The sequence below is a fragment of the Rhinoderma darwinii genome, unplaced genomic scaffold (genome assembly GCF_050947455.1).
Source record: "Rhinoderma darwinii isolate aRhiDar2 unplaced genomic scaffold, aRhiDar2.hap1 Scaffold_2298, whole genome shotgun sequence".
Taxonomy (NCBI): Eukaryota; Metazoa; Chordata; class Amphibia; order Anura; family Rhinodermatidae; genus Rhinoderma; species Rhinoderma darwinii.
In genome coordinates, this window is record NW_027462607.1 from 1 (window position 1) to 54,525 (window position 54,525).

Below are 54,525 nucleotides of genomic sequence, written 5' to 3' on the forward strand. Positions count from 1 at the left end.
TAGGAGATAGGGCACTTATAATGTTGTGACAGAGTCTCATTACTTATATAGGAGATAGGGCACTTATAATGTTGTGACAGAGTCTCATTACTTATATAGGAGATAGGGCACTTATAATGTGGTGACAGAGCCTCTTTACTTATATAGGAGATAGGACACTTATAATGTGGTGACAGAGCCTCTTTACTTATATAGGAGATAGGACACTTATAATGTGGTGACAGAGTCTCTTTACTTATATAGGAGATAGGACACTTATAATGTGGTGACAGAGCCTCTTTACTTATATAGGAGATAGGGCACTTATAATGTGGTGACAGAGCCTCTTTACTTATATAGGAGATAGGACACTTATAATGTGGTGACAGCCTCTTTACTTATATAGGAGATAGGGCACTTATAATGTGGTGACAGTCTCTTTACTTATATAGGAGATAGGACATGTATAATGTGGTGACAGAGCCTCTTTACTTATATAGGAGATAGGGCACTTATAATGTGGTGACAGTCTCTTTACTTATATAGGAGATAGGGCACTTATAATGTTGTGACAGAGTCTCATTACTTATATAGGAGATAGGGCACTTATAATGTTGTGACAGAGTCTCATTACTTATATAGGAGATAGGGCACTTATAATGTGGTGACAGAGCCTCTTTACTTATATAGGAGATAGGACACTTATAATGTGGTGACAGAGCCTCTTTACTTATATAGGAGATAGGACACTTATAATGTGGTGACAGAGTCTCTTTACTTATATAGGAGATAGGACACTTATAATGTGGTGACAGAGCCTCTTTACTTATATAGGAGATAGGGCACTTATAATGTGGTGACAGAGCCTCTTTACTTATATAGGAGATAGGGCACTTATAATGTGGTGACAGAGCCTCTTTACTTATATAGGAGATAGGACACTTATAATGTGGAGACAGAGCCTCTTTACTTATATAGGAGATAGGGCACTTATAATGTGGTGACAGAGTCTCTTTACTTATATAGGAGATAGGACACTTATAATGTGGTGACAGAGTCTCTTTACTTATATAGGAGATAGGACACTTATAATGTGGTGACAGAGCCTCTTTACTTATATAGGAGATAGGACACTTATAATGTGGTGACAGAGTCTCTTTACTTATATAGGAGATAGGACACTTATAATGTGGTGACAGAGCCTCTTTACTTATATAGGAGATAGGACACTTATAATGTGGTGACAGAGTCTCTTTACTTATATAGGAGATAGGACACTTATAATGTGGTGACAGAGCCTCTTTACTTATATAGGAGATAGGACACTTATAATTTGGTGACAGAGCCTCTTATATAGGAGATAGGGCACTTATAATGTGGTGACAGAGTCTCATTACTTATATAGGAGATAGGGCACTTATAATGTTGTGACAGAGTCTCATTACTTATATAGGAGATAGGGCACTTATAATGTTGTGACAGAGTCTCATTACTTATATAGGAGATAGGGCACTTATAATGTGGTGACAGAGTCTCTTTACTTATATAGGAGATAGGACACTTATAATGTGGTGACAGAGCCTCTTTACTTATATAGGAGATAGGGCACTTATAATGTGGTGACAGTCTCTTTACTTATATAGGAGATAGGGCACTTATAATGTGGTGACAGAGTCTCTTTACTTATATAGGAGATAGGGCACGTATAGTGTGGTGACAGAGTCTCTTTACTTATATAGGAGATAGGGCACTTATAATGTGGTGACAGAGCCTCTTTACTTATATAGGAGATAAGGCACTTATAATGTGGTGACAGAGTCTCTTTACTTATATAGGAGATAGGGCAGTTATAATGTGGTGACAGAGTCTCATTACTTATATAGGAGATAGGGCACTTATAATGTGGTGACAGAGTCTCATTACTTATATGGGAGATAGGGCACTTATAATGTGGTGACAGAGCCTCTTTACTTATATAGGAGATAGGACACTTATAATGTGGTGACAGAGCCTCTTTACTTATATAGGAGATAGGGCACTTATAATGTGGTGACAGAGTCTCTTTACTTATATAGGAGATAGGACACTTATAATGTGGTGACAGAGCCTCTTTACTTATATAGGAGATAGGACACTTATAATGTGGTGACAGAGTCTCTTTACTTATATAGGAGATAGGACACTTATAATGTGGTGACAGAGCCTCTTTACTTATATAGGAGATAGGACACTTATAATGTGGTGACAGAGCCTCTTATATAGGAGATAGGGCACTTATAATGTGGTGACAGAGTCTCATTACTTATATAGGAGATAGGGCACTTATAATGTTGTGACAGAGTCTCATTACTTATATAGGAGATAGGGCACTTATAATGTTGTGACAGAGTCTCATTACTTATATAGGAGATAGGGCACTTATAATGTGGTGACAGAGTCTCATTACTTATATAGGAGATAGGGCACTTATAATGTGGTGACAGAGTCTCTTTACTTATATAGGAGATAGGACACTTATAATGTGGTGACAGAGCCTCTTTACTTATATAGGAGATAGGACACTTATAATGTGGTGACAGAGCCTCTTTACTTATATAGGAGATAGGGCACTTATAATGTGGTGACAGAGCCTCTTTACTTATATAGGAGATAGGACACTTATAATGTGGTGACAGAGCCTCTTTACTTATATGGGAGATAGGGCACTTATAATGTGGTGACAGAGCCTCTTTACTTATATGGGAGATAGGGCACTTATAATGTGGTGACAGAGCCTCTTTACTTATATAGGAGATAGGGCACTTATAATGTGGTGACAGTCTCTTTACTTATATAGGAGATAGGGCACTTATAATGTTGTGACAGAGTCTCATTACTTATATAGGAGATAGGGCACTTATAATGTTGTGACAGAGTCTCATTACTTATATAGGAGATAGGGCACTTATAATGTGGTGACAGAGCCTCTTTACTTATATAGGAGATAGGACACTTATAATGTGGTGACAGAGCCTCTTTACTTATATAGGAGATAGGACACTTATAATGTGGTGACAGCCTCTTTACTTATATAGGAGATAGGGCACTTATAATGTGGTGACAGTCTCTTTACTTATATAGGAGATAGGACACGTATAATGTGGTGACAGAGCCTCTTTACTTATATAGGAGATAGGGCACTTATAATGTGGTGACAGTCTCTTTACTTATATAGGAGATAGGGCACTTATAATGTTGTGACAGAGTCTCATTACTTATATAGGAGATAGGGCACTTATAATGTTGTGACAGAGTCTCATTACTTATATAGGAGATAGGGCACTTATAATGTGGTGACAGAGCCTCTTTACTTATATAGGAGATAGGACACTTATAATGTGGTGACAGAGTCTCTTTACTTATATAGGAGATAGGGCACTTATAATGTGGTGACAGAGCCTCTTTACTTATATAGGAGATAGGACACTTATATAGGAATTAGGGCACTTATAATGTGGTGACAGAGTCTCTTTACTTATATAGGAGATAGGACACTTATAATGTGGTGACAGAGCCTCTTTACTTATATAGGAGATAGGGCACTTATAATGTGGTGACAGAGCCTCTTTACTTATATAGGAGATAGGGCACTTATAATGTGGTGACAGAGCCTCTTTACTTATATAGGAGATAGGACACTTATAATGTGGAGACAGAGCCTCTTTACTTATATAGGAGATAGGGCACTTATAATGTGGTGACAGAGTCTCTTTACTTATATAGGAGATAGGACACTTATAATGTGGTGACAGAGTCTCTTTACTTATATAGGAGATAGGACACTTATAATGTGGTGACAGAGCCTCTTTACTTATATAGGAGATAGGACACTTATAATGTGGTAACAGAGCCTCTTTACTTATATAGGAGATAGGACACTTATAATGTGGAGACAGAGCCTCTTTACTTATATAGGAGATAGGGCACTTATAATGTGGTGACAGAGCCTCTTTACTTATATAGGAGATAGGGCACTTATAATGTGGTGACAGAGCCTCTTTACTTATATAGGAGATAGGACACTTATAATGTGGTGACAGAGTCTCTTTACTTATATAGGAGATAGGACACTTATAATGTGGTGACAGAGCCTCTTTACTTATATAGGAGATAGGGCACTTATAATGTGGTGACAGAGCCTCTTTACTTATATAGGAGATAGGGCACTTATAATGAGGTGACAGAGTCTCTTTACTTATATAGGAGATAGGGCACTTATAATGTGGTGACAGAGTCTCTTTACTTATATAGGAGATAGGACACTTATAATGTGGTGACAGAGTCTCTTTACTTATATAGGAGATAGGACACTTGTAATGTGTTGACAGAGCCTCTTTACTTATATAGGAGATAGGGCACTTATAATGTGGTGACAGAGCCTCTTTACTTATATAGGAGACAGGACACTTATAATGTGGTGACAGAGCCTCTTTACTTATATAGGTGATAGGGCACTTATAATGTGGTGACAGCCTCTTTACTTATATAGGAGATAGGGCACTTATAATGTGGTGACAGCCTCTTTACTTATATAGGAGATAGGACACTTATAATGTGGTGACAGAGCCTCTTTACTTATATAGGAGATAGGGCACTTATAATGTGGTGACAGAGTCTCTTTACTTATATAGGAGATAGGGCACTTATAATGTGGTGACAGAGCCTCTTTACTTATATAGGAGATAGGACACTTATAATGTGGTGACAGAGTCTCTTTACTTATATAGGAGATAGGACACTTATAATGTGGTGACAGAGCCTCTTTACTTATATAGGAGAAAGGGCACTTATAATGTGGTGACAGAGTCTCTTTACTTATATAGGAGATAGGACACTTATAATGTGGTGACAGAGCCTCTTTACTTATATAGGAGATAGGGCACTTATAATGTGGTGACAGTCTCTTTACTTATATAGGAGATAGGACACTTATAATGTGGTGACAGAGCCTCTTTACTTATATAGGAGATAGGGCATTTATAATGTGGTGACAGAGCCTCATTACTTATATAGGAGATAGGACACTTATAATGTGGTGACAGAGTCTCTTTACTTATATAGGAGATAGGACACTTATAATGTGGTGACAGAGCCTCTTTACTTATATAGGAGATAGGACACTTATAATGTGGTGACATGGTCTCTTTACTTATATAGGAGATAGGGCACTTATAATGTGTTGACAGAGCCTCTTTAACAAACCTCATTAACCTTTTCCCGCTCCTGGACGTACTATTAGGTCATGGTAGCTGTATCGTTCGCGCTCCATGACCTAATAGTACGTCACGGGAGTTTGGCCGTCCTCCCGACACATACAGGAGCTGTAACAGCTGCTGTCTCGTACAGCAGCTGTCACAGCTCCTACAGCGGGGACCGAAAGCCACATTCAATAGCGATCGCGGCTTTTTAGGGGTTAAGCTACAATCGCCGGCCTGCTACACGATAGCGGCTGGCGATTGTAACTATGGCAACCGGACACCAAATAATGGCGTCCGGCTATGCCATCGACGGAAGCCTAGTGGGTCCTGACGAAGTCAGGACCCACTATTCTTGCTGTCAGTGAGTAGCTGACCGCTCCAATACACTGCACTACGCATGTAGTGCAGTGTATTAGAATAGCGATCAGGGCCTCCTGCCCTCAAGTCCCCTAGTGGGACAAAGTAATAAAGTAAAAAAAAGATGTGTAAAAATAAGAAAATAAAAGTTTTAAAAGTATTAAAAGTAAAAATCCCCCCTTTTCCCTTATCAGTCCTTTATTATTAATAAAAATATATAAACAAACAAATAAACTATACATAATTGGTATCGCCGCGTCCGTAACGGCCTGAACTACAAAATTATTTCGTTATTTATCCCGCGCGGTGAAAGCCGTAAAAGAAAATAATAATAGACCGTACCACAATCACAATTGTTTGGTCACTTCACATCCCAAAAAATGGAATAAAAAGAGATCAAAAAGTCGCATGTACCGAAAAATGGTCCTGATCGAAACTACAGTTCGTTACGCAAAAAATAAGTCCTCGCACGGCTTTCTTGATGGAAAAATAAAAAAGTTCTGGCTCTTAGAATAAGGTAACACAAAAAGGGAATGATTTATTACAAAAAGTATTTTATTGTGCAAACGCCATAATACATAAAAAACCTATAAACATCCGGTGTCACCGTAATCGTATCGCCCCGCAGAATAAAGTCAATGTGTCATTTATAGCGCACGGTGAACGCTGTAAAAAAAATAGAATAAAAACTGATCAAAAAGTCGCATGCACCCCATGAAAACTGCAATGAATTCCTCAAGGGGTCTAGTTTCCAAAATGGGGTCACTTTTGGGGGGTTTCCACTGTTTTGGCACCACAAACCGGACATGGTGCCTAATAAAAAGGAGGCCTCAAAATCCACTAGGTCTTCCTTTGCTTCGGAGGCCGGTGCTTCAGTACATTACCGCACTAGGGCCACATGTGGGATATTTCTCAAAACTGCAGAATCTGGGCAATACATTTTGAGTTGCGTTTCTCTGGTACTCTTTTAATAGAAAAATATAAAACATTACAAAATAAACGGTGTTTACAAAACAAACACAACAAAACAAAACTTATGTACATTTCTGTACAATTTACCCAGCCTGGCCCTTCTTACATAAATCCCCATGCATACATAACTATAATCCCATACTCATTCGTACACACACCTATACCCCCCCAACCTAAGAAAACATAACTATAACACTATATACAACATACTCTTAAAAACCATGTGCCAACCAATGGCCCCCTAAAAAAAAACCAAGACATATATAAAACAAAAGAAATAATAATCACAATAATAATATAAACATAATAATAATAATAATAAACTCTGACAATAAAAGTTACCATCTCATGGTGCACTTACTCCAGTGCACCATGTAAATGAAAAGAAAAGAACAAAAAACAAAAATATATATATATTTTTTTATTTTATTTTTTTTTCTAATTTTTTTTTTCAATTTTTTTTTTTTTTTTTATTATATTTTTTACTTTTTTTTATTTTATTTTATTAACTTATCCACATTCATACCTAACCCTGTACACACTAACTTATCCATCACCACCCATCACCTCCCCCAACCAGCATCACGCCTCATGTCCTTCCATGTTCGCATAGTTCAGATGCTGGCCCCCACCACCCAACACATCACCCACCCAGCCCGATCCCACGTCTCATGTCCTCCTCACGTCCACGTAGTCCAGAATCGGGATGGGCACACCCCCAGGCCCCCCACCCCACCTATCTACTGCCCATCTTATCTAAACATTCACTCAAACCCATGCATACACCTATACACCATATAATCATACCGACACATAACTATAACAAAATATCATACTGTATACAATAACCCGAAAACCTAAGTTTGGCTGCTTGTAAGCCCTTTTTCTGTCTCCAAAAAGCTCAAAACAAAAACCTACTTGTGCTTACTCAGCCCATCACCAGAGGAGAGAGAGAGGAAAGCCCCCCTAGAGCACCAGCCCAGAGGCCAAAGCCAACCCCCAACCACCACCCCGGTCCCTATCGCTAAACCTATCCTGCTTGCCCTATCTCTATCCCTTATTACTTTATAAACTAATCTGTCCCTCCTGCTGTCTCTCATTCTGTCCCTATCGCTATTTCCCGGTGTCATGGCCAGGTGCAGACCCCCACCTCCAGTCTAATACCCAGGGGCACTCCCTCCCCTCCCCCTGAAGGTTGGTTCCACCTAGGGCACCCTAAAATTGAAGCCCCTCCAAAGTCGAGAGGCCTTGGATGCACCCAGTTTCTCAACCTCCAGAGACCGGACCTTCACCAGGTCACCCATGATATTCCTACACACCTCGTCCTCCAGGAGGATTTTACACTGAGTCGATACTAAGCACCGTGCGTTCCATGTGAAATACCTGATCACTAAACGAACTAAAAAAGAAGTGCAATGATCCCTTCCACCCAGGTCTCCGAATGCCCCATAGGCCCAACCAGCGTAGGAGAGGTTGGTCAGACCGGGCCAACCGATGGAGGCACCCACCCGTTTGTAAACCTCTGCATTGAAGGGACACTGAAGCAAGAAATGGTCCATGCTTTCCAGCGTGTCATCGCACTCCTCCCGAGGACAACCTCTTTCATCGGAGTTTCTAAACTTCAGATTGCCCCTTACATACAGCCTCCCATGGAAGCAGCGCCAAGCCAGATCCCAAAACTTCTGGGGAATCCTCACAGAGTTTAAAAGTTTTAATCCCACCCCGAGGTCGCTACTTGGGCAGTCCCTGAGCGCCAGGGGCTTCTGGAAGCAGGTCAACAAGACCTTTCTGTCAAGAAATTTTCTCGACATGGTCTTGATCTCCCTCGCCTCCAGACCCCACCGACGAACAACCTTCAGAACCGGGGCGGCATAAGCCGGGAGGTGCCCATGGGGTACACGCAGGTCTTTCGCTTGGCCTCCTGTCTCCCATTCCTGGAAGAAAGGCCGAAACCATCCCCTGCAGGAGGATATCCACAGAGGAGCCCTTTCTCTTTCAAAGAGGTTCGCCAAATTAATTTTAATGAAGGTGTTTACTAGAAACACCACTGGGTTAACCATACCTAACCCACCTAGTTTCCTCGGTAGGTAAGTAACCTCCCTCTTGATTAGGTTAAGCCTGTTTCCCCATAACAGTTGGAAGAACAGGCTATAGACCCGAGTCCAGAGAGGCTCTGGCAACATGCACACGCTGCCAAGGTAGAGCAACATGGGCATCAGGTAAGCCTTGGCCAGGTGAACCCTTTCCCTAAGGGACAAAGACCATCCCTTCCATTGGCCAACCTTCTGGGCAGCTATTGATAGCCTACCTTCCCAGTTTTTCTTGGGGTAATCACCCGGGCCAAATTCAATGCCTAAGATTTTAGCAGACCCTTTGGGCTCTGGGAGGGTGTCCGGGAGATCAAAACTAGGATCCCCTCCCCCCAGCCAGAGACTTTCACACTTGTCCCGGTTGATCCTGGACCCAGATGCCCGTGAGTAGCGCTCAACTTCTGACATCACCCACTCTGCCTCCCCTCTCGAGGAGACAAAGATAGTGACGTCATCCGCGTACGCAACCACCCTCTGAGTGGCCTCCGGCTCCTCCAAGTCCATCCCCACCCCCGCCAATGGCCCACGATCGAGCCGCCTAAGAAAGGGGTCGATCGCGAAAACATACAGCAAGGGGCTTAAGGGACAACCCTGGCGGACACCAGACCCAACCTCAAAGGGGGTTCCAGTCCAACCGTTCACCAGTGCAAAAGACTCAGCCCCAGCGTATAGGGTCTGGAGCCAATTAACGAACTCACCCGGTAGGCCATACCTCAGAAGGACTGACCATAGGTACTTGTGATTCACCCGGTCAAAAGCTTTGGCCTGATCCAAGGACAGCATGTACCCCTCCCATCGGCCAGAATGTCCCTGCTCCACTGCCTCTCTGACACTGAGGACAGCACTAAAGGTGCTGCGGCCTGGAACAGAGCAATGCTGGGCCGACGAAAGGAGCCGGGGTGCAAACTTCACCAGCCGATTAAACAGTACTTTTGCGAGAACCTTTCTGTCCGTATTGAGGAGCGCTATGGGACGCCAGTTCTCAATACGGGTCGAATCCTTACCCTTTGACAGAATGATCAAGGCCGACTTGCCCATTGACTTTGGCAGAGCGCCCGAGGAGAGGCACTCATTAAAAACCGCAGTCAAGAGGGGAACTAAGGTTCCCTTAAAAGCCTTATAAAACTCAGATGTTAAGCCATCTGGGCCTGGCGACTTTTTGATGGCCAACCCATCAATCGCCAGCATCACTTCCTCTTCCTTGATTGACTCTGTCAAAACACCAAGCGAGGGGTCTGCTCCTGGCTCAGGGATGGTTTCAGCCAGGAAAGCCGACATTTCGTCTCGGTTTAGATCCTGCTCACCCAAAAGCTGCGAATAAAAGGATCTGATGACCTCCAGGATCCCTGATTTGGATCTCATCAGGGAGCCTGTACTATCTACCAGTCCTGTCACCACCTTACGACTCACTGACATCTTGCAGTTCTTGTAAGGGTCGGGCGAGCGGTACCTCCCGAAATCCCGTTCAAGAACCAAAGATGTGTGCCTATCATATTGGCATCTTTTGAGCAGAGCTTTCACCACGGAGATTTCCTCACGGCTACCTCCGGTTGAGACTAGATGTTCGAGTTTCCTCCTCATGTCTTGATACAGGCGATACCTGCTCATAGACCTGAGGCACGAGATCTGACGGAAAAACTCAGCCACCCGTTCTTTGAACACCTCCCACCACTCAGACTTAGTACCACCTAGATCCAATAAAGGTACCTGGCTCTGAAGAAAATCCTCGAAGGCCTGTCTTATCTCTGCTTCTTCCAGGAGAGTAGAATTCAGCCTCCATATACCTCTTCCCATCTGGAGGGACTCTGCAACATTCAAAGAAAAAATAATTATACAGTGATCGGAGAACTCCACCTCAACGACGGACACTGCCGAAGAGATGGCGTCCTCCTTTAAAAAAAACCTGTCTATCCTGGACCTACGACTACCACTATGATAGGTGAACCCCGAGTGGCCTGGGGTATACCGAATGTGGATGTCCTCTAGGCGAGCATCACTAGCTATTCTATTCAACTCGACACTATCATAGGCCAGTACCTTTCTGGAACCTCCTCTGTCTTGGGGCCTAACGACAGTGTTAAAGTCCCCTCCAAAAATGACTTGTCGGCCTGTAAAAAGGAAGGGCTTAATCCTCATGAAGAGACTTTTCCGGTCCCACTTTGTCTGGGGACCGTAGATGTTAATGAGTCTTAGTTCTTGTCCCCTCATGAGAACATCTAAGATCAAGCACCGCCCCATTTCTAACTCGATCATCCGCCGGCATGTGACCGGTGCGGTAAAAAGTACCGCCACCCCGCTATATGGCTCAGCCGCAAGAGACCAGTAGGAGGGCCCACGTCGCCACTCCCTCCTAGCTTTCACGACCTCTGCCAAAAGTGACAGTCTGGTCTCCTGCAAAAACAAAATGTCAGCTTCAACCCGGCCGAGAAAATCAAAGGCTGCAAATCTAGCCATATTCGACTTAATGCTGGCAACGTTAATCGATGCCAGCGTCAACGGAGTGGGTGCCGCCATCATAAATGATTGAGTTAGACGGTTTTCTTCTTCCCACCCCTTGCTTTCTCCTCTGAGGAGGACCCCTCACCCTCTTTACCTCTTTTTTTTGTTTTTGAGGAGTCCATAACCTCCACCACCCCCCTCCCATTCTCATCTCCTGGGTCCGGGCCGACCCCCTCCCCCGGGGACAGTGGCCCCCGCAGAAGAGGAGGCTCAACGACTCCTAGACTCCCTACCGTGCTCTCCCCCCCGGCCTGGGGGTCTGGAATATCCATGAGAACACGGTATCGGTTGGGGGAGCACACCAGGGGGGTGCAGGTTTTGCCTTCCTTGGCCGGGGCAGGGCCAGATGTTTTTAGCCCTGTTTTGATGTTACCCGGTGTCCCCTGTTTTGTTTTAGGCTGTGACCTCCCTTCCTCTTCCACACTTTCATAGTGGGAGGACTGGGAGTCCTCAGCCCTCTGCTCTCTCTCTATCCTCCTTATCTCCTCATCCAGTACGGCCCCCCCAAGAGCATCAGTATCCTGGGGGGCATCCAGGTCCGAGCCAGAGGAGTCACCAGTTTCCTGGGTTCTCCTCAGCTCTCGTTCCCTTCTGCGTTTTTCCGCCCTTCTCTGACGAGAAGGGGGTCCCCTCCTGGCGTTCGTCCTTTGCTCTTGGGCTCTATCGTCTCTGTCCGCCCCCTCGCCCACGGAGACCTCCCTCCTTACATTCTCCGTAGGGTTGGAACAGACATTGACGACTGAGCGCGGACACCGACTGAAAGGGTGACCTAGGTCACCACACAGGTTACACCTAATCTGCTCACACGATGCGGCCAGATGGCCTACCCCCCCACAATGAGCGCACTTCTGCACAGTGCAGCTTGCGCTCAAGTGTGAGGGGTCGCCACACCGGTGACACAGCTTCGGCTGCCCCTGGTAGAAGACAAGGATTCGATCTCTTCCCAAGAAAGCAGATGATGGTATGTGGGACACCGTCTGCCCCAGACGCTTAAGTTTGACCATAAACGTCCAGGCTCCCGACCAGATGCCAAACTCATCGCAGTTCTTCCGTGGCATCTCTGCTACCTCACCGTATCTTCCCAACCAGGTCATGATGTCCACACAGGAAAGCGACTCGTTACGGGTAAGAACGGTCACTTTCCTGAGACCATTCTGGCGAGAGATTGCTTGCGCAGCAAACCCTCGCCAGCCGGGCTCGCTTTTCACCAGCTCATAGTTCCCCCAGAAGACCTCAAGGCCCCCCGGCTGAACAAAGCTGATGTCAAACTCAGCCGTACCATGAGGATGTATCAAGGCGTAGATGTCACTCGCCTTGAAGCCCATCTCCAGCAGCAGCTCCACCACCCTCTTACGAGGAGGGCACGCATCATTGCCACGCCACTGGAGACGGACCACATTCCTCCTGGCCACGGCCGGCCCGGTTGTTGGGAGCGACCACTGATCTCCCCGTCTCTCTCGGAAGGCATCCAGACCATACCTATTTATCCAAAAGGATAGGTCCTTCTGCACTCCCCCTACTGTTATCGTCTGCTTCCCCTCCCTTAAGGCTTCTAGGAGGCGCTGTTGCAAACTGCCGTCCCCGGGCCCAGAAGATGAGGATGGGTGGGCCGACGGTCCCCCCACCACAACGCCCGCATACGACCTGCCGGGCGCTCTGGCAGAAGGAGCATCCGGCCCGCCACTGGTTGACACTCCCCCCACAATATTACAACCCACATTAATATCCACAACATTACCACCACCAACAATATTACCAACACTACTAACATTACCATCAATATTTACATTTCCACTTACATTCCTCTCCACAACTTTCATACCGGCCAGGCTGGTTACGGAGTTCTTCCTTTTGTCCACTGGCTTTTTATATGTTGTTTTTGGGGTCTCCACATCATCAGGTGCCGCTACTTCTGGGGCGCCGCCGGATATCTCAGGCGGCAATCCCTCAGCACCCTCCGCTTCACCGACCTCCATTTCTGCTGCGCCACCAATGCAATGTTCGGGAGGAGGGGTGCCGTCACCCCCCGTGCCCGCTAAACCCCTCCCACCGCCTTGCGGCGATGCAGATGGAGGGGCCGCAGGCACAGCTAGAGCCACTCCCGGCACCAAACCACCCCCCCCTCCCGTCGGGGGGTGGCCAGCAGTGCCGAAGCCTCTCCTACCGCCACCACTCGCTGCCGCAACACTTTCTGGTGCGTCTGCTGGCCGAGTCACATGACCAGCAGACTTCCGGTTTTCCGGCGCCACATCCGGTTTCCAGTTCCCCCCGTCCCCCGGCCTCCGGCTTGCGCCAGAGACCGGCTTCTGAGGTTCCCCATCCGCCGGACACGGGGACACGCCCCCTAGCGCCACGTGGCCATCGACACCACCTCCTTTACAGGAGACGGCGTCTGGCGCCATCTTGGCCACATTGCTCAAAACCAGCACCATATCTTTCTGCCCACATACCCGCCACGACCCCACTGCAGAGGCCGGAGCTGGGGGATTTGCGGGGTTTGCGTCCCGAACCGAGCTCTCACCCGGTCCGGAACGCAAGGAAGACAGGTAGGAATATTTATAGGATACCCCACCTGTCTTCGCCTTTGTTTTCTTCCGCCTTAACTTCCATAACTTTTTCTTCTGCACTTTGTCCTCCTCTGGTGGCAACTCCGCTCCAAAAGTAAAGTTCTGGAGGGACACTGGGGACTCCTGCAGCCGTATTTGCGTGAGCAACCCCGGGGGGTGCCCACTGCCCGATTCAATGTCATGCACACCTTGGCTGCAGGTAAGTTCCCCACTTGCCCCTCCGTTACTGCCTTCCCAGGGGTCCTCCGAGCCCGTCTCCTCCCGGGTTGGCGTCCTCTCCACACTTTCGTCCATTTCAGTGGCCTCCAATTTTGCGGCCTCCATTTTTTTCGGCCTCCAATTTTGCGGCCTCCATTTTTGCGGCCTCCATTTTTGCGGCCTCCATTTTTGCGGCCTCCAATTTAGCGGCCTCCAATTTAGCGGCCTCCAATTTAGCGGCCTCCTTCTCTGCAGCTTCCACTGCACCTTTAGCAGCCAATACTTTTACTCCCCTTTTGCAGGGGGTTTCATTACTTTGCGTGGGGGACGCCATCAGGGAAAACCTTTCATCATTCTCCAATTTCTCCCCGAAGGCTCCCCCACCGACCACAATCTCCATCTTTCTCTCCTCCACCATATTAATTTCTTCCAGTATTTCCTTTACCTGTAGATTATACCGGGACCTCTTGGCGCCTGATGTTTTAGCTGCTCGTCCCCTTACGGCCGCCAGATCTTCCCGCAGCCGCCGCAGGGACTTACCGAGGTCCCGGTATTCTTCCAGCCGGGCAGCTAGGCGGGAGCTGAAGGTTTCCACCGACTCTCCCGACCGCAGTAGCCCCCATTCCTCTACCGTGCTCTGGTCCTCAGGTCTGGCATCTGGCCTTGCTGGGCCTTCTGGTCCTCCACCTGGATGATCCGCCATGTCTCTCCTCCTGGCTCCTTCCAGAGCCCCAGCATCAGGGGGGGCCGCACAGATCTTTCCACGGGATGACCTTCTCACCCCTGATGCTGGCTGCACGCTCCCAGCAGGTTGGGAAGACCCCCTACCCCCCGCCTGCATGCTCCAGGGGGTAGAGGTCTGAGGCTCCATGTATGAATGGAGCCTCCTTCAGGGAAGCTTCCTTAGCCCAGGCAGGTGATAGAAACCTGGGCTGGTGAAAAAAAGGAAACTCCCTGGATTCCGGGTGTGGTCCACACAGCACACTCACAGCACACACACAGCAGCTCCCAAACACACAACCTCCCTCCTTGCTAGTCACTGCTGGTGTGGCGTTTCTCTGGTACTCTTTTAATAGAAAAATATAAAACATTACAAAATAAACGGTATTTACAAAACAAACACAACAAAACAAAACTTATGTACATTTCTGTACAATTTACCCAGCCTGGCCCTTCTTACATAAATCCCCACGCATACATAACTATAATCCCATACTCATTCATACACACACCTAAACCCCCCCAACCCCAAGAAAACATAACTATAACACTATATACAACATACTCTTAAAAACCATGTGCCAACCAATGGCCCCCTAAAAAAAACACCACATATATAAAACAAAATAAATAACAATCACAATAAAAGGAAACAAAATAATAATAATAATAATAAACTCTAAAAATAAAAGTTACCATCCCATGGTGCACTTACTTCAGTGCACCATGTAAATGAAAAAAAAGAACAAAACATAAAAAACAACAAAACAAACCCCAAAAAAAAAAGTTGTTTTTTTTTTTATTTTTTTTTAAATGTTTTTTTTTTTTTTTTTTTTTTATATATATTTTTTTTTTTTTTTTTTTTCCTTTTTATTAACTTATCCACATTCATACCTAACCCTGTACATACTACCTTATCCATCACCACCCATCACCTCCCCCAACCAGCATCACGCCTCATGTCCTTCCATGTCCGCATAGTTCAGATGCTGGCCCCCACCACCCAACACATCACCCAACCAGCCCGATCCCACGTCTCATGTCCTCCTCACGTCCACGTAGTCCAGAATCCGGCTGGGCACACCCCCAGGCCCCCCACCCCACCTATCTACTGCCCATCTTACCTAAACATTCACACAAACCCATGCATAGACCTATACACCATATCGACACATAACTATAACCAAATACCATACTATATACATAAACCCGAAAACCTAAGTTTGGCTGCTTGTAAGCCCTTTTTCTGTCTCCAAAAAGCTCAAAACAAAAACCTACTTGTGCTTACTCAGCCCATCACCAGAGGAGAGAGAGAGGAAAGCCCCCCTAGAGCACCAGCCCAGAGGCCAAAGCCAACCCCCAACCACCACCCCGGTCCCTATCGCTAAACCTATCCTGCTTGCCCTATCTCTATCCCTTATTACTTTATAAACTAATCTGTCCCTCCTGCTGTCTCTCATTCTGTCCCTATCGCTATTTCCCGGTGTCATGGCCAGGTGCAGACCCCCACCTCCAGTCTAATACCCAGGGGCACTCCCTCCCCTCCCCCTGAAGGTTGGTTCCACCTAGGGCACCCTAAAATTGAAGCCCCTCCAAAGTCGAGAGGCCTTGGATGCACCCAGTTTCTCAACCTCCAGAGACCGGACCTTCACCAGGTCACCCATGATATTCCTACACACCTCGTCCTCCAGGAGGATTTTACACTGAGTCGATACTAAGCACCGTGCGCTCCATGTGAAATACCTGATCACTAAACTAACTAAAAAAGAAGTGCAATGATCCCTTCCACCCAGGTCTCCGAATGCCCCATAGGCCCAACCAGCGTAGGAGAGGTTGGTCAGACCGGGCCAACCGATGGAGGCACCCACCCGTTTGTAAACCTCTGCATTGAAGGGACACTGAAGCAAGAAATGGTCCATGCTTTCCAGCGTGTCATCGCACTCCTCCCGAGGACAACCTCTTTCATCGGAGTTTCTAAACTTCAGATTGCCCCTTACATACAGCCTCCCATGGAAGCAGCGCCAAGCCAGATCCCAAAACTTCTGGGGAATCCTCACAGAGTTTAAAAGTTTTAATCCCACCCCGAGGTCGCTACTTGGGCAGTCCCTGAGCGCCAGGGGCTTCTGGAAGCAGGTCAACAAGACCTTTCTGTCAAGAAATTTTCTCGACATGGTCTTGATCTCCCTCGCCTCCAGACCCCACCGACGAACAACCTTCAGAACCGGGGCGGCATAAGCCGGGAGGTGCCCATGGGGTACACGCAGGTCTTTCGCTTGGCCTCCTGTCTCCCATTCCTGGAAGAAAGGCCGAAACCATCCCCTGCAGGAGGATATCCACAGAGGAGCCCTTTCTCTTTCAAAGAGGTTCGCCAAATTAATTTTAATGAAGGTGTTTACTAGAAACACCACTGGGTTAACCATACCTAACCCACCTAGTTTCCTCGGTAGGTAAGTAACCTCCCTCTTGATTAGGTTAAGCCTGTTTCCCCATAACAGTTGGAAGAACAGGCTATAGACCCGAGTCCAGAGAGGCTCTGGCAACATGCACACGCTGCCAAGGTAGAGCAACATGGGCATCAGGTAAGCCTTGGCCAGGTGAACCCTTTCCCTAAGGGACAAAGACCATCCCTTCCATTGGCCAACCTTCTGGGCAGCTATTGATAGCCTACCTTCCCAGTTTTTCTTGGGGTAATCACCCGGGCCAAATTCAATGCCTAAGATTTTAGCAGACCCTTTGGGCTCTGGGAGGGTGTCCGGGAGATCAAAACTAGGATCCCCTCCCCCCAGCCAGAGACTTTCACACTTGTCCCGGTTGATCCTGGACCCAGATGCCCGTGAGTAGCGCTCAACTTCTGACATCACCCACTCTGCCTCCCCTCTCGAGGAGACAAAGATAGTGACGTCATCCGCGTACGCAACCACCCTCTGAGTGGCTTCCGGCTCCTCCAAGTCCATCCCCACCCCCGCCAATGGCCCACGATCGAGCCGCCTAAGAAAGGGGTCGATCGCGAAAACATACAGCAAGGGGCTTAAGGGACAACCCTGGCGGACACCAGACCCAACCTCAAAGGGGGTTCCAGTCCAACCGTTCACCAGTGCAAAAGACTCAGCCCCAGCGTATAGGGTCTGGAGCCAATTAACGAACTCACCCGGTAGGCCATACCTCAGAAGGACTGACCATAGGTACTTGTGATTCACCCGGTCAAAAGCTTTGGCCTGATCCAAGGACAGCATGTACCCCTCCCATCGGCCAGAATGTCCCTGCTCCACTGCCTCTCTGACACTGAGGACAGCACTAAAGGTGCTGCGGCCTGGAACAGAGCAATGCTGGGCCGACGAAAGGAGCCGGGGTGCAAACTTCACCAGCCGATTAAACAGTACTTTTGCGAGAACCTTTCTGTCCGTATTGAGGAGCGCTATGGGACGCCAGTTCTCAATACGGGTCGAATCCTTACCCTTTGACAGAATGATCAAGGCCGACTTGCCCATTGACTTTGGCAGAGCGCCCGAGGAGAGGCACTCATTAAAAACCGCAGTCAAGAGGGGAACTAAGGTTCCCTTAAAAGCCTTATAAAACTCAGATGTTAAGCCATCTGGGCCTGGCGACTTTTTGATGGCCAACCCATCAATCGCCAGCATCACTTCCTCTTCCTTGATCGACTCTGTCAAAACACCAAGCGAGGGGTCTGCTCCTGGCTCAGGGATGGTTTCAGCCAGGAAAGCCGACATTTCGTCTCGGTTTAGATCCTGCTCACCCAAAAGCTGCGAATAAAAGGATCTGATGACCTCCAGGATCCCTGATTTGGATCTCATCAGGGAGCCTGTACTATCTACCAGTCCTGTCACCACCTTACGACTCACTGACATCTTGCAGTTCTTGTAAGGGTCGGGCGAGCGGTACCTCCCGAAATCCCGTTCAAGAACCAAAGACGTGTGCCTATCATATTGGCATCTTTTGAGCAGAGCTTTCACCACGGAGATTTCCTCACGGCTACCTCCGGTTGAGACTAGATGTTCGAGTTTCCTCCTCATGTCTTGATACAGGCGATACCTGCTCATAGACCTGAGGCACGAGATCTGACGGAAAAACTCAGCCACCCGTTCTTTGAACACCTCCCACCACTCAGACTTAGTACCACCTAGATCCAATAAAGGTACCTGGCTCTGAAGAAAATCCTCGAAGGCCTGTCTTATCTCTGCTTCTTCCAGGAGAGTAGAATTCAGCCTCCATATACCTCTTCCCATCTGGAGGGACTCTGCAACATTCAAAGAAAAAATAATTATACAGTGATCGGAGAACTCCACCTCAACGACGGACACTGCCGAAGAGATGGCGTCCTCCTTTAAAAAAAACCTGTCTATCCTGGACCTACGACTACCACTATGATAGGTGAACCCCGAGTGGCCTGGGGTATACCGAATGTGGATGTCCTCCAGGCGAGCATCACTAGCTATTCTATTCAACTCGACACTATCATAGGCCAGTACCTTTCTGGAACCTCCTCTGTCTTGGGGCCTAACGACAGTGTTAAAGTCCCCTCCAAAAATGACTTGTCGGCCTGTAAAAAGGAAGGGCTTAATCCTCATGAAGAGACTTTTCCGGTCCCACTTTGTCTGGGGACCGTAGATGTTAATGAGTCTTAGTTCTTGTCCCCTCATGAGAACATCTAAGATCAAGCACCGCCCCATTTCTAACTCGATCATCCGCCGGCATGTGACCGGTGCGGTAAAAAGTACCGCCACCCCGCTATATGGCTCAGCCGCAAGAGACCAGTAGGAGGGCCCACGTCGCCACTCCCTCCTAGCTTTCACGACCTCTGCCAAAAGTGACAGTCTGGTCTCCTGCAAAAACAAAATGTCAGCTTCAACCCGGCCGAGAAAATCAAAGGCTGCAAATCTAGCCATATTCGACTTAATGCTGGCAACGTTAATCGATGCCAGCGTCAACGGAGTGGGTGCCGCCATCATAAATGATTGAGTTAGACGGTTTTCTTCTTCCCACCCCTTGCTTTCTCCTCTGAGGAGGACCCCTCACCCTCTTTACCTCTTTTTTTTGTTTTTGAGGAGTCCATAACCTCCACCACCCCCCTCCCATTCTCATCTCCTGGGTCCGGGCCGACCCCCTCCCCCGGGGACAGTGGCCCCCGCAGAAGAGGAGGCTCAACGACTCCTAGACTCCCTACCGTGCTCTCCCCCCCGTCCTGGGGGTCTGGAATATCCATGAGAACACGGTATCGGTTGGGGGAGCACACCAGGGGGGTGCAGGTTTCGCCTTCCTTGGCCGGGGCAGGGCCAGATGTTTTTAGCCCTGTTTTGATGTTACCCGGTGTCCCCTGTTTTGTTTTAGGCTGTGACCTCCCTTCCTCTTCCACACTTTCATAGTGGGAGGACTGGGAGTCCTCAGCCCTCTGCTCTCTCTCTATCCTCCTTATCTCCTCATCCAGTACGGCCCCCCCAAGAGCATCAGTATCCTGGGGGGCATCCAGGTCCGAGCCAGAGGAGTCCCCAGTTTCCTGGGTCCTCCTCAGCTCTCGTTCCCTTCTGCGTTTTTCCGCCCTTCTCTGACGAGAAGGGGGTCCCCTCCTGGCGTTCGTCCTTTGCTCTTGGGCTCTATCGTCTCTGTCCGCCCCCTCGCCCACGGAGACCTCCCTCCTTACATTCTCCGTAGGGTTGGAACAGACATTGACGACTGAGCGCGGACACCGACTGAAAGGGTGACCTAGGTCACCACACAGGTTACACCTAATCTGCTCACACGATGCGGCCAGATGGCCTACCCCCCCACAATGAGCGCACTTCTGCACAGTGCAGCTTGCGCTCAAGTGTGAGGGGTCGCCACACCGGTGACACAGCTTCGGCTGCCCCTGGTAGAAGACAAGGATTCGATCTCTTCCCAAGAAAGCAGATGATGGTATGTGGGACACCGTCTGCCCCAGACGCTTAAGTTTGACCATAAACGTCCAGGCTCCCGACCAGATGCCAAACTCATCGCAGTTCTTCCGTGGCATCTCTGCTACCTCTCCGTATCTTCCCAACCAGGTCATGATGTCCACACAGGAAAGCGACTCGTTACGGGTAAGAACGGTCACTTTCCTGAGACCATTCTGGCGAGAGATTGCTTGCGCAGCAAACCCTCGCCAGCCGGGCTCGCTTTTCACCAGCTCATAGTTCCCCCAGAAGACCTCAAGGCCCCCCGGCTGAACAAAGCTGATGTCAAACTCAGCCGTACCATGAGGATGTATCAAGGCGTAGATGTCACTCGCCTTGAAGCCCATCTCCAGCAGCAGCTCCACCACCCTCTTACGAGGAGGGCACGCATCATTGCCACGCCACTGGAGACGGACCACATTCCTCCTGGCCACGGCCGGCCCGGTTGTTGGGAGCGACCACTGATCTCCCCGTCTCTCTCGGAAGGCATCCAGACCATACCTATTTATCCAAAAGGATAGGTCCTTCTGCACTCCCCCTACTGTTATCGTCTGCTTCCCCTCCCTTAAGGCTTCTAGGAGGCGCTGTTGCAAACTGCCGTCCCCGGGCCCAGAAGATGAGGATGGGTGGGCCGACGGTCCCCCCACCACAACGCCCGCATACGACCTGCCGGGCGCTCTGGCAGAAGGAGCAACCGGCCCGCCACTGGTTGACACTCCCCCCACAATATTACAACCCACATTAACATCCACAACATTACCACCACCAACAATATTACCAACACTACTAACATTACCATCAATATTTACATTTCCACTTACATTCCTCTCCAGAACTTTCATACCGGCCAGGCTGGTAACGGAGTTCTTCCTTTTGTCCATAGGCTTTTTATATGTTGTTTTTGGGGTCTCCACATCATCAGGTGCCGCTACTTCTGGGGCGCCGCCGGATATCTCAGGCGGCAATCCCTCAGCACCCTCCGCTTCACCGACCTCCATTTCTGCTGCGCCACCTATGCGATGTTCGGGAGGAGGGGTGCCGTCACCCCCCGTGCCCGCTAAACCCCTCCCACCGCCTTGCGGCGATGCAGATGGAGGGGCCGCAGGCACAGCTAGAGCCGCTCCCGGCACCAAACCACCCCCCCCTCCCGTCGGGGGGTGGCCAGCAGTGCCGGAGCCTCTTCTACCGCCACAACTCGCTGCCGCAACACTTTTTGGTGCGTCCGCCGGCCGAGTCACATGACCAGCGGACTTCCGGTTTTTCGGCGCCACATCCGGTTTCCGGTTCCCCCCGTCCCCCGGCCTCCGGCTTGCGCCAGAGACCGGCTTCTGAGGTTCCTCATCCGCCGGACACGGGGACACGCCCCCTAGCACCACGTGGCCATCGACACCACCTCCTTTACAGGAGACGGCGTCTGGCGCCATCTTGGCCACATTGCTCAAAACCAGCACCATGTCTTTCTGCCCACATACCCGCCACGACCCCACTGCAGAGGCCGGAGCTGGGGGATTTGCGGGGTTTGCGTCCCGAACCGAGCTCTCACCCGGTCCGGAACGCAAGGAAGACAGGTAGGAATATTTGTAAGATACTCCACCTGTCTTCCCCTTTGCCTTTTTCCGCCTCAACTTCCATAATTTTTTCTTTTTTTTTCTCTCCTCCTCCGGTGGCAACTCATCTCCAAAAGTAAAGTTCTGGAGGGACACTGGGGACTCCTGCAGCCGTATTTGCGTGAGCAACCCCGGAGGGTGCCCACTGCCCGATTCAAAGTTTTGCACAACTTGGCTGCAGGAAAGTTCCCCACTTGCCCCTCCGTTACTGCCTTCCCAGGGGTCCTCCGAGCCCGTCTCCTCCCGGGTTGGCGTCCTCTCCACCTCCACGCTTTCCTCCATTTCTGTGGCCCCCACTTCTGCGGCCTCCATTTTTGCGGCCTCCATTTTTGCGGCCTCCACTTTTGCGGCCTCCACTTTTGCGGCCTCCACTTTTGCGGCCTCCACTTTTGCGGCCTCCACTTTTGCGGCCTCCACTTTTGCGGCCTCCACTTTTGCGGCCTCCACTTCTGCGGCCTCCACTGCCTCTGCACTTTTAGCAGCCAATGCCTTTACTCCCCTTTTGCAGGGGGTTTCATTACTTTGCGTGGGGGACGCCATCAGGGAAAACCTTTCATCATTCTCCAATTTCTCCCCGAAGGCTCCCCCACCGACCACAATCTCCATCTTCCTCTCCTCCACCATATTAATTTCCTCCAAAATTGTCTTTACCTGTAGATTATACCGGGACCTCTTAGCGCCTGATGTTTTCGCGGCTCGTCCCCTTGCGACCGCCAGATCTTCACGAAGCCGCCGCAGGGACTTACCGAGGTCCCGGTATTCTTCCAGCCGGGCAGCTAGGCGGGAGCTGAAGGTTTCCACCGACTCTCCCGACCGCAGTAGCCCCCATTCCTCTACCGTGCTCTGGTCCTCAGGTCTGGCATCTGGCCTTGCTGGGCCTTCTGGTCCTCCACCTGGATGATCCGCCATGTCTCTCCTCCTGGCTCCTTCCAGAGCCCCAGCATCAGGGGGGGCCGCACAGATCTTTCCACGGGATGACCTTCTCACCCCTGATGCTGGCTGCACGCTCCCAGCAGGTTGGGAAGACCCCCTACCCCCCGCCTGCATGCTCCAGGGGGTAGAGGTCTGAGGCTCCATGTATGAATGGAGCCTCCTTCAGGGAAGCTTCCTTAGCCCAGGCAGGTGATAGAAACCTGGGCTGGTGAAAGAAAGGAAACTCCCTGGATTCCGGGTGTGGTCCACACAGCACACTCACAGCACACACACAGCAGCTCCCAAACACACAACCTCCCTCCTTGCTAGTCACTGCTGGTGTGGCGTTTCTCTGGTAAAACCTTTTGTGTTATGGAAAAAAAATTGTATAAAAAGGATTTTCTGACAAAAATAAATATGTAAATTTCACCTCTACTTTGCTCTAAATTCCTGTGAAACACCTAAAGGGTTCATAAACTTTCTAAATGCTATTGTGAATACTTTGAGGGGTCTAGTTTCTAAAATGGGGTGTTTCATAGGGGTGTCTAATATATGGGCCCCTCAAAGCAACTTCAGAACTGAAGTGGAACCTAAAAAAAAAAAAAAATGAGGCAATAATTTGCTTCTCCTGATGAGCATTGCCTACTCCAAGATGACCCCAGTTTTGCCCGTTTGTATAAACGGAGACCCCTATTAGACCGTTTCAGTGTCCGGTTTTCCCAAGCATACACCCCCGAGACGTTTATTTCTATTGAGGAGTCCTTGGTACATTTTAAAGGGAGGCTTCAATTCCGCGAGTACCTGCCGAGTAAGAGGGCAAGGTATGGCGTGAAGATGTATGAGCTGCGGGAGTGCATCAGGGTATACCTACAAATTTAGGATACATGAAGGAAAGGCCACCCCCAAACCAGACTGCATCCTGGACTACAGTAGGTACTTGGGAGGGATGGACTTGTCAAATCAAGTCCTGAAGCCCTACAGCGCCATGCGGTGTGGTATAAGAAGCTGTTTGTGCACATCATACAGATGGCATTGTACAATGCGTACGTGCTACGTCGATGTACAGGCCAGACGGGAACTTTCCTGGAATTTCAAGAGTTGGTTATCAAAAATCTAATCTTTAGGGACCAGGAAGGGGGGGCACCCAGTACTTCTGGAAGCGGGGCCACACGCATCGTACCAGGGCAACACTTTCCAGGAGAAGTTCCAAAACCGGTGGAAAGGGAAAGAGTCAAAAGGGGTGCAGAGTCTGCTATAAGAGGGCGATAAGGAGGGACACAATATATCAATGTGACACGTGTCCTGAAAAACCAGAGCTCTGTATAAAAGATTGTTTTAAAATTGATCATACATCCCTTGATTTTTAATTTAGCCCAGTTTTACTTACCCTGATGCACTCCGCACAGCTTATCCCCCGTCGTCTTTCCCTTCTGAGCCCTGCTGTGTGCCCAGGCAGCTGATAACAGCCACATGTAGGGTACTACCGTACCCAGGAGAACCCACATTACATCTTAAGGGGTGTAGGTCTCCGGTGGCGCATGCTGGGCACACTATATCGGACACTGACATGCCATATATATATATAAAATTGCAAATCTCACTCTGCACCATCTGCTGCGCATTATCTTTTACACAGTACCTGTGGGGTCAAAATGCTCACTACACCTCTAGTCTTAAGGGGTGTAGTTTTTAAAATGGGGTCACTTCTCGGGGGTTTCAACTGTACTGGTGCCTCAGGGGCTTCTGCATACATGACTTAGCACCAGAAAAGCTTCAGTAGGCCAAATGGTGGTCCTTTCCTTCTGATGCCTCACATGGGCCCAAACGTCAGTTTATCGCCACAAATTGGGCATTGCCGCACTCAGGACAAATTGGGCAACAAAATGGGGTATTTTATTTCTTGTGAAAATAAGACATTTTCACCCAAAACTACATATTATTGGAAAAAATTAATTTTGTTTGAATTCCCAGTCCAATTCAAATAAGTTCTGTGAAAAAACTATGGGGTCAAAATGGTCACAACACCCATAAATGAATTCCTTGAGGGGTGTAGTTTCCAAAATGGGGTCACTTCTGGTGGGTTTCCATTGCTTTGATACCTCTGGGGCTCTGCAAATGCGACATGGCACCCGAAAACCAATCCAGCAAAATCTGCACTCCAAAGAACACACAGCACTCCTTCCCTTCTGAGGCCACCCATGGGCCCAAACGGCAGTTTATCACCACAAATGGGGTATTGCTGCATTCAGGACAAATTGGGCAACAAAATGGGGTATTTTGTTCCCTGTGAAAATAAGAAATTTTTATCAAAAATGACATCTTATTGGAAAAAATTTCATTTTTTTAATTTCACAGCCCAATTCAAATATGTGCTGTGTAAAAACTGTGGGGTCAAAATGGTAACAACAACCATAAATTAATTCCTTGAGGGGTGTAGTTTCCGAAATGGGGTCACTTTTTGGGGATTCCTACTGTTTTGGCACCTCAACACCTCTCCAAACCTGGCATGCTGCCTAAAATATATTCTAATAAAAAAGAGGCCTCAAAATGCACTAGGTACTTCTTTGCTTCTGGGGCTTGTGTTTTAGTCCACGAGCGCAGTAGGGCCACATGTGGGACATTTCTAAAAACTGCAGAATCTGGTCAATACATATTTAGTAGTGTTTCTCTGGTAAAACCTTCTTTGTTACAGAAAAAAATTGAATAAAATTGAAATTCAGCTGAAAAAATTAAATTTGCAAATTTCATTTCCACTTTGCTTTAATTCCTGTGAAATGCCTGAAGGGTTAAAAAACTTCTAAATGCTGATTTGAATACTTTGAAGGGTCTAGTTTTTAAAATGGGGTGTTTTATGGGGGTTTCTAATACATAGGCCCCTCAAATCCACTTCAGCACTGAACAGGTAACTTCAAAAAAAGGCTTTTGAAATTTTCTTAAGAATATGAGAAATTGCTGTTTATGTTCTAAGCCTTGTAACGTCCAAGAAAAATAACAGAATGTTCAAAAAACAATGCCAATCTAAAGTAGACATATGGGAAATGTGAACTAGTAACTATTTTGGGTGGTATAACCGTCTGTTTTACAAGCAGATGCATTTAAATTCTGAAAAATGCTATTTCTTGTAAATTTTCTCAAAATTTTGCAATTTTTCACAAATGAAGACTGAATATATCGTCCAAATTTTACCACGAACATAAAGCCCAAAGTGTCACGAGAAAACAATCTCAGAATCGCTTGGGTAGGTTTAAGCATTCCGACGTTATTACCACATAAAGTGAAATATGTCAGATTTGAAAAATCTAGGCTGCGTCCTTAAGTTGTCACGGAAAATTTTATTTTTTATATAATATTGCTTTTAGTAGGTCATTAAAATAAATTGTATTTATTTGTGTTGTACTTTTTATTTTTTTCTTTCTTTTTCTTCTCTATGGGGGCTACCATTTTTTTTTTCATCTCTGTATGTGTTGATTAACGACACATACAGAGATGGAATACGGCAGCTACAATGCATAGGAGTCAATGAACGGCTCCCGTCCATTGTATCTGCTCTCTGGCTCTGTACTGCGCAGACGCAGGTCAGAGTCACACAGCAGAGCAGCTGTTTGCAGGGAGAGAGCAGGCGCCATCATGAAGACCAGCTGCACTGCATGTAAGATGTGTGTGTCTGTCCCACTCTCTATCTCACAGACCCCCGCTCTCGTGACCCCCCCCCACACCCGACGGCCCCCCCTGTAGTCGTGCAGGAGACTCTGTATAAAGGACACATGATGTAACTGTCCTGGGAATGCTGGGTGATAATATGCCCGGTGTTAGTGTGGTCACCCAGCTTTCCCAGACCCCTGTCACATTCCCAAACAGTCTCAGCACAACTAGAGAGATTTACCGTTCAGGGGTCTGGGAAAGCTGGGTGACGACAATTACCCCTCCTACTGGAGTATGTTTGGGGATGTGACTAATGAACCTCTCACACTCCAGTAGGAGGGGTAATGGTGGTCACCCAGCTTTCCCAGAAGCAGATATAACCAGGAAAGGGCTGGATTGATGGGCTGAGGGTTCACAGGGTTTTTGGTGATCCCCCTCTGTCATGTGATCGGACCTAGGTTACCGGTTCATCAGACGGGGTTCACGTGACTATAAATCTGTCCATAACAAGAGACAGTGCACTCAGGACAAGCCCTGCCCTCATGCCGTAGTTGTGGTTCTGTCTGCAGTGATGGCGGTGGGTGGCTCTGACACCCTCCTCCCCCGTCGGGTCATCTCAGGACAGAAGGGGTGTCCGGATTGGAGACACAGCGCCGCACCTGTCCTCAGGTTGTGTCTGGTATTGCAGTTCACCTCCATTGAAGTGAATAGGACAGAGCTGTAATACCACACCCGACCTGAGGACAGGTGCGGCGCCATGTTTTACTGGACGATCCCTTTAACACTTTTCTCGTGCCTGCAGAGCTGTGTGTGGGGCAGAGCGGAGTGTTAACGCGCGCCGCTGATACTTCATAGCCGCTTATCAGCTCTTTTGAAGAATCAGCGGCAAGCACCCCCCCCCCCCCACACACACACACACACACACACACACAAACACGCAAAATCAAGTGTAATCAAGAGGTTTTTGATGTGGTTTTTATAGCAAAAAAGGGAAAGGGAGACCCCGCTGGCTGGCAGGCACAACACTGTAACAAAGTGAAACTAATCTGCGGTTAGGCAAAATAGAGAAGGGTTGCCCTTGTTTCCAGCCAGATACAGGAGTATTCAATAAGATAAAATATAACTTTTATTGGGTATGATTAAATAAGTAAATGATCAAAGACAAAACGACACTCGTTTAAAAACAAGCCAATGCTCACTGGCAGTAGAAGATCTGCGTGCTGAGATGCAAACAGTCAGTCCAGTGTAATGGGTCAGTGTTTAGACAGCGTCTGCAGTAGGCTGAAATTGCAAAACAAGATCATAGCAGCGGCTGACAGTCAGTGAGACATTGCGTATAAAACATAGCGAGAAGCCCCCCCGACATGTTTCGCTACGAACGTAGCGTCCTCAGGGGTTCATATGGGGCTACTGACGGCGTATTGTGGATCCACACCCTTTTAAAGCCTCGGTCCGCCATGACAGTGGGCGTCGGTCCGCAGGGACCCAATGAAAAGAGGCTAAACAGACCGGCCGTCAATAGTGAGACGAGCGGGTCATAAGGCCAATCAGAATGGCCAATGGACTGCACCAATCAGAAATCCAGGAGGGCGCGCCTGCGCACAAAAAGTCGGCGCACATCCTTAAAGGGTGGGAAGACCTTCTAACCGATAATTCTCTACGCATGCTTCACTACCCCTTGGACTTTGAAAAAAGTGCCTTTGATCAAATTAACCTCCAGTTGCAAAAGGAAATTGAGGATATTAAAATCTTCAGTACCACATCCGAATATAACAACTGTGAAATCAAACTACAAAGAAATATCGAAAGCCTGCAAAGAGAAATGAAGGAACGCAACACCGTAAATATATACGAGACCGCAAAGACTTTGAAACGGGACAAGCGTATTCATTCCGTAAACACACACACCCCCTGTTATCCATCGTGAAATTAGATCTACTGACTACTCTGAATCTGATATCTCCGGTACAGATGACCCTAGGCCATCCCTTGAGGATAAGAGACTGGGGACAAAGCGAAAAACCAATAACAGGAGATATAATCCTCCAAAAAGAACCTTTTTACCTCTTAAAGTAAATAAACAAATATGCCCTATACAACCTGGCCAAGAAAATCCATCCAGAGTACCCATGTCGGCTCCCTCTTCTTCCTCCTCCTATGCTTTACCCACTATGTTCACGACCAATACGGTTACCACCCCCTTCACAGCGGGGAAGAACACTGGACCATTGGGAGCAAGCATTACAGTGTCAAGTGGCACTGGGAAGAGTCCATCTACTCTAAATACTCAGTTTCCTTTTTTAGGACCACCCAATTTGGGTTGGAATCAGGTGAGTTGAGGGACTTGAAGTCAGGGGACCTGATGACTAAAAATGACAGAATGCAGATATATCATTTATCTTCTTTCCAACAACTGAACCCATATCAGATGGCGCTTCTACAGAAAGGCCTTTCATACCCTCCCACCCCTGGCTATGACGAATTCACTTGGACCAAAGATCTACATTTATTTGCACGGAAGTTAGCTCTACTTAAACATTTTAAAGTTAACCCTTCTCCGAACACTCCAAATACTCCCAATGAATTGAGGACTCTTACTGACCTCGAAGCACTTCTTAATGAAAATGAATTTGGAGCTACTATGGCCACGGGTCCTTTCTCGTCTTTGCGACCAGAGTCACACATGACACCACCGTTCTCCCAATATGGCCACATCGACATATTTGTCAAGATGGTCAGTGCAGATCTACGAGGGTTAAAATACGCTAAATCCAAAGTCTTTGGTAACCTCAGTCATATGGAGCAGGTTGCATTGGATGAACTCTCTAAGAATGAATCCATCATTGTTAAGCCATCGTACAAGGGGGGTAACACTGTCGTTATGGATAGGGATGATTACACATCTATGGTCCACAGACTTTTAGATCATGTGTCCACTTATACCATTCTTGCAAAAAATCCTACCGAACAGTTCACTAGTGAATTACATTCCTTACTTTCGGAGGCAAAATCACAGTTTCTCATCACACAGGATGAGTTTAAAAGAATGTTTAATCCTAATCCAACCCTTTCAACATTCTACGCCTTGCCTAAGGTTCATAAAACATCTCGTCCAATACCAGGCAGATCTATCGTTTCGGGGAACGATAACCTCACGCAAGGGATTAGTTATAAGTAGATGAGATGCTCTCATCCTTTGTCACAGCCTTGCCCCCTATCTTAGAGATACTAAGGACACTGTCACCAGGATCCAGGGGATTTCTGTTACAGCCACCACCTTAATAGCCAGCATTGATGTTGAATCTCTATACACTAACATTAGACACGATCTTGGTTTAACTGCTGTGCAATATTTTTTGAGCACGAAGGGCACTCAGTTCCAAGCACACAATGGATTCATTATTTGACTACTTAAAATTATTTTATCCCACAATAATTTTATGTTCGATGGCGAATTTTACCATCAAATAAAAGGCAGTGCCACGGGCACAGTTTGTGCACCCACATATGCTAATCTTTTTTTACGGTGGTGGGAAGATAGTTTTGTTTTCACGGATGATTTATGTTTTTTTACCTGTCACATTTTATTCTGGGGTCGATACATTGATGATATTCTTATTTTTTGGGATGGGGACAAATCACTTTTCTTGGACTTTATGGAGATTCTCAACATCAATGACATAGGCATGAAATTCACTTACGAAATACACGAGAAAGAAATTAATTTCCTGGATCTCAAAATCTCGCTGGACCCTGGTGGCAGTGTGCACACCGACATCTATCAGAAGACTACTGCTACCAACAATTTCCTACATTGGGAAAGTTTCCACCCTCCGGCCCTGAAAAAGGGTATTCCCATAGGACAGTATCTCAGAGCGAAAAGAAACTGCTCCGATGAGAAGTCCTTCCAATCTGAATGTGACAAACTTTATGACAAATTTTGCGCACGTGGGTACCCTAAAAAGTTCCTACATAGAGCTTATGCCAGAGCTAGAGCCATCACTAGAGGGGAGTTACTTTATGGAAGAGGGAAGATAAATGCTCCATTATCACCCCAAATTAGATGCATAGGCAATTTTGATATATGCTCTCCTCAGATTTTCTAAATACTGCAAAAACATTGGCCTATTCTTCAAGCTGAGACAACCTAAACAAAACCTCACACCAAAAAATGGTGTATGCTGGGGTCCCTTATTGCAAGTAGACAACCTAGAAGCGAACCATGAAGGGACATAGCCCTTAAAGAAATAGTATACTGAATGATATACAAAAGTACAAAAAATCTTTATTAAATATAATCACCAATAACATATAATGGAATAAAAGATGGGATACATCATACACGGAGATATATACAGCAGGGTCAGATGGCATAGACCATAGACAAACAGAGTCAACCATACAAGGATGACCAAACCACGCTCAGATAGTTCATATGACAGAATTATAAACCCATGGGTATAAGGTAATAAGGCCCACACGTAGTATAGAGCTACCAGCTGATTATGACAATATGCAGAGATAGACAATAAGGTCTATCATTGCCTACAAAATATATAGCAATACATGAAAAGTGAAGCTAGAAGCATCCAAAGACAACATATAGGCTCAAATGGCCAGAAAGATATAACTCTGACGAAGCCGGTCTACAGGGCGAAACGCGCGTCGAGGCGTTCATTCATCCATCCACTTTTTTGATCTCCTGCACTCCTTATCATGTCCCAGGGTATGTGCTAGCTTTTTCAGCCTCTACATGATTGTACTATTGCGTCCAGCTATTGTCAGTTATATCTTTCTGGCCGTTTTAGCCTATATGTTGTCTAACACAGGGCTGTGTTGGGTGAATAAATTCACATTTTTTGCTGAGTGCTGCTTCTAGTCTCTTTTCTTGGATATATGTATGAGGAGTACGTCACTCCTTAATTTTTGAAGCTAGCACCAACCGTTTATTGGCTATCTACACAGTGCCGCTCCTATACCCTGTTCTATAGTGTATATATATATATATATATATATATATATATATATATATATAGGTGTAACCTGTCAGTGTAACCCTGCCTGTAATGATAATGAGATGGTACATTATGAATGGTGGATCCTGTGTTATCTATATATACACGTTACCTGTCAGTGTAATCCTGCCTGTGATGATAATGAGAGGTGTGATGAGAAGTGATCTATACAGAACAGGAAGGGTCAGTCCATTATGAATGGTGGATTCTGTATTATCTATATATAGATGTTACCTGTCAGTGTAATCCTGCCTGTGATGATAAGGAGATGAGTGCTGAGAAATGATCTCTACAGAACAGGAAGGGTCAGTCTATTATGAATGGTGGATTCTTTGTTATCAACATATATAGATGTTACCTGTCAGTGTAATCCTGCCTGTGATGATAATGAGAGGTGTGATGAGAAGTGATCTATACAGAACAGGAAGGGTCAGTCCATTATGAATGGTGGATTCTGTATTATCTATATATAGATGTTACCTGTCAGTGTAATCCTGCCTGTGATGATAATGAGATGACTGCTGAGAACTGTAAGGAGCAGTCTACTATGAGACTCATTGGCCAGAGGGCAAACTGCAAGATTAGATAAAGACAAAAAAATAATATAAAAAAAACGCACCAAAAAATCATAAAAAATATGTTTAAACGAAAATTGATTTAAACAATAGATCATTTTCTGATGACACATTCTCTGTAAGTGGTTGAAATGAGCTTTCCTAGATCTCGGCCTAGAGTGCAGCTGTTAATCGCAGCCGCTGCCCCCCAAAATCTGATGCTAAGCCTAGTGCATGACCGGATTCATAGAACACCTTGTAGAGAACTTCTATGTGCAGTCACAGCTCCCTCAGGTGCTGCACTATGTATAACACATTGTCTGACGTGTTACTGTAATGTAGAACTAAGGAGGAACCCCACCTTAAAGAGAACAGAAAGGAGAAGACCTTTTCTCTCCTCAGTAGATGTTGACTCGCTCATTGCTGTGACGCTATCTAATCATAGTGGACAGCCTCACAGCGATGCAAAGACCTGCAGGAAATTTCACAAAATCAGCAGGTTTTCTGCATCGCTGTGAAGCGGTCCGCTCTGATTGGACAGCGTCACAGCAAAAAGTGAGGCAACGCCTACTGAGGAGAGATGGTGTCTCCTCTTTGTACCTTTAATTACAACACGCATATGTTAGGTGCAAAACGGAGTAAGGGCTGTAGTGGAACAACATGGAGGGGGGCAAAAAAGAAAAAGACAGCGTTGGAATCTGGAGGACGCCAAGTATAAGGGGAGGAATGTGGTTAAAAAAACAACAACAAATAACACAGCAGGTCCTGCTTAATAAACCACGGAGTTCACTTTCTAAATTCATTATTACTGACCTCTGGTAACACCTCCTGGAATTTCCTCCTCCGGTTCACTCTTACACGGTTGATCGACCCTCACTCGCTCTTCTTCTTCATCCTCTGTTTTAATAATAGTCAGATCTTCCCCCTGATTTCACATATGTAACAATTCAGTACAATACAGCAGAGAGTGCGAAGAATCTAACAGATCAACATAAGAAACCACCAAAATCTATGACCACATCTATGACCGTTAGGGATGCACGATGCCTCGAAACTTCCATACTGTTTAGATACCGTTATGTCATGTATTTCGATACTTAGCTCTGCGGCCGCACAGCTCAGTATAGTAACACATGAATGTATGAGAGCGGGGCTGCGGCTGTGTGATAGTCATTGCCCGGCTCCTGAGTCATGACGAGTGCGCGGGGTCAGGATGATGCGTTGCGGCCAGCGCTGCACTAATGATTGCCGGCACTGAAGACAGAACATGGCGGGCGCGCTGCAAAACACCCCCATGTTCTGTCTTCAGTGCCTGCACCGCCGCTTATTATAGTTCAGCGCCGGCCGCATCACCTCATGCTGACCGCGCTCTCACTTATGTCAGGAGCGGGGCAATGGTTGTATTACGCATCAGCAGCCCCGCTCTATAACGGCGGAGATCAGAGAAACCTCTCATCTCCGCCGCTATTCCCCTGAATGCTGCGATCACAGCGGACTGCAGCATTCAGGAGAAAGGGAGATGCCCCTTGGATCGCATCGCAGGAATCCCTGTGACGCGATTGAGGGACATACCATATATGGGCAGACAGCCCAGGGTCCATTGAAGGACCCCAGGGCTGTCCTACCATATTTCCTGTTGTTAGGGCATATTGAGGTATGTCCTAACAGCTGCCTGTGTACTATCAGTGCACAGGCTAATATACTGGTATGTAGATATATGCCTGTGTACTATCAGTATATAGATATCTGCCTGTGTACTATCAGTATATAGATATATGCCTGTGTACTATCAGTATATAGATATATGCCTGTGTACTATCAGTTTATAGATATATGCCTGTGTACTATCAGTATATAGATATAAGCCTGTGTATTATCAGTGTATAGATATATGCCTGTGTACTATCAGTATATAGATATATGCCTGTGTACTATCAGTATATAGATATATGCCTGTGTACTATCAGTATATAGATATATGCCTGTGTACTATCAGTATATAGATATATGCCTGTGTACTATCAGTATATAGATATATGCCTGTGTACTATCAGTATATAGATATATGCCTGTGTATTATCAGTGTATAGATATATGCCAGTGTACTATCAGTATATAGATATATGCCTGTGTACTATCAGTATATAGATATATGCCTGTGTACTATCAGTATATAGATATATGCCTGTGTACTATCAGTATATAGATATATGCCTGTGTATTATCAGTGTATAGATATACGCCTGTGTGCTATCAGTATATAGATATAGGCCTGTGTACTATCAGTGTATAGATATATGCCTGTGTGCTATCAGTGTATAGATATATGCCTGTGTACTATCAGTATATAGATATATGCCTGTGTACTATCAGTATATAGATATATGCCTGTGTATTATCAGTGTATAGATATATGCCTGTGTACTATCAGTATATAGATATATGCCTGTGTACTATCAGTATATAGATATATGCCTGTGTATTATCAGTGTATAGATATATGCCTGTGTACTATCAGTATATAGATATATGCCTGTGTGCTATCAGTATATAGATATATGCCTGTGTGCTATCAGTATATAGATATAGGCCTGTGTACTATCAGTGTATAGATATATGCCTGTGTGCTATCAGTGTATAGATATATGCCTGTGTACTGTCAGTATATAGATATATGCCTGTGTACTATCAGTATATAGATATATGCCTGTGTACTGTCAGTATATAGATATATGCCTGTGTACTATCAGTATATAGATATATGCCTGTGTACTATCAGTATATAGATATATGCCTGTGTACTATCAGTATATAGATATATTCCTGTGTACTATCAGTATATAGATATATGCCTGTGTACTATCAGTATATAGATATATGCCTGTGTACTATCAGTATATAGATGTATGCCTGTGTGCTATCAGTATATAGATATATGCCTGTGTACTATCAGTATATAGATATATGGCTGTGTGCTATCAGTATATAGATATATGCCTGTGTACTATCAGTATATAGATATATGCCTGTGTACTATCAGTGTATAGATATATGCCTGTGTACTATCAGTATATAGATATATGCCTGTGTGCTATCAGTATATAGATATATGCCTGTGTACTATCAGTATATAGATATATGCCTGTGTGCTATCAGTATATAGATATATGCCTGTGTGCTATCAGTATATAGATTTATGCCTGTGTGCTATCAGTATATAGATATATGCCTGTGTGCTATCAGTATATAGATATATGCCTGTGTACTATCAGTGTATAGATATATGCCTGTGTACTATCAGTATATAGATATATGCCTGTGTACTATCAGTATATAGATATATGGCTGTGTACTAATATATGCCTGTGTTCTATCAGTGTATAGATATATGCCTGTGTACTATCAGTATATAGATATATGCCTGTGTACTATCAGTATATAGATATATGCCTGTGTACTATCAGTATATAGATATATGCCTGTGTACTATCAGTATATAGATATATGCCTGTGTACTATCAGTATATAGATATATGCCTGTGTACTATCAGTATATAGATATATGCCTGTGTACTATCAGTATATAGATATGTGCCTGTGTACTATCAGTGTATAGATATATGCCTGTGTACTATCAGTATATAGATATATGCCTGTGTACTATCAGTATATAGATATATGCCTGTGTGCTATCAGTATATAGATATATGCCTGTGTACTATCAGTATATAGATATATGCCTGTGTACTATCAGTATATAGATATATGCCTGTGTGCTATCAGTATATAGATATATGCCTGTGTACTATCAGTATATAGATATATGCCTGTGTGCTATCAGTATATAGATATATGCCTGTGTACTATCAGTGTATAGATATATGCCTGTGTGCTATCAGTATATAGATATATGCCTGTGTGCTATCAGTATATAGATATATGCCTGTGTACTATCAGCATATAGATGTATGCCTGTGTACTATCAGTATATAGATATATGCCTGTGTACTATCAGTATATAGATATATGCCTGTGTACTATCAGTATATAGATATATGCCTGTGTACTATCAGTATATAGATATATGCCTGTGTGCTATCAGTATATAGATATATGCCTGTGTGCTATCAGTATATAGATATATGCCTGTGTGCTATCAGTATATAGATATATGCCTGTGTGCTATCAGTATATAGATATATGCCTGTGTACTATCAGTATATAGATATATGCCTGTGTACTATCAGTATATAGATATATGCCTGTGTACTATCAGTATATAGATATATGCCTGTGTACTATCAGTATATAGATATATGCCAGTGTACTATCAGTATATAGATATATGCCTGTGTACTATCAGTATATAGATATATGCCTGTGTACTATCAGTGTATAGATATATGCCTGTGTGCTATCAGTATATAGATATATGCCTGTGTACTATCAGTATATAGATATATGCCTGTGTACTATCAGTATATAGATATATGCCTGTGTACTATCAGTATATAGATATATGCCAGTGTACTATCAGTATATAGATATATGCCTGTGTACTATCAGTATATAGATATATGCCTGTGTACTATCAGTGTATAGATATATGCCTGTGTGCTATCAGTATATAGATATATGCCTGTGTACTATCAGTATATAGATATACGCCTGTGTACTATCAGTATATAGATATATGCCTGTGTACTATCAGTATATAGATATATGCCTGTGTGCTATCAGTATATAGATATATGTCTGTGTACTATCAGTATATAGATATATGCCTGTGTACTATCAGTATATAGATATATGCCTGTGTACTATCAGTATATAGATATATGCCTGTGTGCTATCAGTATATAGATATATGCCTGTGTACTATCAGTATATAGATATATGCCTGTGTACTATCAGTATATAGATATATGCCTGTGTACTATCAGTATATAGATATATGCCTGTGTGCTATCAGTATATAGATATATGCCTGTGTACTATCAGTATATATTTCTATCACTTATTATTGTGGGGCACGAGGCGTGATGATGAATTTAACCTCCATGTACCTCAGTAATAGTAATTAACCCCATCATGTACCTCACACATTAACCCATTATGACTGAGAAACATGATGGGGTTAATTACTATTAATGAGGTACATGGAGGTTACATTCATCATCACGCCTCGCGTCTCACATCAGAAAACGGAAGAACTTTTTTATTATTTTTTTATTACTATTGGTAAAGTATCGTTTTGATATCGAAATCGCAATACTACACGAAGTATCGGTATCGGAGTCCAAATTCTGGTATCGTGACATCCCTAATGACCGCAGGACCGAAAAGCTCCGCACCCCCTATATAGACCTGGTATACGGCTCAGCTTCATCTACCTGATGATTCTCTGGGACATTGGGATTTTCCTCTGGACAGTCCTGGGAATACAGAGGACTGGGACATCTCTCTGGTGGATTTCTCCTACTGGATCCATCTGTAGGAAACACACAGTGACTGAATACATGACTACTGTATATCTGTCTATAGATCAGACACTTCTCTCTACACTTCTATGTGTACTGATCAGAGCCGGAATTACAATGTTGAGGTCCTCACTACCGGTGTCGAGGTCCCTGCACCTTGTAAGCCACAGGCCTAAAGTAGACTGTGCCCTACCAGAGCGAACGGCGGGGCGTAACTGGCTCCCTGCTCCACCATAGTATTTACCTGTATCTGCCTTCTGTGGACGCGGATACACATGAACGTGGCGGGACACAGGACGCCTCTATTTAGTTACCTGCAACCAAAAATGGTCTGGGTGTCACTTGCTTATTAGCCTCTTAAAGGCTGTGTACACCTCTGTAGGCAATATTTTCTATACATATTAATTAACCCCTTCACGACATGGCTATATACTTTCCAACTCCTGATGCCCTGGGCAGGTGTCACATAAATAAATATTGGCAGAATGGAACAGGGTTGTACTTTCCTGTCCGCCGGCTCTCCCCACAAGTGCCGGCACATCTCCCCCTTAGTTTAATCAAACTTATGCCAAACCCCTGCAGATAGCACCTCATCCCCTGTAGATAGCGCCACTGAAGCTCCCTCTAGGAGCGGAATCATTTGCCAGAGCGTTGCCGTCAACTTGGCTGGAAATTGTGCTTCTAGAGGGAGCCCCTGACGTCTCTGTCCATATATGGACAGTGATGTCAGGGACTCCTCTGGGAGTGGAATCCATGGCCTATTTTTGACCTGTTTAAGAGAACCATTTCTCAAATCTGACGTGTCACTTTAAGGGTATGTGCACACGGGGCTGATAAGATGCAGATTTTCTGCAAAGTATTTAATTGCGAGAAAATCTGCAGCGTATTACAGTAGTAGCAATGAGGATGAGATTTTAACAAATCTCATCTACACGTCGCGCCAAAAATGAGTTTTGGACGTTCCACCGTGTTTACGCCATGTGGAGACGTATCATAAGTGGGAATAAGATTTTACTTATCCAAGACATTGTGAGATTGTTTTTTCAGAACACGTTGTACTTTATATTCGTGGTAAATTTAGCTTCATACATTCTGTGTTACAGTTACTAAGGATGAAGAAAGACACAAGTCCATCAAGACCAACCTATAATCCGACCGTGTTGATCCAGAGGAAGATAAACCCCCATGAGGTGGATGACAATTGTCTCATTAGGGGAAAACTCCTCCCCGACTCCAAATCTGGAAATCAGAATAAATCCCTGGATCAGCGTCCCATCTCCAGAATCTAGTGCCCAGAACTTGTAATATTAAAGAGAACCTCCGATTATACGGACATTATATAGGAAACTATTATACTGCCGGAGTGTGCCGATAATCGTCTTTCTACATGACTTGTATTACCAGGTTTACTTCTGACTACAGCACGACTGCCCATAGTCCTCGCTGCCGGCTGCCCATAACTCTGCATTAGGAGACAGCGCGTCCTGCCCGTCTTCATGGCTCCTGTATCCAGAACGGCCGCCAGCGCTGTACAATGTAATGTGACCTGTAATGCAGAGTTATGAGCAGCCGGCAGCACGAAACACAGGGATCTAATGTGATGTAAAAGGAGCCGAAATTGTGGAGCTCCTACATTACATGTCATTGTACACACGTGTATATGTGCTGCACATGACGGTATTAAGGCCTCAACATGACCGCCAGTCCAGCCTGTGCCCACAGTAATGCCAGTATAGATCTGTCTCTTCTTACCTTGTGATGTGCGGGGCCGGTAGTCCTCCATCATGACCTCCTCGTACAGATCCTTGTGTCCTTCTAGATACTCCCACTCCTCCATGGAGAGATAGACAGTGACATCCTGACACCTTATAGGAACCTGACACACACAATGATACAGTCATTACCCAGACACCTCCAGTGCTGTTACTGTAGAATTTCCCAGCATTCCCAGCAGTGTCACCTCTCCAGTCAGCAGCTCAGTCATCTTGTAGATCAGTTCTAAGATCTTCTCATGTATCCCGGAGTGAGGGGGAGGCTCTGTGATGGGACTACTGCTCCATCCTCCTGACTCATGGATGATGGGAGTCGTACAGTCACCCGATGTCTTCTTCACTATTGTGTACTCCTGTGTATGGAGAGAGACACTTAGAGAACTGAACACAGTTTTCCCCCCTCAGTAGAAAGAGGGAGATTGTGACCCCGCTGTATAGACCTCTAGTGACCCCACATCTGTAATACTGGAGACCTCACCTACAAAAAGACATTGAGAAAATAGAACGAGGCCAAAACTAAAAAGGAAATAATATTGGGGGGACTAGATGGACCATGTGCTCTCCTCCTGCCGTCATCTCCTATGTTTCTATATAGATGTCATCCTGATCCTCCTGGTTCCTTGTCATTCTCATTGCTCTACAACATTACTATTGCTGCATTGGTGACATGACACATAACTGACCATATTGGTGGCTGATCTTCAGCTTCTTGACGTCACTTGGAAGATCTGGACGTTGTTATACAGGACACTGGATTCTTCCTATTATGTATTGTCCCTTCCCTATGTGGGACTTGTTCTATAATGTAGAAAAGTTTACCTCTCCGCTCAACAGGTAGATGATCTCCAAGGTGAAGTCTAATATTCTTCTGCTCATCTCATTCCTGTCCTTGTCCATTCTTGGTGGGTCATTCAGAAGGAACGTTGTGGAGGAGAAGATGAGAAAACTGGAGGAACTGGAGGATCTAGTACTGCAGATGTCTTTATGAAGAAAGGAGAAGATGGAAATCATACAGGGGACATCATGTGTGACATACAGAACCTCACTTATTGATCATTGAGAGAAACATCTTCTCAGAGCCGTCACCACATGGAATAAAGGGGTATTCCCAACACGGACATTTCTCCCCAGGAGATGCCAGGAATGTCTGATAGATGCGGCTCCACCTCTGGGTGGCCTTGTTAGGCGGTTCCCGTAACTCCTATAGAAAAGAATGTAGAGACACAATCTGCTCAGGTCCTCCTGCTATATAATCTGCTGCCAACAGATCAGACGGGTGGTCAATGTGACAGATGCCCTTTATGAATGAATACACCCCTAATATAAGTTTTTACAGATATTAGAAGTTACCTCAGAGATCCTGGATCTTCAGAGACATCTAAAATTCTTAATTATTATAGTATTCCCCTTTTCCTTGTAGATTATTTTACCGGATAGTAACTTTATTCACATCTGAAAGACAGATACTAACCATGGTTAATGGGAACCGGCGGTCACGTGTGAATGTGCAGAAGGTCCCGCCAGTCCTGCGAGCATGTGCGGAAGGTCCCGCCAGTCCTGCGAGCATGTGCGGAAGGTCCCGCCAGACCAGTGTGGAGGAGCGGAAGGTCCCGCCAGACCAGTGGGCAGGCGCGGAAGGTCCCGCCAGACCAGCGGGCAGGCGCGGAAGGTCCCGCCAGACCAGCGGGCAGGCGCGGAAGGTCCCGCCAGACCAGTGCGCAGGCGCGGAAGGTCCCGCCAGACCAGTGCGCAGGCGCAGAAGGTCCCGCCAGACCAGTGCGCAGGCGCAGAAGGTCCCGCCAGACCAGTGTGCAGGCGCGGAAGGTCCCGCCAGACCAGTGTGCAGGCGCGGAAGTTGCCGCCAGTCCAGTGCGCAGGAGCAGAAGATCCCGCCAGACCAGTGTGCATGCGCAGAACGTCCCACCAATACAGTGTGTATGTCCTGGTAGTTTAGTGTGAGGAAGCAGCATGTATTGTGCTGGGTGTGCAGGATCTCTGCATCATCTTATCACTTAGCAGTCACATCTTACACACAGACTTCTGTAAAGCGTGACCTGTCCTCCATCGTCTACATTACTTGGTGCTTTTCCTTTTAAACCTGTTCCCCCACTTCTTCATTATTCTGTGCTCCTTCTAGACCTGTCCTCTGCTTCTACATTACTCTGTGCTCCTCCTTCTAGACCTGTCCTCTGTTTCTACATTACTCTGTGCTCCTCCTTCTAGACCTGTCCTCTGCTTCTACATTACTCTGTGCTCCTCCTTCTAGACCTGTCCTCTGCTTCTACATTACTCTGTGCTCCTCTTTCTAGACCTGTCCTCTGCTTCTACATTACTCTGTGCTCCTCCTTCTAGACCTGTCCTCTGCTTCTACATTACTCTGTGCTCCTCCTTCTAGACCTGTCCTCTGCTTCTACATTACTCTGTGCTCCTCCTTCTAGACCTGTCCTCTGCTTCTACATTACTCTGTGCTCCTCCTTCTAGACCTGTCCTCTGCTTCTACATTGCTCTGTGCTCCTCCTTCTAGACCTGTCCTCTGCTTCTACATTACTCTGTGCTCCTTCTTCTAGACCTGTCCTCTGCTTCTACATTACTCTGTGCTCCTCCTTCTTCTAGACCTGTCCTCTGCTTCTACATTACTCTGTGCTCCTCCTTCTAGACCTGTCCTCTGCTTCTACATTACTCTGTGCTCCTCCTTCTAGACCTGTCCTCTCCTTCTACATTACTCTGTGCTCCTCCTTCTAGACCTGTCCTCTGCTTCTACATTACTGTGTGCTCCTCCTTCTAGACCTGTCCTCTGCTTCTACATTACTCTGTGCTCCTCCTTCTTCTAGACCTGTCCTCTGCTTCTACATTACTCTGTGCTCCTCCTTTTAGACCTGTCCTCTGCTTCTACATTACTCTGTGCTCCTCCTTCTAGACCTGTCCTCTGCTTCTACATTACTCTGTGCTCCTCCTTCTAGACCTGTCCTCTGCTTCTACATTACTCTGTGCCTCTCCTTCTAGACCTGTCCTCTGCTTCTACATTACTCTGTGCTCCTCCTTCTAGACCTGTCCTCTGCTTCTACATTACTCTGTGCCTCTCCTTCTAGACCTGTCCTCTGCTTCTACATTACTCTGTGCTCCTCCTTCTAGACCGGTCCTCTGCTTCTACATTACTCTGTGCCTCTCCTTCTAGACCTGTCCTCTGCTTCTACATTACTCTGTGCTCCTCCTTCTAGACCTGTCCTCTGCTTCTACATTACTCTGTGCTCCTCCTTCTTCTAGACCTGTCCTCTGCTTCTACATTACTCTGTGCTCCTCCTTCTTCTAGACCTGTCCTCTGCTTCTACATTACTCTGTGCTCCTCCTTCTAGACCTGTCCACCACCTTCGGCACAGTCGATCACACCCTCCTGATACAAATTCTCTAGTCCCTTGACATCACAGACTTGGCCCTCTCCTGGATCTCCTCATACCTTACCAACTAAAGATTTACTATCGCTCCCTTATGGGTCTCAGTGTTCTGGATCCCTTACTCTTCTCCATCTAAATCTTTGGTCAAATTTACCTCTGGTCTTGATGTTACCTCCCTGCTATCTAGAGTGTCTAACAGTTATCTCCTCTTTCACCTCCCACTTCCTTAAGATTAACATGGAGAAAACGGAATCATCTTTTCCCCATTTCACTCAACCCCCTTACCAGAACTATCAAATCACAGTTAATGGCTCCACACATTTCCCGGTCTCACAGGTCCGCTGCATTGGGATAACCCTTAATTTCAAATAGCACAGCCTAAGCGCTTACCACTTCTTGCTGCCTCCACCTCAAAAACCTCTTGAAGTCAGTCTTTCCTCGAACAGACAAACATGCTAGTATATATGTCCTCATCATCTACTGTCTAGACTACTCCAACACCCTTCTCTGTGGCTTCCCATCTAACACTATTGCACCCCTCCTACCCATTCTCAACTCTGCTGCAAGGGTAAATCTACCACTCCCCTCATTCCACCTCTGCGGTCACTGGCCACCCATTACCTACTAAATTAAGTTATACATATTAAAAATGACATGCAAGGCTGTCAACAAACCATCCCCTCCATACATCTCTGCCCTAATCTCCTGATACCTCCCCACACATAATCTCCGGTCCTCACAAGACCTTCTTTGTTCTCATTTTATCTGTTCCTCACATCATCATCTAGATTTCTCCCGTGCTTCCCCTAGTAGTCTACGAGGGCATGGTCTCTCTCCCTCTGGACCAGTCTGTCATTCATTAATGTTTGTCTCTTCTTATGTACTTAACCCCTTGGACACGCAGCCAATTCAAATTTTTCCTCCCTCCTTCCAAAAGCCAGAACTTTTTTGTTTTTCCGTTGGCATAGCCGTATGAGAACATGTCTTGTGCTGGACGTGAAGTAATTTTAAAAGGGGTTTTCCACGATCAGACAACGGATGACCTCCACTGGATAGGTCATCAGTATATGATGGTGGGGGTCCGACACCCGGACCCCGAACAGATCAGCTGCTCCGGCTGCCGGATGTTTTGAACGGTATGCAGTAGTTGGAGCCGGAAGCAAATGGCTCCGACCACTGCACAGCGGCCGTTCTGCAGAACTAAATGCTCTGCTCCTATTCACTTTAACACAGCAGCACGACCGCTCTATTCCGTGACCGGAGCATCTGCTTTCAGCATGGACTTCTGGTGCCCGGAGGCAGCTGGAGCAGATGATCGGTGCGGAGTCCGGGTGTCGGACCCCCACAGATCATATACTGATGACCTATCTGGTGAAGGTCATCAGTTGTCCGATCGTGGAAAACCCCTTTATTGTCCCCTATAATGTGCTGGGAAAGAGGAAACAATTGTGGGCTGGAATAGAGGAAAACGCAGTGAATCCTATTGATTTTTAGGTTTAGTTTTTGCGGCGTTCACCATGCGGTGAAAATGACTTGTTACCTTTATTCTCCGGGTCAATACGATTACGACGACACCAAATTTTGAGATTTATCTTCGACAAGTAAAGAAAAATTTGTTCAAAAAAAGAAAACCGTTTTGCGTCGCTATTTTGTGAGACAGAACGTTTTATATTTCCGGTGATTGCGCGGTGAGAGGAGTTTTATATTTCTGATGATTGCGCGGTGTGAGGAGTTTTATATTTCCGGTGATTGCGCGGTGTGAGGGGTTTTATATTTCCGGTGATTGCGCGGTGTTAGGGGTTTTATATTTCCGGTGATTGCGCGGTGTGAGGGGTTTTAAATTTCCGGTGATTGTGCAGTGTGAGGAGGTTTATATTTCCTGTGATTGCGGGGTGTGAGGGGTTTATATTTCCGGTGATTGCGCGGTGTGACGGGTTTATATTTCCGGTGATTGCGCGGTGTGAGGGGTTTTATATTTCCGGTGATTGCGCGGTGAGGGGTTTATATTTCCGGTGATTGCGCGGTGAGAGGAGTTTTATATTTCCGGTGATTGCGCGGTGTGAGGTGTTTTATATTTCCGGTGATTGCGCGGTGTGAGGGGTTTATATTTCCGGTGATTCCGCGGTGTGTGGGGGGTTTATATTTCCGGTGATTGCGCGGTGTGAGGAGTTTTATATTTCCGGTGATTGCGCGGTGTGAGGGGTTTATGTTTCCGGTGATTCCGCGGTGTGTGGGGGGTTTATATTTCCGGTGATTGCGCGGTGTGTGGGGGGTTTATATTTCCGGTGATTGCGCTGTGTGTGGGGGGGTTTTATATTTCCAGTGATTGCGCGGTGTGCGGGGGGTTTTATATTTTCGGTGATTGCGCGGTGTGAAGGGTTTATATTTCCGGTGATTGCGCGGTGTGGGGGGGGGTTTATATTTCCGGTGATTGCGCGGTGTGAGGGCTTTTATATTTCCGATGATTGTGCGATTTGGGGGGGGGTTTATATTTCCGGTGATTGCGCGGTGTGAGGGGTTTTATATTTCCGGTGATTGCGCGGCGTGAGGGGTTTATATTTCCGGTGATTGCGCGGTGTGAGGGGTTTATATTTCCTGTGATTGCGCGGTGTGAGGGGGTTTTATATTTCCGGTGATTGCGCTGTGTGAGGGGGTTTTATATTTCCTGTGAGTGCGCGGTGTGAGGGGTTTTATATTTCCGGAGATTGCGCGGTGTGGGGGGATTATATTTCCGGTGATTGCGCGGTGTGAGGGCTTTTATATTTCCGGTGATTGCGCGATGTGGGGGGGGGGGGGTTTATATTTCCGGTGATTGCGCGGTGTGAAGGGTTTATATTTCCGGTGATTGCACGGTGTCGGGGGGGGGGTTTATATTTCCGGTGATTGCGCGGTGTGAGGGGTTTATATCTCCGGTGATTGCGCGGTGTGAGGGGTTTATATTTCCGGTGATTGCGCGGTGTGAGGGGTTTTATATTTCCGGTGATTGTGCGGTGTGAGGGGGTTTATATTTCCGGTGATTGCGCGGTGTGAGGGGTTTATATTTCCGGTGATTGCGCGGTGTGAGGGGTTTATATTTCCTGTGATTGCACGGTGTGAGGGGTTTTATATTTCCGGTGATTGCGCAGTGTGAGGGGTTTTATATTTCCGGTGATTGCGCGGTGTGAGGGGTTTTATATTTCCGGTGATTGCGCGGTGTGAGGGGTTTTATATTTCCGGTGATTGCGCGGTGTGGTGTGAGGGGTTTTATATTTCCGGTGATTGTGCGGTGTGAGGGGTTTTATATTTCTGGTGATTGCGCGGTGTGAGGGGTTTATATTTCCGGTGATTGCGCGGTGTGAAGGGGTTTTATATTTCCGGTGATTGCGTGGTGTGAGGGGTTTTATATTTCCGGTGATTGCGTGGTGTGAGAGGTTTATATTTCCGGTGATTGCGCGGTGTGAGGGGTTTATATTTCCGGTGATTGCGCGGTGTGGGGGAGGGTTTTATATTTCCGGTGATTGCGCGGTGTGAGGGGTTTTATATTTCGGGTGATTGCGCGGTGTGAGGGGTTTTATATTTCCGGTGATTGCGCGGTGTGAGGGGTTTATATTTCCGGTGATTGCGCGGTGTGGAGGGTTTTATATTTCCGGTGATTGTGCGGTGTGACGGGTTTTATATTTCCGGCGATTGCGCGGTGTGAGGGGTTTTATATTTCCGGTGATTGCGCGGTGTGGGGGGTTTATATTTCCGGTGATTGCGCGGTGTGAGGGGGGGTTTATATTTCCGGTGATTGCGCGGTGTGAGGGGTTTTATATTTCCGGTGATTGCGCGGTGTGGGGAGGGGTTTTATATTTCCGGTGATTGCGCGGTGTGAGGGGGTTTTATATTTCCGGTGATTGCGCGGTGTGAGGGGGTTTTATATTTCCGGTGATTGCGCGGTGTGAGGGGTTTATATTTCCGGTGATTGCGCGGTGTGAGGGGTTTTATATTTCCGGTGATTGCGCGGTGTGAGGGGGTTTATATTTCCGGTGATTGCGCGGTGTGAGGGGTTTTATATTTCCGGTGATTGCGCGGTGGGAGGGGTTTTATATTTCCGGTGATTGCGCGGTGTGAGGGGTTTTATATTTCCGGTGATTGCGCGGTGTGAGGGGTTTATATTTCCGGTGATTGCGCGGTGTGGGGGGGGGGTTATATTTCCGGTGATTGCGCGGTGTGAGGGGTTTATATTTCCGGTGATTACGCAATGTGGGGGGGTTTTATATTTCCGGTGATTGCGCGGTGTGAGGGGGTTTATATTTCTGGTGATTGCGCGGGGTGGGGGGGGGGGGGGGGTTATATTTCCGGTGATTGCGCGGTGTGGAGGGGTTTATATTTCCGGTGATTGCGCGGTGTGAGGGGTTTATATTTCCGGTGATTGCGCGGTGTGAGGGGTTTATATTTCCGGTGATTGCGCGGTGTGGGGGGGTTTATATTTCCGGTGATTGCGCGGTGTGAGGGCTTTTATATTTCCGGTGATTGCGCGATGTGGGGGGGGGTTTATATTTCCGGTGATTGCGCGGTGTGAAGGGTTTATATTTCCGGTGATTGCGCGGTGTGAGGGGTTTTATATTTCCGGTGATTGCGCGGTGTGAGGGGTTTTATATTTCCGGTGATTGCGCGGTGTGTGGGGTTTTATATTTCCGGTGATTGCGCGGTGTGAGGGGTTTATATTTCCGGTGATTGCGCGGTGTGAGGGGGTTTTATATTTCCGGTGATTGCGCGGTGTGAGGGGTTTATATTCCCGGTGATTGCGCGGTGTGAGGGGTTTATATTTCCGGTGATTGCGCGGTGTGAGGGGTTTATATTTCCGGTGATTGCGCGGTGTGAGGGGTTTTATATTTCCGGTGATTGCGCGGTGTGGGGGGGTTTTATATTTCCGGTGATTGCGCGGTGTGAGGGGTTTATATTTCCGGTGATTGCGCGGTGTGAGGGGTTTTATATTTCCGGTGATTGCGCAGTGTGAGGGGTTTTATATTTCCGGTGATTGCGCGGTGTGAGGGGTTTTATATTTCCGGTGATTGCGCGGTGTGAGGGGGTTTTATATTTCCGGTGTTTGCACAGTGTGGGGGGGTTTTGCTCCCTGTAGATATTACCACACACACACACACACACACACACTGCTCCCTGTAGATATTACCACACACATTGCCCCCTGTAGATATTACCACACACACTGCTCCCTGTAGATATTACCACACACTGCTCCCTGTAGATATTACCACACACTGCTCCCTGTAGATATTACCACACACTGCTCCCTGTAGATATTACCACACACTGCTCCCTGTAGATATTACCACACACACTGCTCCCTGTAGATATTACCACACACACTGCTCCCTGTAGATATTACCACACACACTGCTCCCTGTAGATACCACACACACAGCCCCCCTGTAGATATTACCACACACTGCTCCCTGTAGATATTACCACACACACTGCTCCCTGTAGATATTACCACACACACTGCACCCTGTATATATTACCACACACACTGCTCCCTGTATATATTACCACACACACTGCTCCCTGTAGATATTACCACACACACTGCTCCCTGTATATATTACCACACACTGCTCCCTGTACATATTACCACACACACTGCTCCCTGTAGATATTACCACACACTGCTCCCTGTAGATATTACCACACACACTGCTCCCTGTACATATTACCACACACCGCTCCCTGTAGATATTACCACACACTGCTCCCTGTAGATATTACCACACACTGCTCCCTGTATATATTACCACACACACTGCTCCCTGTAGATATTACCACACACACTGCTCCCTGTAGATATTACCACACACACAGCCCCCCTGTAGATATTACCACACACTGCTCCCTGTAGATATTACCACACACACACTGCTCCCTGTAGATATTACCACACACACTGCTCCCTGTAGATATTACCACACACTGCTCCCTGTAGATATTACCACACACTGCTCCCTGTAGATATTACCACACACACTGCTCCCTGTAGATATTACCACACACTGCTCCCTGTAGATATTACCACACACTGCTCCCTGTAGATATTACCACACACACTGCTCCCTGTAGATATTACCACACACACTGCTCCCTGTAGATATTACCACACACACTGCTCCCTGTAGATATTACCACACACACTGCTCCCTGTAGATATTACCACACACACTGCTCCCTGTAGATATTACCACACACACTGCTCCCTGTAGATATTACCACACACACTGCTCCCTGTAGATATTACCACACACACTGCTCCCTGTAGATATTACCACACACACTGCTCCCTGTAGATATTACCATACACTGCTCCCTGTAGATATTACCACACACACTGCTCCCTGTAGATATTACCACACACACTGCTCCCTGTAGATATTACCACACACACTGCCCCCTGTAGATATTACCACACACACTGCTCCCTGTAGATATTACCACACACACTGCTCCCTGTAGATATTACCACACACACTGCTCCCTGTACATATTACCACACACACTGCTCCCTGTATATATTACCACACACACTGCTCCCTGTATATATTACCACACACACTGCTCCCTGTAGATATTACCACACACACACTGCTCCCTGTAGATATTACCACACTGCTCCCTGTAGATATTACCACACACGCTGCTCCCTGTACATATTACCACACACACACTGCTCCCTGTAGATATTACCACACACTGCTCTCTGTAGATATTACCACACACGCTGCTCCCTGTAGATATTACCACACACGCTGCTCCCTGTACATATTACCACACACACACTGCTCCCTGTACATATTACCACACCCTGCTCTCTGTAGATATTACCACACACTGCTCCCTGTAGATATTACCACACACACTGCTCCCTGTAGATATTACCACACACACTGCTCCCTGTAGGTATTACTACACACTGCTCCCTGTAGATATTACCACACACACACTGCTCCCTGTAGATATTACCACACACTGCTCCCTGTAGATATTACCACACACACTGCTCCCTGTATATATTACCACACACACTGCTATATTACCACACACACTGCTCCCTGTAGATATTACCACACACACTGCTCCCTGTAGATATTACCACACACACTGCTCCCTGTAGATATTACCACACACACTGCTCCCTGTAGAGATTACCACACACTGCTCCCTGTAGATATTACCACACACTGCTCCCTGTAGATATTACCACACACTGCTCCCTGTAGATATTACCACACACACTGCTCCCTGTAGATATTACCACACACTGCCCCCTGTAGATATTACCACACACTGCTCCCTGTAGATATTACCACACACACTGCTCCCTGTAGATATTACCACACACACTGCTCCCTGTAGATATTACCACACACACTGCTCCCTGTAGATATTACCACACACACTGCTCCCTGTAGATATTACCACACTGCTCCCTGTAGATATTACCACACACACTGCTCTCTGTAGATATTACCACACACACTGCTCTCTGTAGATATTACCACACACACTGCTCCCTGTAGATATTACCACACTGCTCCCTGTAGATATTACCACACACACTGCTCTCTGTAGATATTACCACACACACTGCTCCATGTATATATTACCACAGACCCTGCTCCCTGTAGATATTACCACACACACTGCTCCCTGTAGATATTACCACACACACTGCTCCCTGTAGATATTACCACACACACTGCTCCCTGTAGATATTACCACACACACTGCTCCCTGTAGATAATGCCACACACTGCTCCCTGTAGATATTACCACACACACTGCTCCCTGTATATATTACCACACACACTGCTCCCTGTACATATTACCACACACTGCTCCCTGTAGATATTACCACACACTGCTCCCTGTAGATATTACCACACACACACACTGCTCCCTGTACATATTACCACACACAGCCCACTATAGATAGGGCCACACACAGCCCCCCCTGTAGATATTACCACACACTGCTCCCTGTAGATATTACCACACACACACACTGCTCCCTGTAGATATTACCACACACACTGCTCCCTGTAGATATTACCACACACACACTGCTCCCTGTATATATTACCACACACACTGCTCCCTGTAGATATTACCACACACTGCTCCCTGTAGATATTACCACACTGCTCCCTGTAGATATTACCACACACACAGCCCCCCTGTAGATATTACCACACACACACACTGCTCCCTGTATATATTACCACACACACAGCTCCCTGTACATATTACCACACACACTGCTCCCTGTAGATATTACCACACACTGCTCCCTGTAGATATTACCACACACACTGCTCCCTGTAGATATTACCAGACACACTGCCCCCTGTAGATATTACCACACACACTGCTCCCTGTAGATATTACCACACACACTGCTCCCTGTAGATATTACCACACACACTGCTCCCTGTAGATATTACCACACACACTGCTCCCTGTAGATTTTACCACACACTGCTCCCTGTAGATATTACCACACACTGCTCCCTGTAGATATTACCACACACACTGCTCCCTGTAGATATTACCACTCACAGCCCCCCCTGTAGATATTACCACACACACTGCTCCCTGTAGATATTACCACACACTGCTCCCTGTAGATATTACCACACACACTGCTCTCTGTAGATATTACCACACACACTGCTCCCTGTATATATTACCACAGACACTGCTCCCTGTAGATATTACCACACACTGCTCCCTGTAGATATTACCATACACTGCTCCCTGTAGATATTACCACACACACTGCTCCCTGTAGATATTACCACACACACTGCTCCCTGTAGATATTACCACACACACTGCTCCCTGTAGATATTACCACACACTGCTCGCTGTACATATTACCACACACTGCTCCCTGTAGATATTACCACACACACTGCTCCCTGTAGATATTACCACACACTGCTCCCTGTAGATATTACCACACACACTGCTCCCTGTAGATATTACCACACACACACTGCCCCCTGTAGATATTACCACATACACTGCTCCCTGTAGATATTACCACACACACTGCTCCCTGTAGATATTACCACACACACTGCTCCCTGTAGATATTACCACACACACACTGCTCCCTGTAGATATTACCACACACACACTGCCCCCTGTAGATATTACCACACACACTGCCCCCTGTAGATATTACCACACACACTGCTCCCTGTAGATATTACCACACACTGCTCCCTGTAGATATTACCACACACACTGCTCCCTGTAGATATTACCACACACACTGCTCCCTGTAGATATTACCACACACACTGCTCCCTGTAGAGATTACCACACGCTGCTCCCTGTAGATATTACTACACACTGCTCCCTGTAGATATTACCACACACTGCTCCCTGTATATATTACCACACACACTGCTCCCTGTAGATATTACCACACACTGCTCCCTGTAGATATTACCACACACTGCTCCCTGTAGATATTACCACACACACCTCCCTGTATATATTACCACAGACACACTGCTCCCTGTAGATATTACCACATACACACTGCTCCCTGTAGATATTACCACACACTGCTCCCTGTATATATTACCACACACACTGCTCCCTGTAGATATTACCACACACTGCTCCCTGTAGATATTACCACACACACAGCCCCCCTGTAGATATTACCACACACACTGCTCCCTGTAGATATTATCACACACACTGCTCCCTGTAGATATTACCACACACTGCTCCCTGTATATATTACCACACACACTGCTCCCTGTAGATATTACCACACACACTGCTCCCTGTAGATATTACCACACACACTGCTCCCTGTAGATATTACCACACACTGCTCCCTGTAGATATTACCACACACTGCTCCCTGTAGATATTACCATACACACTGCTCCCTGTAGATATTACCACACACTGCTCCCTGTAGATATTACCACACACACACTGCTCCCTGTAGATATTACCACACACTGCTCCCTGTAGAAATTACCACACACACACTGCTCCCTGTAGATATTACCACACTGCTCCCTGTAGATATTACCACACACGCTGCTCCCTGTATATATTACCACACACACACTGCTCCCTGTATATATTACCACACACACACTGCTCCCTGTATATATTACCACACACACTGCTCCCTGTAGATATTACCACACACTGCTCTCTGTAGATATTACCACACACACTGCTCCCTGTAGATATTACCACACACACTGCTCCCTGTAGATATTACCACACACGCTGCTCCCTGTACATATTACCACACACACACTGCTCCCTGTAGATATTACCACACACTGCTCTCTGTAGATATTACCACACACACTGCTCCCTGTAGATATTACCACACACTGCTCCCTGTAGATATTACCACACACACACTGCTCCCTGTAGATATTACTACACACACTGCTCCCTGTAGATATTACCACACACACACACTGCTCCCTGTAGATATTACCACATACTGCTCCCTGTAGATATTACCACACACACACTGCTCCCTGTAGATATTACCACACACACTGCTCCCTGTAGATATTACCACACACGCTGCTCCCTGTACATATTACCACACACACACTGCTCCCTGTAGATATTACCACACACTGCTCTCTGTAGATATTACCACACACACTGCTCCCTGTAGATATTACCACACACTGCTCCCTGTAGATATTACCACACACACACTGCTCCCTGTAGATATTACCACACACACTGCTCCCTGTAGATATTACCACACACACACACTGCTCCCTGTAGATATTACCACATACTGCTCCCTGTAGATATTACCACACACACACTGCTCCCTGTAGATATTACCACACACACTGCTCCCTGTAGATATTACCACACACACTGCTCCCTGTAGAGATTACCACACACACTGCTCCCTGTAGATATTACCACACACACTGCTCCCTGTAGATATTACCACACACACTGCTCCTTGTAGATATTACCAGACACACTGCTCCCTGTAGATATTACCACACACACTGCTCTCTGTAGATATTACCACACACACTGCTCCCTGTAGATATTACCACACACTGCTCCCTGTAGATATTACCACACACACTGCTCTCTGTAGATATTACCACACACACTGCTCTCTGTAGATATTACCACACACACTGCTCTCTGTAGATATTACCACACACACTGCTCCCTGTATATATTACCACAGACACTGCTCCTTGTAGATATTACCACACACTGCTCCCTGTAGATATTACCACACACTGCTCCCTGTAGATATTACCACACACACTGCTCCCTGTAAATATTACCACACACTGCTCCCTGTAGATATTACCACACACACAGCCCCCCTGTAGATATTACCACACACACTGCTCCCTGTAGATATTACCACACACACACTGCACCCTGTAGATATTACCACACACACTGCCCCCTGTAGATATTACCACACACACTGCCCCCTGTAGATATTACCACACACACTGCTCCCTGTAGATATTACCACACACACTGCTCCCTGTATATATTACCACACACACTGCTCCCTGTA

The 54,525-nt window shown here is 46.4% G+C and overlaps 1 protein-coding gene across 2 annotated transcripts; it reads right to left on the minus strand.

Moving 5' to 3' along the window:
• Positions 1-24,955: 24,955 nt before the first annotated feature.
• Positions 24,956-41,245, minus strand: LOC142702414 (uncharacterized). Of its 2 annotated transcripts, none has more exons than XM_075848174.1 (7): positions 40,879-41,244; positions 40,348-40,729; positions 39,717-39,881; positions 39,509-39,632; positions 37,670-37,767; positions 33,090-33,201; positions 24,956-25,349 (listed from the first exon to the last, which is right to left on the minus strand). In XM_075848174.1, exons 2-7 carry the CDS (start codon positions 40,537-40,539, stop codon positions 25,285-25,287), a joined length of 756 nt encoding a protein of 251 aa, XP_075704289.1. In that variant the 5' UTR covers positions 40,540-40,729; positions 40,879-41,244; the 3' UTR covers positions 24,956-25,284. The 2 variants fall into 2 exon arrangements, with proteins under 2 accessions (XP_075704289.1, XP_075704288.1); XM_075848173.1 differs by lacking the exon at positions 24,956-25,349 and adding an exon at positions 30,791-32,295 and having other exon boundaries at positions 40,879-41,245.
• Positions 41,246-54,525: the final 13,280 nt, after the last annotated feature.

Bases quoted from the DNA above. Each gene is read 5' to 3' on its own strand.
- LOC142702414 (XM_075848173.1), bottom strand. From the start codon at position 40,539: ATGATTTCCATCTTCTCCTTTCTTCATAAAGACATCTGCAGTACTAGA. The intron at 39,882-40,347 runs GTAAACTTTTCT...CTCCATACACAG, and splicing joins TCTACCTGTTGAGCGGAGAG to GAGTACACAATAGTGAAGAA. The intron at 39,633-39,716 runs GTGACACTGCTG...TGTGTGTGTCAG, and splicing joins CTGAGCTGCTGACTGGAGAG to GTTCCTATAAGGTGTCAGGA.